A 72,089-nucleotide genomic window follows, 5' to 3' on the forward strand; every position below is an offset into this window, starting at 1 on the left:
TTTGTAACATTAGATGAAGAGCGGGAGCAGAATTGCCTTCTAAATAATCATATTCACATGTTCAGTGATTCGAATTTCACTCGATATGCCGACGCACAGATCTTTAAGTTTCGTGACGGGCCCATTTTGTCCCATTTCTCAAAACTACTAGTCGATTTACAAGTCCTCTCAAAAGAAGCTTTCAAACTCGCATACTATGTTACATGGGCAGGTAACATGTTCTGTACTTCTTGCAGCCTTCGGCAGACTCTGGTTGTACAAATTGTGAGGCTTTGTGAATTAGACCTGTAGCTTTGAGAATTGGACGCCCGGATTACCTCCCCCGTCGTTCCCGCGAAGGCCACCTCCCCACTTCATAAGTTTCCCAGGTTCAAAAGCAGCCGCTGCATTTTCCGACGGCGTCGTCCAACTGCAGAGGCGTACACGGCTGCCGCCTCCCCCCGAGGAGTGCAAATGCCTCCTCGTTTCTCGCGGGCGTTGGACGGGGAATAGAGGGGCGTGGGCGGGGATGTAGGATGAGGGAGGTGGAGCGACCCCTCCCGGTAAACTCGCTGCATCGCGATAGAAGGAATGAAGAACCCGCGCCGTACAGTCCTTTTGCCGTGTCAACCGGCGCGATCGCTCGCCCGGGTACCCTCACCACCCACCTTTCCACCCCCCTCAGGTAGCGCACATCTTCTCCTTCTCCTCCACGATAGCGGCCTTCGCGGACGGGACGAAAGATACGTATGCATTTTCTCTGCATTCGTACACGGAAAAAGTACATTTTTTGAAGCAGTCCTAAATCTGTAAAAATCTACCGAAGCAAACTTCGTCGTGATACTTTTAACAATAGTGTAAAAATTAGTTTCAAAACTAAATATAGTGGACTCAGGTAATGTTAAAATTGTGTATTATGGGATGAGTCAATTTTTGTGAAAACCAAATGTTCACTGTCACTTTCGATGCACCAAATTATTTCCAGTAGTTGAATTTCGATGTACTTCATCATTCGTGCCCATGACTTGAATATGTAACATAATAGACAAACGCGGAAGTACTAGGCATGGTAGGGAGGAGAGAGATCGGGAGAAATCCAAAGAAGAGATGGTTTTAGGGCGTGTTGAATGGGAATGAGATGTTAATTACTGTAATAGAGGGGAGAACGTCAGGTAATCAAGGAAGGTGCAGGAGTATTATATGCATGTTGGATGGAATGAAGGCAGGAAAGAAGTATGCGGACTTGAAGAGAGGCTTAATGTTGTGTCCGTTGTCAGGTCAGGTTTTCTTTAGGAGACGCGAGTACACATATTGTTGTACAATTGCATACCTGTAGGCTCTGTCCATCCAAATGTTCTACCTTAAACGGTGGAATAATAATAATTATATATAACTGTATATATATATACATATATATATATGTATATATATATATATATGTATACATATATATTCTTTGTGTATTATGGAACCTAGTTGTCTCTTGAAAATATACATTGTTTTGGCCGGCTACGTTTAAGAAAAATGTGTGAATGTTAATAGTATCCACTTGTGCATGCTATCGTTTTCTCGCTGCAAAACCTATTAGTACCAATATTTCCCATTATAAATATTACATCAAATGATGTTTACTCATTTTTTTATAATTTTACGTTATTCTGTAGTTATAGTTGCGAAAAGAATTAATTAGATAAGTACGCTAAATTTCATCTACATCTACATCTACATAATACCCCGCAAGCCGCCGCAAGGGCGTGTGGCGGGGGGTGTTAGGTCACCAACCGTAAAAACGAAAAATACCACATGCAAAAAACAACACGGAAAATTACACCCCAGCAGCGCACACACTCATGCAAAACTCCCTCCATCCAATACTCATGCAAACACATAAACTGCCAAACAACAAAAAACTGCACCCCAGGATACAGCACGAAAGCCATCCTAAAACACGCAAGCCAGGACACAACAAGCAAGAATGTGAAACATCACTACCACATGAAAATGCACCACAAAACACTAAATTTCGAGAGTAGGTTCTTCACAACGAATATTTCACGAGTCGAATAAAACTTCTGCTGGGCATAGTGTTCGCGGGTATTTCTTAAGCAATTTCGAAACATCGGCTCCTTGACAAACGCCAGAAAATCGCTAAAATTTCTACCAAGGCACACCTTACTGATGTAGGGAGAGAAATACTTGGGTATGAGTCGAGTTTATTTTTTTGCATATTTCTTTAAGCCTGGCGGGTTCTTTGCTGCCATTAGTCTTCCCTTCGGATTATTTGAATTGCGAGCCAATTCTTATGAAAATAATATTTTATTAATTTGCCTTCTAAGTAATCACCATCTGTCAGGTCAGAGGTCTTGGTTTCGGACCCAAAATATATTGGAGATGGTTGTAAATCATACGAGTGTCAATTTAGTTAGATTGTGCGATACAGCCTGACCTTTTGAGTTCGATACATACGCATTAAATCTGTCACTGCACTATATTCTAAATGAGATTTCATCGTAATAAATGAATCATGAACCCCGATTCTCGGGTAAAATCAGTCTTTGATCACGAATTACGAATCGGAGAGAAGCAAATGTCAAACCTCGGCCATCCCACGGAATGAAACAATGCTTGGCGTATTCTTGTTGGGTTTCTTTCTTACTCTAAAAATAACTCGAACAATCCTCTACGGGTAGTGGTATTGTGCGACTTGGATTTAAATCATTTAAATCATCAAATTTAATATCATTAGATGATGATAATAATATAAAAGATGATGATCGCGTTATTTCATCATTGGGAGATTAATATAATAAATGAAACTCAGATAAGAGAACTAGAATAATGACAACAGAAGAGGCTTTCTTTGGTTTGATTACTCAAAACAGATAGAATGGAACAAAACGCCGTACATAGATCAAATGGATTACTTTTTTAAAATAGTTTACGTAGGATATAGAAAATAAACATTATGGGTGGTTCGGTACACATAGTAATTTACTTGATTGCTGAAAGCAGCTTATATGTACTGTGATTTTAGAAATTTGTAGAGAATAGGGGATTATAACGGAGAATACCTTCACACCGGTAGTTATTATAAAACAGACAATGTTATAAAGGATGAATTAAGAAGAGTAAATCTTAGACCCTAAAGGTCGAAAATTTAGGTTACGCCGATGACCAATGTGAGGTTGGGGAGTCAATACTTTTGAAAGTCATTTAAAGTTGGAATGGATGGGAGATACTTGTTGGCTAGAGATATATATTTCCTATCCTAAGTGATCTCAAGGATTTTTAATACATCTGGAATTTCTTCTTTATGCATCTAAATTTCTTTCAATTACACAGACATACAGGATATGCATGTATTCCTCGTGGATTCAGCGCCTGTTTATGTTCGAGCTGAAATGATGACCACAGAATAGATATTTTATAGGTGAATTTTAGCAAACATTTTTTATAGCTTCATCATACACACAGTTGAAGCAGAATAACGCCGAGGAAAAATTGCAGACAAAGTTTTATGCAAGTCGATTCGCGGTTGTTTTTATTGCTTCCCCTATCCCCCTTTTCTCTTTTTCGATGAATATACTACATTCAAGCAGAGGCGTAAATTTTTACCACATTGACTGATGGATCCATTAATTTCGGAATCAAAGCTCTTCCCACGTCTTCTCCCGGTTCGGCTCTCCCTACACACACACACACACACACACATATATATATATATATATATATATATATATATATATATATATATACATATATATATATATACACACACACGAGCCGTTATTATACCGTGCATAAACGGCATTTATAGACGCACCTTCTCACCTCTTTCATAACCTCATCACCTCCGTCGCACGTCACGCACCACCGACGTCCCGCCCCCTCTCCCACCACCACCGCCCACCCAATCCCACGCCCCTTCATCCACCACTCCCAAATCCTCCACGCCTTCGCACCCTCCCGCTGCCTCTCCTCCCGCTTCTCACTCGAATCAATCAAGTGACGCCTCTCGCCGCCCTCTTCAGCAGTCAATCCATTCCTCTACGCATCCTCCCCCGTACGTACTCCGGACGATCTTCTCTTCCCCGGACTCCCTTCTAGATCCATCTTCTCTCTCTATGTACATATTGCTTCTCTCTCCTTCCCCCCCCCCCTCGCCCCGGGACCTCTCGGTCTGCGAGAGAACCGGTGAGCCCGGGAGACATCTTCATCTGACGCGTTCCTCCACCCGTCCTTCCTTCCTCCACCCTCCCGTGTTCCTCCTCCTCCCACCTCTTCCGCTCCTCCGCCTTTGATGGCGCCGAGTGGCGGGCGTGCCGCGGGAGGGAGCGGGGTAGACGCGCCGAGGGACGGAAAGGAATTTCGCGGGGAGGGGACCTGGGATCGTTTGGAAGGGGATACGATCCCAGAGTGCCGCTCTCGGTTGCGTGATCCACCTGTTCGATGCGAAATATGGAAATATAAGCTTTTTTGAACTGAACGAATCGGAAAGCAGTGGCAATGTGGCCCTGAACGGGGGTGTGAAAAGTTATGTGCCCAGACAACAAGGCATAAATTTGAGATTTGTAATAAACCGATTTAGAAATCGGCCGATGGTGTAAAATACAATGCGATTAATATATTGAGAAAGAATTTTATTGGAAAAAACTGGTTTTCAAGTCAGGTGATGCTGCTCAGGAATAATAGGCATCATTTGAAATATTGACAACATCACCCCTAAAAACAACTCTCCTCTATTTATTGCTATCGTCTTTATAATTTGCCCATGGAATTTTTTAGCATTATAAATACTAATTGGCTGCTTTAATGTAAGTGTGTGTGCGTGCATATATATTTATATATATATATATATATAATGGGCTGACACAATATAACCCAAATAGAATAGAATAGCAACATTTCAAAGGACACTCACACGGTAAATTGTTCGAGCTTTCGGCCCTCTCAGAGGCCTTCTTCAAGAGAGACTTTTGTGTTATATTGTGTCAGCCCATTATTGTGCCGCTCGTGTGAGTTTTTCTGTACAATCGTGATATATATATACACCCCCTCACACATGGAAATATACATCAGGAAAACGGATATAAACACACATAAACGAACGGATCACAAGAGTAAAAATATCTCCTTGACTGGGACTCGAACACCGGATCTTTCCACTAGCCGGGCGAATACTCTTACCGCTTGATATATCGATGAAACGTAATTTATAGTGAGATCCGTGGGTCTAATATGTCGCCAAGTGCCCCGATTCTTTGGCCAAGGGATGGCGTCAAGGGGCTGTTTCACCCACCAAAAGAGAAATAGATAACACACAAGAGGAAATGACATTAGGTTAGCGATTACACAACATCATACAGGAAAGGAGCAGTGCGTTTAATGGCACGCATAGCCAGAAGAAAGAGACGAGCCACATTGGCCAAATATACAAGTATTCTTGCTGAAGGTGTTGGAGAAACAGTGCGTGAGCATTGAAATTTGGTATTAACTCGGGAAAAAGCAACTGAAACTTATGCAATGATTCAAGAGGCATTCTACAAGGAATCTATGAGTCTGGTACTGTGTTTTGTTGGGGCAACCACTTCCAGTCTGGACAAACCTCGACCGATGAAGAATTGAGAAGTGGACCACCAGCGACGTCAACAAACGAGGTCGACTTTGGAAGGGGCCATCTTCCTCACGACACAAAAAAGCTCGGATATCCCAATCGAACGTGAAGGAGATACTGATCGCTTTCTTCGGCTGGGAAGGGATTATTCATAATGAATATGTCCGAAAAGAGCAAACAGTGAATGGGCAGCACTTTATAGAGGTTAAGCTCTCACGCCATGTTGCGGAAGATGCCACAAATGTGGGAAAGCAAGTCTTGGTACTTTCATCACGACAACGCACCGGCGCACACGTCATCGATTGTTACCGAGTTTTTGGCCAAAAACAGTATACCGATGATCCATCTGTCTCCCAACTCTCCGGATGTTGGTCTAGAGGACGTTTTCCTCTTTGCTATGTTGAAATCCACCCTGGAAACAATTCAAGACATCCAACAAAACTGTAGCGCAGACTGAAAGGCAATCTCGAAAGAAGCGTTCCAAGCGGCATTCGAAAACTGGAATAAACGTTGTAAGCATTGAATTAGCAGCCAAGGGCTGTATTCTTAAGGTGGTAATCATGGTTAAACGGTAACTAATAAAATGAAGTATTTATTCAAACAGTCTCATCTTTTTTTGAACAGACCTTGTATATGCCCCACACATTGAAACTCAACACTGACTTACCACGAGTCTCAATCGACAGGAGTCTCCATGCCCTTGTTGCAGAAAGAATTTTTATGGTTCTCTTTTGAAAATATTTTCATTTGGGCTACATTTCGTACTCCCATTAAATGACGATAACTACTTGAACGAATTTGGGTAACACTGCTAGTAGATTTTACAACGGTGTAAGGTTATGTGAAGGAGAGAAAAAATCCGCATTGAGGTTAAATCAGCCAAAGAGTGAGTTTTTATAGGAATAATACGAGAGAGCAATCAAATTGTTCGGTATTTCTACAGACAAAAAGTTTCCACTGGGATCGTCAATAATTGAAAATGAAGGTTTTCCTTCTCTTTGACCTCGTTCGCAGATTATAGTATATCAAACTTATGGGTTCAGAGAGATATTCAAAAGATAGACGTCAGGCTGGGTGACCAATCAATTTTTTACAGCCCATTCAAAATATAGAGAAAAGACAAACGGAGAAGGAAGATTTCGTTTTATCCCTGAGATCTCTTAAACCTGTCACATCTAACGGGTGGAATCGTTGTATTCGTCGGTTTTTTTAGGAATGCTAGGTGTGTGAGATAACTCAAAAGTCAATTATTATTACCAGCTTCGACTCAATTCTTAAAATAATGTCTTCGCTCTTTATTGCGGATTGAAAGAAAAGAATTAGTTTCATATTTTCCATAAATCTGAAAGTATGATTCGCGGGTTAAAAAACATTTGCTCTGTTCAATTACAGTATTAGGTTTATCTACATGTATGGTTTTATTACCGTCGCGACATTGGTTCCGTAACGGTCATGTTATTCAAATGATTATATCTCTTATTTCTATGCAAAGAAGATTCTTACCAAAAAATCTGCTCCATTAGCAATTTAAAAATTTAGCCCTTTTCATCACTCTAATTTCAACAACTCCTTGTTTTATTAATTCCGCAATAAATTTGAAAAAAATAAAAAAATGTTTTTAAGAATTTTGCAATAGCAATACTCCTCAATTTGTATTGATTTTATTGTCAAAATCCTAAATTGAGGTGGGATATAAATTGAAAGAGCCATTTACTACTGTAATATACCGGTTAAGGCAGGTTTCGGGTGGACTCAGGCTACAAAACGGTACAGCGACAGTTCCCTTGTCTCTCCTAACAAAACACAACCTAACTACAGGTACTTAAGTAAGTCCCTCTTCAATTCTACATATTTCTTTCCTACCTTCGTTCCGTCCAAAATGCCTATTATATTCTTACCCCTTGCTCATTTGTCTAGCGTTCTCCCTTTATTACAGTCTTCAAAATTCCATTGCCAATGAAAATTTCCTGCACCCATCATTCCTACCTCCTTTGGATCCTCTCTCCTCCCCCAGCATACTGCACTTTCTTGTTTGTCCACCTCGTACCCAATCACTGACCTAACGGAAGCTGCTCGTGATGGAAACAGTAAATGGGCAGAGAGATGCATGTCGAAACATATTCAGACCTCGGACTGCGACAGCATTTTTTTTGTTAACGAAATACATTAACTCACTTCTTTGATTATTTAATGCTTTGAATTTAGGTATTAATGTTCAAAGCTAGAGATTAAAATATTTTATTTAGTAAAACCTTTTATAATTTTTTTTAGATGAAATCGTTCGAATTTTACGTCCTTTAAATGATAACAATAATTTGCTCATCCTTTGAAGAAGCGAACGTAATGAAATTTTGCGCGCGCTTAGCGAAGTGCACCATACGTGTCAATCACAGTGCTCTCAATTCGCCACTTCGGAGTGGTTTTCTTTCGAGAAACACTCAGGGACACTTAGCGGTTCGTTTACAACTGTTTATGCACGCCCGAGTGTCATCCTCGAAGGAGCTTCGCCATCCTTAGGTCTTCCGTTGTGTGTCCTCTCGGGGCCAGTGCGTTCATTTCTTCCCTCGCCGTAACTCGGGATTTGTTTGTAAACACGAGACAGTGCCTGTGGCGGCTTGAAACAGAAAAGACGGCTATAAATATATATATAAATAACTAACACGCAGACATACGCGGGCACGTATTCGTCTGCCTCTCCTTGGCAGATTAGTCGCCTGCACCATTCCGAACGAATGCGCTCGATGCGAACAATTGGACTTGGACTTTTCTTTTTTTCCCTACGCTCAACTCTGCGTCCCACTGACCTACTATCTTCATCTTTTCCCAACCCTCCCTTTCCAGAGCAAAGGCGAAAGGAAAAAAATATTGACTTATTTCTTGTGGACAATATTGCATTCGTCCTCCGGGTCGGGATGTAAAACAATATGAATTATAAACCACCCAGCCAATCTTGAAAGCATTTTTATTGCCTACGATCAATATTCGTTCTCCTTTTCTGACGCTTTCTTTCGTTCCTTCAAGATATTCGTAAGTCACGGCTCGAGATCTTTCACCAAGTGGAATTGAGGTTATTTTAATAATGCACCGAGTCGTAAAATGTCGAGAGATTTACGGCAGAGGACGAGTGTGCATCGTGTCGGATTAAGAGTGCTGAGAAATATCCACACTCAATTGAGGAACAGCAGCTGGTGGAACGACAGAAGAGATGCCTCTCTCCACTTTTCGCAGCCCGTGACAAAAATATTACGAGATGGATTTCCAGGAATTAATTACTCACCCCGAATATTTCATTCATATAGGCAAAGTTGTGGGATGTATGGACCCAGTCGGTAGAGCGCTGACCTACTACGAGAAGGGATGAGGTTTGATTCTCGGGGGCGCCTCTTCAGCTTCACTCAAGTTGTGTGATTTTAAAGGTACGAGACTATAGGCGGCATAGGAAAGGGAAATAGCTCCTGTACCTGTTAATGTGTGACGTTCAGACGCCTTTGGGTCTAGTTCAGTTGAGTTCTACCCTCACCCAGCGAATCAATCTTCGGTTTGATAAATATGGATATATTCTTCAGGACCTAAAGAAAAATGAATACGCTATCACTCCGAGATCGATCGAATCAAGACATAGCTGGAAGTTGAATGTCGAAAAGTTTTCCATCCACCAATCCCGATCCTCCCTTAAGGATTTTCGAATCGCAACGCAGCGAGAGCGTTCGGCGAAGAGAAAGAGCGAGAGAAAGGAGAGGTAGGAAAACAAGACGGGAGCAACTCCGGGGGACCTCAAAGAAAAGCCTTCAGAGTCGAAGAAATTCCCCAAGAGAATGTGTCGTTCGTCGCGGATTCGTTCACCGGTGGAATTGAGGAAAGTCTTTGGGAGAATGAATTGTAAACTTTTTGGGAAATGGAAAGATTTTATGAAAGGAATGCTCAAGGGACGGAATGCAATCCCTTCTTTTTTCAGGCATCAGAAGACTCGGATAGTAAGAAGATGTGTTATAACGCGGAGTGGATAGAGTGGGAACGAAAAGGTTGACAAGGAGCGACGGATGTAATCATCTTAGTCATTCGTCACTCTCACATAGCTGACTGCGGAACCGGACGGTAAAGTAATTCTTTGCTATTAAGATGATAACAGTAAAGTAAATTGGGCTCGAGAAAATCGATGGTGCTCCATGGGGCATGACGGATATGCAAGAGGCATAACGAAAGGAAGAACTGAAGCTGAAGCGGGGAGAGGATGAGAAAGTGACATAAACTTGAAATAAATTAAGACGAATGTAAGAGAGCGATCACGAGTTAAATGAATTATTATAGAATAGGGAGGAGGAGTAGTTTGTCATTCTAGGGAATATGGAAGAATTTAGGATAGCAGTTATCAATGTTGGGACTGGAAAACCTCTGAATTTGATAAAAGGTAAAGCACGAGTCTGTGGCATTTTGAAGCGGGCAGTAGTTTTAATCCATTTTGAAAGGTATTCAAAGGTGAAGGTATTTCTCTGTGCCGTCTTGCGTTCCCAGAAGAATCGGAAATTGTTCACCCTTTGTATTTTGGAGTAGTTGTAGTTACAATGGGAGGCGACCGACAGTAGAGGTTATTTGCGCCATCAGAGGTAGGTGGGTAATTTGGTTTAGGAAGGACGTTCATGGAGAGGAGAGTGGGGAGAAACCTGGCATCGGCATTAGCTTGCTCTAAATCATAGATCCTTACCAAGGGGTCCAACAATTAACGCCCTATCCGGCGGACAGCGTACTCCCCTTGAAGTTCTCTCCACAGAGCAACCAAGTAGACATCGCGACACCACTGAATAATTCTGCTGACGCAGGGATTTGAACCCGGAGCCTCAGGCTGGGGAGACAGTATACCAGCCGACCCACCAACCATATCCCTCTTGGCTTGTAGATGAAGCTGTTCGCAACCGTTATCTGGGATTTGAAAATGAAAATCTTTGGTGTTCATTTGAACGATATACGCAGTAGGCTACCACAAGCAAGTGGTTATATACGTATTTAAACGTATTTGATAGACCAGACACTTACTCGTAGGGTCATCATTCAACGGAATCCACCGATTATGGTTAAATTTTGAACGGCCTCTACCGGCTATTATGTTCTGCGTGAGGGTTTACTTTTGTTTTCCCAGCATTCTTTCTCCTTTATCTCTTCGCGAGTGGTGATTCGAAAAAGGTAGCAAATGTGGGTGGAGGCAGTATTGAAAGGTAGTGATATGATGAAGGCCTCGATTGAAGAGGGAATGTTGGGTAAGTAGGGTAGAGGAAGAGAGAGAAGAGTCTTTATGGACAGCATGAAGGCCCGGTAGGTTGTAGCAGATAAAAAAAATATTCTATGAATCATTGATTTGCGTAAGAAGTTTGAGACACTGTCATCATACGAATATAATACGGAACAAAGACGTAGCGAAAATAAAGATAAAGGGCTAGTGAAAGCAGTTTGATCAAAAAAATGAAAATTTTGAGGAAGTAAGAAAGAAGTAGCTGTGTCCAATGTCAATTTAATTCTCGCTTTCTCAGTTATACCGTCGAAGGAATGGGGATATCTCGGCACTCGGTAAACTTTTCCGAGGGAGGGGCGAGACAGGAGAATGAGGGTCCATGGGTGAGAGGGGTGGACGAGAATGTCGCACCCTTTCACCCACCCACCCCGCCCCACCCCTCCTCCCCGATTCTCGTGAATTATTCAGAACGCATGCACGGACGTCCCGATAGATCTCTCTCTCGCTTGTGGTCCATTACCCCAAAATTCCTCCACGCCCCCCCCTCCTTCCACGCACCCTTTAAACCCCCCCCAACCCTCCGAGTCATCGGTAACGACCGAGGGGAGAAATATATTTGCGGCAGAACGTGACGGAATGCGTCGAATTCTTCGGCGCCACGGAATGAGGGTCCCGAGACATAACACGCGCTACATTCGTTTCCCCTTGCGGATACTGATGTTATCTTCTCATCGATTGGGAAGACCACCCGCGCTCTCGGGAAGGGGATAGGATAAACTTTGAGTGGGTAGGTGGTCAGCGTGCTAATATCCTTAGTCATCGCCCTAAGTTCAGCCCCAAGATGCCTTCTATTTTGAATATCAGAACGCTCTGGAAACCGCGAGGAGTAATATCCTTTTATGACCTACTTGGAAAACGTTTTTAAATACAATGTGTGCGGTATAGAGATGTGTATTTCATGCAAACGCTATAATAATGAATCACGATGGCACAACAATCAATTCAAAATAAAGTGAAGGATAAAAAAGAAAATTTATTCATATTTTGAAAATCCTTTCACGAGACCCTAAAAAAAGCCGTACCATTAAAATCAAAATATTGTGCGAATCTTTGGGGGATTATCCGAAATCATTTAGATCTTACATCAAGGAAATACGAGGGAAACGCCTAACTGTGCATTATTGAAAGGTAGGAAATAGCCAAATTAGTACAGGCAGCGTTAACAAGGCCAATAATCTTAATAATTTCTTTCAGAATGCCTTCAGCAAAAATATTAGTGCACAAAATAAAGTTCCTCACACATCTAAAGACCTCATAGGGACATTAATTTCCCAGTAAAAAATATAAAAGCAGCACCGAAATATAAAAGCAAACAAAGCCGCATGTTTTGAAGGGAGTATAAAAAAGGGTGTTCTCCAACGACCTGGCGAACGTAAACTACTCATAGCTCGCATAGCGCCCGTCTATAAATGCGACGTTAGGGGGAATCCAGTAAATACAGGCAGATTTCTTTATCATCGCTATATACAAACCATATAATATATATATATTCTCATAATTCTCATATAATTCTCGGTAATAAAATGCAATTTTTCGACAGTGGGAACGTACTCTTCCGCAGCAATTATTGGAAAAGCAGAGCATGTAACTATCTTGAGTATTTTTATTCGTGATATCCTGAAATCTGGGTAAGGAAAATTCTACGACTACTCGAGCAAATGCTGAATGCGGCACTGAGTGAATTATTGTTGCCCTGGAGGTTATTGGTGGATTCCATCACCGACTCCGTCTTCCGACGCGTTCTTCCCACGCATGCAAACATACATAATAAAATCGAACCCAAGTGCCCGAATAGATTGACTGAAAGACCAAAATTTAATGATTTAGTCAGCCATAGCAATTATTGCAAGATTCATATAGGCAAGTATGTGTGTCTGCGGACGAGTGTTTTTGTGTGAGAACAAATATACACGCATCCATATGCATACGCACGCATCCATATGCGGAAGTTTGATGGGTATTCTTTAGATGTAGATCAGGAGCAGGTTCACCAATAAGGGGGTCGGCCCCCTATTGGTAGACCTACACCCCCCTATTCTAAATTAATTCGAGTAAGGCGTTGAGCATAGAATGTTTCAATACTAGTCACATAGATAGGTTAAATGGTTCGACAAAAATTTCGCCACTAAAACAACTAAATACTCAATACCCTTTAGACCCTTTGTGAAGGTGTGCAGAATAAATGTAATATATTTTATGACATATGTTCATTTCTATCATCTTTAAGGAGCGAAATATATATAGGAACTCCACTCACAACTAAGTTTGGGGAGTTAAAACTAGGACACATGCTGATGATAAAGGTCTCAATATTATTTTATTTTGAAAAATCATACCTCTACAAAAATGATACAACCATGGTAACCGTATTGTTAATGGTATTATCCTAGATATTTAAAGTTTTCACTAAGTGGGTAAGATGTAGTGTATTAACAATAATTTGATATATAGCCATTGCTTTTAGGTTTTAAAATAGTGTGTGAAATTACAATAAATAGTGTCTGAAATTAAAATAGTGTGTGAAAATACTTCTGAAATTACAATTTCCCCTCGATTACTTCAACTGTAACACCCACTTGTCATAACATGGGCGTTAAATAGACCTACCAGGCATGAATTCTCTATATTTTAATCAATTTACCTTAAGGACACATGGAAGGCTCTCTAAATATTTTTTCATTCCAAAAAATGTACGAAATTGAAATAAAATCTATTATCCTCAATATTTTTGACAGAAGAGATCTAAAACATACTTGAAATTTCATTATTACATCATACGAAGTCTAGTAATGACAACCACTTTCCCAGCTCTGTCCCATATTATACCCTCTGATTGCTTCTCTATTTCCTTATGCCTTGCTCGGGGTTCAAAATTACAGGCTTGTGGAATTAGAGAGTATTCTTACAGGTAGCTGATATTAATTACCGTAGAGCAAAATATAAGATATACGTAGAAAGTTTTATACCAGCACTAATTCCATATCACAAAACTGATATCATTTTTAAACAACTAATTTTCACATTAGAAAACCTCGCAAAAGTTAAGAAAAATATTGTAAAATACGTGCATTTCGATTGTATAAAACACTTATGAGGTAGTAATTCATTTATACTTATGAAAATTTGGGAGTTTCATGTTAAATCATCGATAAGCGTGAGGCCCGTCGCGCTTACCAATGTGTATTACTTTTTCTTCTGGGTGCTGAACACTTATCTGCCTTGATCCTGAGTGAACTGTTTGGGTTTTGGGGGAAAATGGCTTCGTAAACATGCGTTCTATTGCCTTTCATATTTGCCTCGCACATTTTAAAAGTGAACGAATTTTCATGATCAAAATCTGGAAATTGAGGTGGTAGTAAAGAAATTGCTTGATTATTAAATGAAGAATAGAATGTATCTTTCTATTGTCCTTTATTTACTGTACTCTTCATTTAATAAACATGAATTTCCACAACGTTGAGGCGGGAACAATTGAAAATCGTTTAATTATTGATCTCACTTGATGGAATTAACGGTCATGCTTGGGTCAAATGTTAATAATTTTTACTTCATAGTTCATGCTAACTCAGGTGAAGTTTTCACAAACATAAATGCGAGAGATTTTACTTATGATCGCTGCAGGGGGAAAACTTACTCATTTCAGTCTGTCATTTTTTTTCATGGCTTCGGCAAGTCGAATGGACAGCGATCCAAAGGTACGAAGAGGGATGGCGAATACCGGTCGAAGCGAGAAGACGGGCGAAATTGAGATTTAAAGGGTGTGAAGTGGTGTGATTTAATGAGCAAGAATCCCAGGAGGGCTCAAGGTAATTAAAACGACGCTGAAAACACGTTAAATATTTTCTGCGGCTGAAAAAAAGGGCGAGGATTTGTGATTAAGTCGGACGGAAAAAGTTGAGCGGAAAAAAATACAAGAGCCTTTGGGGCATCATCAGTCATCCCTCCCCCCCCCTCCTGTTTTGTTTCATTCCTCGCGAGCCGCGAGCAACTTCGCACACGCAACGTCTTCTCATTCTCCTTGCTCGGCAGGGAGTTGTGAAAAAATTCATGGTCCGGAGGTTTTTTGGCTATCTCCAGCTTCACTAAAATTGGGACGACGAAGTAGAGTGGTCGAATGAGGTGCCTTCTGCGCAGATTCACTCCAGGTACAGAAAATGTGTCCTTGATGGCCAGTTTCATATTATTACTCACATGGAAAGAGAATTTTCTTACGATTTTTCAGAGGTAAAAGAAAATAACTTCCCAATTCTTCGTTGATTTAATAATGTAATCCATTTTTTCGATCTCCTGCTGTATTTAATTTAATATATCGCTAGGATTTTTTTTCACCATGCAATTTAATTGTCTTGACTTGAATAAAGGTGAGCGTATTTCGTTTCGAGCTACTTGATTAGACAGCACACAAATAATTCTTGATTATCGGAGGCTATAAAAAAGGAGACAACCTTGACAAGTACATTGAATTCCTGTTACTCGCAGTAATGTAACTTTATTAACACTCAGGCAAAATACCTGTTAAATTAATTTCCAATGCAGCCATTAAGACAGTCAGGAGCAAGAAAAAGCTTATCAAATACACGTTTGAAGACGGCGGATTTATGTCGTGCCACAATTTATTGCAAGTTCCTTAGCAGTGTCATTAGCGCCTGTCTTTTATCTTGGAATACCGATGCGTATAGAAGAACCATCTCTTCTGAAATAATTTAAAACTGTCGTTACTTTAGCATGTTTAAGGTCGAGTAGTAGTAGTATTTAGGGGAGGCGACCGACTGCTGAGGTCATTTGCGTCATAGGGGATGGACAGGAACGGATGGAGAGAAACCCGGCGTCGGCATTAGCCTACTCTTTACGAAAGGCGCCAAGGGGTCCGCAGCTTAACGTCCCATCCGACGGACGGCGTACTCACTCAAAGTGCCCTCCACAAAGTACCTCAAGTAGGGATCGAGATACCTCTGAAAAATATTCAACACCGCCGGGATTTGAACCCGGGCCCTCTGGGTGGGAGGCCAGTACGTTAGCCCTCACACCATCTCGATCCCCATATTTAAAGTCGAGTTATATTATTAAAGTTAGCAGAGGTAGGTTAGTAAAATAAAATTAGCCATGGTAAATAATTTGCTATTAACTTTATATTTCCTTAGTTGAATTGGAAATGTTCTCCCATTTGTTTTAACTTCGTAAACCCATATTATGTTTCGACAAGATTTCTCCGTTCGCCAAGCTTTTAAACTAAGCATTATGGATAAGTGCGTGATGCCCACTCAAATTCTGACAGAATTATTGAAATGAAATGCAATAATTGATTTTGTGATTCCACACACTTTGTGGAATTACAAAGTCAATTATTTCATTTGAATAAGTTATGCATATTCCATAAAGTTACGCCTGAGACAACAAATTTCCGACAGAATTAAATTTTGAAATATGCTTATTAGTATCATACTCTACTTTATAGATTTACTTTATAGATAGATAGTTTTATAGATTTGTGACTTGATCATAATGAACGAAAGTTCCCCTTCGAAAGCTCGTTACGTTTGGGGCTTAACTTAGTCACTGCAAAATTAGGACTGGCTGAGTCCTTTAGTCAGATCTGGATGGGACCAGCAGGTATCACTTCTTTGTTTCCGGGACTCTTCAATGTGCCTCAGTTGGAATAGTATATTTTAACACCTGGATATGCTGCCATTTCAAAAAATTACTAATAAACAACAGATGTATTTTGCCATTATTCCATCTCTCGTTCAATATTCACGAGCCAGCTAACCTTGATCGAAACTTTAGATAGGAAACACTGAAATTTGTTTCTGAATATAACCAACCGCGAAAATCGTTTTGAAAGTATAATTGCCGCCATGTAACCAATCCCCCTCCACGTTCTGAATCAACGCGCAATCAACCGGAGCACCGCTCGAAATTTAAATTCGCCTCAAAAGATTTTTACGGCGGTGCTTTTACGTATCGCACCCCGTGCTGCCGTGCGTCCCTGGCGGGAATAATGACCAGGGCGACGGCAGTGAAGGAAATGCGAAGATTAAGGCACACCCCTCGCTCCCTGACCCGAATGTAGTTCCGTCCGGGGGAGGGGAGGCAGCGGGGGAGCGAATCCCGGATCATGGGCGCACCCCGGCCGACCGCCTACCGCTGTGGAGGGGGTGGTCGCCGCACTCCTCCCGAGCCTACCGCGACCCCACCCCGACACTTCTCCGATTCGCGTACGCCCTCTCCTCCCCGAGGATTCGGGGGTCCGTCTCGTTGTCCGGGGGGGGGGGAGGGAAGGCGACTGATCGCGCCCGTCGATGAGGTCACGTCGCGGAAGGGGAGGCGCGCCCACGCGGGCGGTGTGGGATTCGTTTCTTCGCCCCCTTCCACTTCGTCACGTGCATTTCTCGGTCCCCTTTCTTCGCCGCCCCCTCTGCCCCATTCCGCCCACCCCTTTCCCCCCTCAGTCTTTTCGGCCCACCCGTGGCGTATCGTCAAATCATCGCGGTCGATTCTTTGAATGCAAATCCTATCGCGTTCGCGGTCCTCCGCAAAGGGATTCGAAACAAACCGTCCGCGTCCTTGCGGCGAACTTATCCGAAAGCGACTACTCTTGCGTCGGTGGACGAATTCATCGTCGTGGGATGTTACAAGTATTGCCTGCCGCGGGTTTTTACTCACCACGCCTTCCAAAACTTCCGTCCTTTATAATCTACCTTCGCTTTGATACCCTTAGTAGGGGTAACGAAATGCTTGGGTTCTGTAAGAATTGTGTATTTTTATTTCTTACGCGTTACATAGTAAAAAAAGTGATAAAGAAAATGTCTTTACTGTACCTGCCTTGAATGCTTACATTTCGTTTTAATTTAGATGAAAGCTGATTCGATATGCATAAATGATGAGTTGTATGTTTTAAATCCTTTGAGTTTGATCGCCGAACTCTGAACTTTACTATAGGCATGCATTTCAGTTTTCTTATGCTTGCAACATTCTAGCCAAATGTAGTTACATTCCATTTGAATTACTCTCATATAACAGGTAAGAAAAGAGGAATTGCACGTATTTCTGTTCCAATCCAAATGCCAAAACTGCAGGTTCCTATCTAGAATAATTATTTGTTACAAAAAACGTCTAATAACATTTGAAATACCTTTAAAGTGTAGCATATACTTATCGTTCCTACTGAAAACCATGATTTTGACCAGAGAGCTATTTGTTTGGCTGGTACAAAATTGGACGATTTTAAAATAAAACAAATGAGATACCTTGACCCGAACTCGTATCTTCTGACACTTGGTTGTCTGCATGGTACACTGTTTCTTTGAGGAAAAGAGGTCAAAAAGTGAGTTTGCTGGGATAATTATACTTAACTCCTTACTGTTTCTCAGAAACCTTATTGAGGGAAATGCATTACCGCAAAAGTATTTCAAGGCAAGTAGGCTCATTCTGTAATTCCACAATTATCAGCCTGTGGAGCGTCTATCGTAATTTTATTCATGCATATTTTTTTTAAATCTTCGATATTCCGTTTTCAATAGATTTAAGTGATCAATTCATCCTTCCCTGAACGCTGAGATACATTTAAATATCTTACGACGAATAGGACGCTCACATTCTGCGCTAAACATCAGTAATCCTATAGATTGTCCCTATGAATCTTTTCGTGGGAAATAATATAATTCCCTCAGGCGCACTGATATCCCCGACTCGGGAATCGAATCGCGGCGAACTTTCCGCCACACCAGTCGTCTGCAAACTTTTAGTGTGACATTACGTCTCGCGTGGAGTTTGTATTTTTCTACGACGAGGAATGTAACCCCGTCAACATGTTCCTTCTTCCCTACACATTCTATTTCAACCCCACTCCCAGCTCGCTAAACCACAGCCATACCTTCCCTCCTCGCCACCCCTTGCTCCCGCCTTCTCGATCCCCTCTTTCCCATTCCGTGGTTCTCGCTCGATGTCGAATCTTCTCGTGTGACCCGAATGGTGAATTTATCGGCGCCTTGGAGGGTGACTATCGCCGCCGTCGCCGCACCCAGCGCGACGCAGCGGTGGCTCTATTTGCATAACCCGTCGTTCGGGAAGGGGGGGAAGGGTGGGGCGTGCCGCTCAGGGGGTCGAGGGGGAGGGCGAGTGGAAAATGGGGACGGCACCGATAAAAATTCTCGTCGGAAGGAGGAGGCAGTGGGACGTCGAGGATTGTCCATCCCAAGAGGTCGTCTCCCACTCACTCGTTTCCCCCTTCCTTGGGATTTCACACTCCGGCCGTCTTCTTCCTGCAACCGCCCACAACACACACCTTCTCTTCCGGCGATGCGAACAACAACCCACCCGCCAACACCCTCGGGAGTGGTACAGCAACTGGGATGGCGGGGAGAGAGTCGATGTTTGGGGTCGTGGGTCGTGATCCGAGCCTTGACTCCATTCCCGTCCCGTTCGGGGCGATGGGTGGTAGGCCCCCTCAATCGACGACGACCGTCACATTGGTGATGATGGGACGTGCGCGGAAGAGCCCCAAATGCCAATCCGGGTACCCAAGTATCCCAGAATCTCCCCATGGACGGGTGACCCCTGCAAGCGTGGTTGGTAGGAGCCGAGTCATAATTTCATGGAGAAATTAATTTCATTAGGTTAGGTGAGGGGCTACTGAAACATTCGAGTTGACGCAGTTGAATTAGGTGTGCATGTATGCGTGCGAGTGTGTTTATGTTCAAAGTCACATGAAACATAACTGTGTCTCGCACAGTAATGTTATATGTCCAAAGTAATTTCACCAATGTGTGGATGTATATCGTCAGAATAATGTGAAACGCACGTAAAAAAGGATGCGCACGAAAGAAAAAAATACTTTCTAAATATTTCGGTGGTTCAGTGGTTAATTTGGGTTTCCGTTTGAGACGTTCCCCGACATGCGCCGCATTGTATTTCACTCCTTCCCGAGTCCCGCACCCGCTTATTTTTCTTCGACTCCCTTCTCGCTCCCGTCCCGCAAAACACGCGCGACGAGCGACCTTCCGGCGGATAGCATCGTCTTCAATGGAGTGGGTTCTTCGCGCAGACAGCGGTCGCGAAGTAACGGAGTGAAGATGTTGTTTTCCGCCCCTTCGCCCACCGTGAGGTGTCTACTGGGGATGATGCGTAGCGATTGCGCGGACCCGCAGCGGAGCAGTGTTTCCAGAGTGCGTGGCCTCGCAGTGACCCTGGGGAATCGGCCGGGGGCGTCAGGAGCTGTTTGTTTCTCCCCGAGTAGCATCCCCTTTTTAAAACATTGGTGGATGTAGTTCGAGAGTGGATTGAAGTCATAACGTTTCGCTCGGAGGACGACTGGGAAACATCAGCGGAAGGAAATAGAATCGACGCCGTCCCAGTTTTCGTGAAGGCAGTATGAAAATAATTTTGTGGATGAAAGGGGAAAAATAGTATAAATTGTTTTGGGAGATGAAATTAATCAAAATTTGGTGTTAACCCCAGACTGTATGGAAAAAAATGTGATAATGGTGACTCATGATTCAGGACGATGCACCAGGAGAATATTAATGTGCGTAATAGTGAGAACGTGAAAAACGTTTTAGGAGATTTTTTTCCAACCCAGGGCTTAAACTTTGCATCTACGTTATAATTGTGAGCTGTCAAGAGGGCGTATAGCAGGGATTTTAATGATGCCAACCTTTCATTTTTTGCTGGTAGTAGTAGTAGTTTTTAGTGGAGGCGACCGACAGCTAAGGTCATTTGCGCCATAGGGGATGGACAGAAAAGGGTGAAAGGAGGAGAGAAACCTGGCGTCGGCCTTAGCCTGCTCTTTACGAAAGGCGCCAAGGGGTCCGCAGCTTAACGTCCCATCCGACGGACGGCGTACTCACTCAAAGTGCCCTCCACAAAGCACCTCAAGTAGGGATCGAGATACCTCTGAAAAATATTCAACACCGCCGGGATTTTAAGCCGCGCCCTCAGGATGGGAAGCCTTTTTGCTGGTTTATTTCATGAAAATTCCAGGTAGCACTTATTTGGTCATCGTTGTTTTGTTACTGATTATGGTTTTGTCGTGAATGCCAATTATACCAAAATTATTTAAATGTCTTAGCAAGGGTAAATCTAAGGGGAAAGGGGGGATATAAGGGTAGGTCACCCCCGATTGACGCCCCCACCCTCTCGGAGAATATTTTTTGTTTTTTTCTGGAAGTCAAAAGAAGCGTTACGTCCGAAATTAATAATGAATGTTCTCCTGATGTCCCCCAACATAAAGTTATCAGCTGAATGGGTCGTTACGATTCCTAAATTAAAGCGGCTAATTTCGACCTTTCCTAATAGGAAGAAAGGTTTTTAAATTATGTCTTCATTTTCGAAGAAAGATAATTTTATTACCTTCCCCGCCTGCCCCTAGATGTGTCCGCTCTGTTACTGTTCCAATAACCATGTTTTGTATTTTAGTAGTTTCAACCTTTAGTAAAACCAAAAAGTAAGCTTTACAATAACCAGGTCAATCTTAGCCGACAGTATGTGCTATTTTACTTTAAGATAGAGTTACTATGGTCAGCAACTAAACGAGTGGATGATCGCTATTTGAAATAATTATAGAAATCGGATGTGTCGGTGACCTCCACGTTAAGCAGCGATAGAATTTTAGGAAACATTACCACAAAACGGGCCTTACTGCTGTAATCAATGTCTCTTTTTTATAGCCGAATCTGCGATTACATCGTGAGATCCGAATGATTCTCGTTTTGTCACAATGGCCTTTAGAATGTCTTCTACCATCCTATGAAGTGTTTTTAATGCTATCTTCATATTTTTAGTGACTATCAACCTTACTTTCTCCCTTACCCCATCACCCTTCTTTTCTTTTCGCTACAAACTTTCCAACATCTAGCTGATCTTCATCAAGCTAATGCCTGAATCTCGCACCTCTAAGCGGTTTTGAAAAAGTAAAAAAAAAATAATCATAGAAATATGAGCGAAAGATTCATTTTTCAGCGGGTTTTCGGGCTTATCGATGCCAGAAAAATGAGAAGAGAATAAAAAAGAGATAGAAAACGGTCGCAATGTAAGATCGCATATTTAATGAGATGCGGGGCCTTGGAGAATTCGGGAAATTCAAGCAATCGGAGAAAACCACTCCCGGACAACTTTTCACTTCAACATTTCGCCACGTTATTTTTTTCAGACGCGATGAATTAGGTGCGTAGATCTACAAAAGGTTACTCTGAAGCCACCTCTATTGGAAATGCCTTTCAAGTAGTACTTGAATAAAGTAAGTCCGTTGAAAACGCTACCAAAAGATCGATATTTCCCATTCTCGGACTCGCTTGATATCTGACGGAATCGATGAAAAATACGGTAAAGAGACACGAAGATGAATTAATTTCAATAATGCGCATGAATAAATAAAATGCTTCGTTTCTATTGAAAGTATTCGTAATTTGAAAAGAGGTGAACTATTTGGCGTTAACACCATAATTCCTTCATGTCGCGCAGCATCTTTTGAGGGTCTTTGTAGATAAGGCTATTCGCGATATATTTTATATTGCACTTGGTGCCTATCTTCAAGTTTTCTGCACTCTTTTTCGCAATGAAATGCCACGAAGTGGCAACCCGTAACATAAAATACCATCATCATCAATGGCCATCATTCCCATCCTGAGGTTGGTTAGACGTAGTACTCCACTTAGTTCCCCTATCGGTTAACCTCTTCATTCAATCATATTTCATCGCTTTCTCGTCTGTCATTAGTCGTTTCATGCATCTTGTCCAGGCTCTTCTTCTTCTTCCTCTATAACTCTTTCCAGCCACTTTTCTTCCTCAGCTGTCGCCATCACGCCATCGCGTCTCAATCGCGGTCAATGAGGTAATATCTCCTCCTCTTCAGGGCTCTTATTACACTTCATATTCATTATACTTTTTCTACATTCCGTAATTAGAACTCCTTCGTAAAGCTATTAAAAAATTTTAACGAAAAATATTAAAGAATGGAAGCATTGGAATTCGCAAGAACATTATGGCGGTAAAATATAGAAAAACTTAAATGTAATATTTAAATAAAAATTAAAGTAATGCAGAAAATTTTAGCTGGAAAATAAATTCTACAAACAAAAACGTGGGAAATGCTTCCCATGAAATGTCAAGGGAAGTATTTTTTTCGAAACACGTTTGGGGAGAATTATACGAATAAGGGCTATTTCATAAATGCAATGCATTCTGATCGAGAGTTAATATTTTAATGATTAGTGTTTATAGTTTTGCACCTAGCAATACCCCAGGTATTTTATGGTTATTTGAAGTATATTAACGTGACAGTGGTTATCATCAAATTCCAATTATTCTTGTATCATAAAATTATTATTTTTTAACTATTGTTAGAGACTAACCGCTCCAAATAAAATTGGCACCTACAAATATTTAATATTTCCATGCCTAGAGGCGCATGGAAATTTGCAATTACGAATTATTTGGTTTTATCATATGTTAATTGAAGAAATATTGAATTTAGATGTAAAAGAAAACTGCCTTCGATAATCTGATCTTCATCTTGGCGTCGGTCGTTAATCGGAATCCAATTGAATGTTATCAGCCGACTGCTCCGTTGCTAACAGATGGAATTTATGAGACGGAACATGATTACCACACCATAGATCACTGCCAAGTGTTCTGCGTGAGGATCATAATTTAAGTGGCTGTCAAAAGTCACTTTCGTAATTCTTTGGCAGGCGTGGACGGAATGCATAGCGTTTGTGGCTACGAGAGATTTGCGAACTCTTCCAGAGTTATGGATCAAGCCATGTATCCTAAGAGTCTCACAGGACATGGACAAACAAAGGCAATTCATGAGCAACCGGTTTCCTTGAAATTTGATGTTTATATATCACTTAACTCCTTGATCATAAAAATATTTCCCTTTTGGGGGTAGACAGCCATATTTTTAATGAGATAATCCACTTAATGAATGCAAAAAGTGTACACATGACAGATAAGTAAAATTATCATAACAGCGTTTGATGTAGTGGTACAGTTCTCGGCTACCGCCGCAAAGGTTTCAGGTTATACGCCACCTGCGGTATAATTTATGTAATATTTATTACATTTTATTTATTAATAGTATTGTGATGATTTATTATTATTGGTTACAGTTTTCCTTTTGATTTGTTCCATCTTTCCGGTGGTAGGTTTGAGTTTTATCCCTTTTTTCTACATCTCTGATTAGTGAAAATACTAGTACGTTTTCATTTGAAAATGTTTTGAACCGGTGACGTAAGGGCCGATACCCATGAGCATTACCATAGTGACTGATGGTAGATACCTTTTACAGCATATAATCTTAATTATCACAAAATATTTCGTTGTCTTCGCCAAAGAGGGGGGATTTTTGTACTCAGAGAGTGAAGGGGGACGAAAATGCCTTATTTCAGTGAACTCGGTCATCCATGGATCTGATCCTTCCCTTGTCAGCATAAAATTCTAAAATTTCCATTATTTATCTCACTCGTGCTAAAGACAAATAATGAAGAATAATTAAAGCCATATTAACTTAGCATTAAGCAATAGATAATGCAACTTTAATATTTTTGTATATGTGATTGTTTTTACACAATTTTTTTTGGGAACGTGTAGAAATGATGAATAGTTATAACAATTATCTAAAACTGAGTGTAGAGTATATTTTAATTAGATGAAATAAGTTGAAAGCATTATTGTAAAATGTTCATTAAATTAATTTTAAAGAACAGTTTTATTTTCAGTTATCTAGCCAAGTCCAGCTAGATACTTGGGGAACCAGAGGAAACAGCCTGCATATACAGTTCAGTGACGAGAAAGCCAGAGAGCCGTAGGAAGTCTTACCACTTGGCGTTATGAAAGGTCAGTGGGAGTACCTCTTTGACGTTTATTTTTTATTGTCCATATTGAGTCAAGCGGAATATTGGTTGAAAAGAGGAATACAGATTTTCTGTGGGTCGTCACTGCATGTACGCATTTTCAAGTATACAAAGTTTCTATGAAAAGTATCGGAAACAATTTTTTCCATACGTGGCTGTATGTAGCAGCGCGCTCACACCACACAGATTCGCTAGTGGGGGTCTGAACCTCAACCTGTGTCAAATGCCAATCACCTGCGTGCGTTCATTGTGGATAGATCATGTTTTTAGTGGACCCCTGTCGAGTGACTCGGTACAAGCGCAAAATGCAGCGAACGAATTAAAAGCAGCACGCCACTATATTTTGCGTTGGACTGGGAAAATCGGGTATGGAGACGTTGGGCATGATTTTAAGCTGGGCAGTTGGGTAGTTTTTCAGTGGCACAAGATTTTCAAAGATGGGCGAGAGAGTGTGGAGGACGAGCCCGGACGGTCGTCGACGTCAAGAACCGAGGGCAACGTGTAACGTGTGCTTGAAGTGCTGACTTCAAATTGTCGGTTAAGTGAGCGCATGATGACAGATCGTATTGGTATTGATAATATTGCTATTGCTATTGAAAATTTGGTCTGGAACGCAAAAGATCTGCGCTAAACTCTTCCAGAAGGTCTTGACGGACGAACAAAAACAGAGCCAAGGTTCTGTTTGCGAAGACCTGCAATGCGACGTGACGATTCCCCAGCCCCCTTACAGTCCCGACTTGGCACCAGTAGGCTATTTCCTATTCCCAAAAGTGTAATCTTCCCTCAAAGGGCTCAACCATGGAACTCTAAGTCCCGTCAAAGAAGCTTGCCCGCGTACCCTTAAGGACCTTCCGGAATCCGCCTACCAGGCAGTCTTCGAGTCGAGGAAAAACCGCTGGCAATAGCGTGTTTACGCTGAAAGGATGTAATTTGAGGAATTTTGTGGCATTGTAGCTATATACTCATATAAATTATGTCAATCTCAAACTATGACCGTTGGCCCAAAACACCTTTCCCTCCCAACGTGGCCGGACAAACGCTATTTTATTCTGATCCCTTATTGTTCGTGGGAATAATGATATCTTAAATATATCTGTTCTGTACTTAATCTCTCAAACTTTATTGACTTGATCTCTTCTACCGTAAAACGATGGGGCTAATAACACATTTTCAACGCCATTGCTAAAGAGACATCTTCCAATGTATGTAAGCGATTTAATCTGTACTTTAACCCTCGCTCCGGGAGTGATTCCCAACCTGGATCCTATAGCAATTTTGATACGTTGCTCAGTTTGTCCAACGTTTCGCAAATCGGGCTTCTCTACGCTGCACGCGATCTAATTCGGCAATCAATCAAGCTTCATGAGGATGCGATATACTAGCAGCATATTCTAAATGAGGCCTAACCAGCGACAGATAACATTTCTCTTTGGACATTTGATCACATTTTCCCAACACTCTCCTGATAAATCCTAATTTTTCTTAGCTTATCCGCATGTAGTTGTATTATTAAAGGGAGGCGACCGACAGCTGAGGTCATTTTGGTCATTAGGAATGGACAGGAAAGGATGAAGGGTGGAGAGAAACCCAGCGTCGGCCTTAGCCTACTCTTTACGAAAGGCGCCAAGGGATCCACAGCTCAACGTCCCATCCGACGGACGGCGTACTCACTCAGAGTCCCCTCCACAAAGTACCTCAAGTAGGGATCGAGATACCACTGAAAAATATTCAATTTCGCCGGGATTCGAACCCGGGCCCTCTGGTAGGGAAGTCAGTACGGTAGCCACCATACCATCTCGATCCCCTTGTCCACATATTCCCCGTTTATGTTTCACCCAGGAAAGTTCGTTAGTGAGGGTAATACCTAAGTATTTAATCGAGTTTACACTTTCTATTTTGGTGTTTCTGATGCAGTCCAAACAGGTTCCCAGGCGCTCCATAAGCGCCTGGGTTGAACCTGGCCTGCCTTCCATTCCTCAATACCAACTGCATTCAGCCCCGAAGTTTGATGTGGATCGGTGAGTGCAGAGCCTCACTTGCGAGCAAAACTTGTGCCGGAGGGAAGGAGAGAGGCGATCCCCCGATGATCTCTCTGTCGCTTCCAGTCATTAGCTGCATTGGAGCATGTTTCTGGTTGATGATGTTTCTGGGAATAACCGATTAGTCACGCAAATACTCTTAATGGATGGAGGAGTAGTAATGGAGGTATTGGGAAATAGAAATGGGTTACAGTCGCCTGCAGACGGCAGTGTTTCATCTTGGTGGGAGATAGCCACGTGTATACTTGTATTTTCACGGATACTGGATTAGTGAATCTTCGGTGCGCTGGAGTGAATCTTCGGTCTCCTCCGGCTTTCGATCCTTACAAGCCTCTAGGCCAGTGAAATGGACTTCACATTCTAAGTAGGAGGCCCAGTTCCTTTCCCTGTACCAACACGGTTTTCCTGGTATTGTTCAGAATATCGCACCACTTGTTACTGGGGTAATTTGGCGAAATGACTCCCATTTAGACCCTGGATCCTCCGGTAAACGTAATAATATTATTTAAAAATGAATTTTCTTTATATTTTACTTCCATCGCCCTGTCCTTTGATATAGCACCCAGCTGTGCTCGATTGCCTGTTCTCCAGACCACGACGCCGAGCACCCAAAGGCTACTAGTTTGTTTTGAGAGATATTTGAGGCCGATACTTTCTAAGATTCCATATTATTGCTCGAGAAATAATCAACATCCGTTGCGTTTCTAAGGATAGAATTTAATGCAGTCAACTATGTAGTTTCGCCACACTGTAGCACCATTTGGACTCTGGTCAGAAGGGACTCAGGGCAAGATGAGGCTATAGGGTAGCGGAACTAGTTTACTGATCTGAAATGCTATCCTCTGGAAAAGCAAATCACATGTTATTTTGATTCTTCTTCGTGCACTACTAGTTAGTGTTTATTTTCACTCTTTATCCTTCGATTTCCCTTCTACTTTTTTCCCTGGTGTTGGTGACTCACTTGACCTCGTACCGCCTCTGAGAGGCATCATTAATTACGCGAATATTAAAGTGGCGCCCCATGGTCTATCGTTGATAATCACCGAGTCTTAAGTCACTGCGCATCCAGAACGATTGGAAGTGCAGCGTTTTATTACCATCATGGAGCACATTAAAAGGCTTGTTCATTGTTCTTTAAACATATCTCTTGACCTCGCAGAGTTCTGGGATCTGTCAGGGCAAGCAAGCATCAGGGAATTATCATATTTGTCCGTGTCAAGAGTTCACTATGTTGTTTGCAAGGTTCATAAATTATGGGGAATGGCATAATAAGTGTGGTGCGTCACTTCATTCATTCGAACTGACGGTTCGCTTCGGGTAATGCGTTGTATTAATCCCCCCTACAACCCCCTCGGCTCCTGTTGACCCACATCACACCGCTTGAAGAGCAAGCGTTGGCCAAAGGGAAATAAGTCATCTAGTGACGGATGGTTTGAGTGTTCACAGCCTAGAAGGTAGGGCACTTCTGTTGTCGAGATACGAGAGGGGGCGTGGTGTCTTACCAGCGATATCAGCGATCTGTGTGAGAGAGATTTGAAAAGGGAAACTCAAACGAGGAATAAAATGAAAAAGTTTATAACATCGTATCCTCTTACGGTGAAAAGATGAACTCCGCATCGCGTTCGAAACTATTTTTAGAACCTGGAGCGTCGAACTATGAAGCTGAAGTAAATGAAGTTCTTTCGTACGAGATTGAAATCTCGAATGTTAAAATCATTTCGAAATGAGCTTTTAAAAAATTCGTCTACCTTGAAAATAATAACATGTAATGTTCTATTTCCAAACCTTTTCCATTGGTGCAAGTGCCCCCTGTCTGCTCGAGCATCCGAAAATGTAAACGTGGGGTTCAACTGTGTTTTTAAAATGTACTCCATATTAACACCAATTTAATGAAATTTAATTTAATCATCGACAGCACGCGATTCTTTAAAATACACACGCTAGGCATTTTGGTATTTATGCTGCATCTTAGTCATTCGTTAAAATCTGTGTTAAATCCTAGCTTAGCTTGACTGCATAAATTATTTTGATGATCATGAAAAAGTATTGAAGCGGGTTTCATGCTATTTTTTAATTTGTGCTCATATTCTTAATATTACCTACCATGGATGATATAGACTGGACTCTTGACACAAGAGTCTCGGTTTCAAATCTCATCTAATGCTTTTGGATAGCACTATCTAAAACCGAATCATTGACATTTTCAAGTGAATGGTACCCCATGGGAAACCATTCAAGTCAATGAGAAGGGATGGGTCAATGAGAAGGGAAGGGACCTGTATGTGCCAAATCAATGTGGGGTGAGCTGAGCTACTTTATCCACACTAACCTCGGGGTTAATTACTGTGACAATCTTAGTCAGGAAGCATCGGTACCGAACTATGATTATCTTAATTTTAATGTCAGTAATCCATTTCATACCTGCATCCAAGGGTTTACATTTTAAACCTTATACATTTTGCGTGATCTCAAATTGTCAATTGTAGTCATCTTAATATCAGTAAATATTAAAAATTTATGTTATTATATTAAATATATTGTACGTACATGAATATATTTTTTAAAGATTACCAATTTTTCAAAGATTAGTAATTAAAGTCAACCTCAAGAAATCTTATGCATTAGATACAGCCGAACCATATCTTTCAGTGGTTGGAGTGACGTAGTACTCTAGTGGGTAGAGCTCTGGCCTGTAGACCGAACGGGTTCGATTCTAGGTGATACCTCTAAGCACTTTCAGATTCATCGAAGTGGTTGGTTGATTTTTAGTATCAGTTTCTGGTAGCCATTGGCGGCACGGAGAAAAGACAAGGCCCCACTACCCTGATATGTGAATTTCACTCGCCGTATTAGGCTTAGTACGAGTTGAGCTCTAAACCAAATTATCCACCCTATTTTTCATCCAAGCATTCTAAAACTAACATATGAAACCAGCCTTCGAGTTGATTACCGTACTTATATCTCTCGGGATAATTTCCGGAGTTTGTTTTTTTCGTGAAAAGAAGCTTCAACCCTCGTGAGGCAGTTGTGCCAATCATTTCAAGAAAAGTTATTTCAGATTTATATTTCAAGCAAGGTTAGGCAATGGTTTTGATGAAGATAGAGTTAAGACTTAATTAGATGAGTGAGGGGAACGATACGTAAGAGATACTTACGCAAAGGATGTTAGAATTTCTTGGTTCTGTGAGAGTGGTTCGTTTAGTGTTTCAGAAGCCTTGGATGAAGAATAAGATAGGCAATGCACGTCATAATATACGTAATTTAAATATTAATATTATTTGCGTAGTTTAAAAGGTTTTTACTGCTCAAGTGGAGATAGACCAAAACTACTTTACGAAAATAAGCTTGCGAAAGCCTAGGAGTTAACTGGAAAGCCAAAAGACTAGAGGACTTCTAAGAGACAGTATGCGTTGCGAAGAAAAACAACACAATAAGGGTTTGTCCTAAAATTACGTGCACGTAAGGCTTATGGGGAAGAGAGGGTGTGCCATTTCAAAATATTTTCTTACTGGTGTGGAGGAAGTTCAAAAGATATCTTTCGTAAGTCTTTTTATTGGATTATTTCAGCTAATATCTATGAGAAGGAAAATGTAATTATCGTTGATACAAGAGGCGTTGTACGATTATGCCGGCCCCGGTGGCGGCGGGGAAACGTTCTCGCCTGCCAACCCAGAGGTCATGGGTTCGATTCCCGCTTAGGTGGGTTATCCTCCACTTAAGGCTTGGGTGTTTAGATTGTTTGTGTAATGCATAGGGCTTAGGTGGAAGAAGGGACTTTTGATGTCTCAATCCCCCCCAATAAACTCGTTAAATAAATAAGTTATTCACCGATGGAATTCTGATTTCATTCGATTGCGAAATAATGATTTATTACGCTTATATAAGCATTACTTTTTAAATATTCATTTCATTGCATGTGTTTTGATGCCACACAAATTTTAAAAAATTTCTTTCAACGCAGTTAGTATGCCCTCAGTACAAATACCGCAAACACGCAATTAATCTGGTCAGTAATAATATTGAAAAACGCTTTCTTCAAGCTTATATATGCTTTTTTAAAGGTACCTATTGTGTGATATTTATGATAATACTGTTGATTACTGCTGGGAATGAAAACGGATGCTCACAAAGGAGAGTGGGATAAAAAAAATAAGTCCTTAAGGCTCGAAAGGAAGTTTCGACATGAATCGAAAAACCAATCACCTAAAGAGGATACTATTAAAAAGGTGTAGTAAGAAGAGCATATCTGTTAATTAAATAAGTTTAACCGAAAAAATAGTGAGAAAACACTGAAACCGGAGTTTTATTCGGTCAATCAAAAGGAATTGGTCATCTGAAAATCCTCATTTTCCTAGTAAGGACGCGAGCGGCCCTCTCATAAATCCTATGGGACTCCAATTTGATTACCCGCTCAGCGTGAGGGATTCCAGTGATAAATTTCTAAATTATTGCGGCCTTCTTTTAGGCAGTATGTGAGAAAGGGAAAAAATATAACTTCGTGACTCTTAGAGATATAAAAAAATCACAAAGTTATTCACAAAGTTTGCTCACCACGGGCACCAGGTGGAACGCGTAAAGATGCTGGTAGACAAGAACAATTTAACCAAGAATTTTATTCATTAAACTAAGAAATATCAAGGAAATTAACAATCTGTATGAAAAACCCGTTCGAAAATAAAAACATGTCTGCAAAGTAAGTAAATAGAAGCGAATAAAAAAGTATAGAGAAAAATATTATCAGTAAAACCTTTTCGAGCTTGGTTAATTTCTAGAGTTTTCATTTCCTACGCCATAATTTTTGCAATGCCAGAATTTTGCCGAGTTGGCGCTGGGGCGTGTAACGACTCAATGTTCATTCCTCCACCTCAGCTCGCAGATGAATGGCAGAGGTCCGTCGCAGGGGATGTCGCGGTATCCACCGTAACGGTAGAAGGAAACACAGTGCTCAACGCCGTTCTTGTTGTCTGGCTCACCGGCACGCCAAGCCACGTAACCGGTTGATGCTAATGTATTGCCTGGAATGGAATGGAGTGGGCATGTCAGCCGACGAAATGACAACACCAAGTCATTCCCTACATGAATTATTTTACAATTTAGTAGAGTTCGCTCTATGGTGAGCATAATAATATATTAATGTAAGGTGAAATGACGCGATTAGTCGCTTCAAATAAAATCCAAATATTTATATGATTATCTTAAAAAGGTTGCTAATAAAATTTTCATGCGCATATATAATTATGTAAATCCTACATTTTTTTATTGTATCTAATTTAACGCAAAGCGCAATACGAGATCTTGGTGTCTTTTTAGTCTGTTTTATACATTGTTTTCTCCTCTTCAGTGTTCTTCAATTTTGCATAAATAAATATATATATATGTGTGTGTGTGCGTGTGTGCGCGTGCGGGTGTGCGTGTGTGGGTGTCTGTGTGTGTGTGTGATGTTTATGTACACGCACACACACACGTGTATAAATATTTGTATATGTTTATTTATTTATTTATTATCATTAGTCTTTTGGGTAGGTTTTTGATGGACCCTGGCACTACACACCATTGTACTGTTAAACCGTAATTAGCATGACAAAATACATTCTTAAACCCAAGACTTAATATTTTAAAAAACTCAATAGTACAATAATTTGTACACGTACTTATATACGCTCAACATTTAATGCTAAAGAGTACAAGCATGACTGAAAACAGAAAAAAAGATTTTATTATCTGTAGTTTTTTTAATTGTGAGAGAAAGCGAATGAATTCGTAACCTTCTTCGATATTCTCACAAGCGATGATTCAAGGAGCCTCTCGTCAAAACTTAAGACATATTGAGAATTGATGCCGACACAGACAAATGATAAACAAACTTGAGGGGATGATTTTCGGGCTTTTCACTCACCGTCTACACCGCCACTTCACCGAGGCTGGCCAAGGAGAGGTTACATGATCTAAGGATAGCTCACCTAGTAAGGATCTGAAGTCACGGAGTCGATTTCGACTGTGGATTCCAACGTAAGCGTCGCTCTCCTCCACGGCTCCATGCCTCATCCACAGGGTCACAAAAACGTCAGCCTCTTCTTTGGAATTGGCGATCGCTAGGTTCCCACCCTCCAATGTGCACACTTGGTTCGCCGCGTCGAAGCCATTCGCGCCTTCTGCATGGAATTTGTAGACGCCCACACCTTCGTACCCTTCGTATCCTTCGTAGCTGTCAACTGCAAGGGAATAGAAAAGTCCTGAATGTGATCAATGTTGAAAAGCGAGCGTGCGAAAAGGTGGGGGCGCAGTAAATGAATCCTTTACCTCAAATACGTATAAATGGGTTCATGTTAATGAACGAATGATTTTTTTAATCCCAGGATATTTAAATTCTTCCCTTCATTTAACGCGTTTTGGATTATTGCTTCATTCCTCCCTAACATTTTTTGGACCTTAGCTGAACCTATGTCTCAAGATTTAATTTTCACTTATCATATTTAATTTTTACTTAATTGCTTAGTCGATTCTTTTCATTAGAATAAATATATTGGTTGTAAAGTAATGGAAACTTTAAAAAAAGAGGAATTTTCCAATGTTTCCAAATATTTAGCACCTTATACCTCTAAAGAATTATGAGATCCTTATCGAATGAAGTGGTAAAGTTCAAATTCGAATTTTTTCATTGAGATTTAAACATCCGCGACAGAGCTACGTATATTTAGGTGTGCTGGATTATAATTCTATGACAGCTTGTTAATCGACTGTAAGGTTAACTTAGGTGTCTACTCGTAGTTAATGCCAATATTTTTGGAATTTAAAGTTTAAATGGCCAACAACTGAAATTAAATATTTAATATCATAAATATATAAAATACTTCTTAAAATATCGATCCATTCACCTATCGTCACCGCTCTGCACCTCGATAACCAATGACTATCTATTAAGCCTATCCCTCTCGTCCCTAGATATAATTCCCCAATAAATTAAAATTAGGAATTCATTGATTTAATTTCAAAATAAGTTGTATGATTATTTTATCAAAAGATATATTTGAAAATGAATATGCCTATTGAAAAGATTGGCATTAAAGTGTCAATAATTTATGTTATGTTTTCATTCTGTTTCTGTAATTTCATCGTCTCTAAGGATTAATGCATGCCTATATCTCATATATACTTCGAGAGAGAACATAAATTTTTTCACTGTAACATCGTTATTAAATCTTTAATTATATGTTGTTAATTTTTGTATTTTTATATGTTTTTATCACATTTCTATTTTTTTTCTTTTTTCTTGCTCATACTTATCAAATTTGCAAATATTGTGATGGTGTTGTTTAAATGCTCATAGAGACCTGTGACAATAGACGAATTATCTGTCTTTGTTCTCGAAAAAAATACAGAACTACTGTAAAGACGTTTATTAGTCAAAATCGGATCAAAAGTTATAATAACGCATAATTAAAAAAAAAGAAAATTTTCATTGAATTAGATATCACTCCTTTTTATGTAGACATATTTCTTCAAACCTAACTAAAATTGCGGAACTAATTTCAAACCTTTACCATGTATAAATATTATGAATAGAGTGTATATTTAAAGGATTCCAAGCTGAAAGTAATGAATTAGGGGTAACAGTTTTTCACAGTACAAAATATGTGTTTATGTATATACATATATCTATATTATATATATAATATATTATATATCCGTGAGACTCCCACTTTAAAGTATAAATAAATAAATATATATATATATATATACATATATATATATATATAATCATAGTTTTATTTATTTATAAACTTATGTGGAAGTCTCACGGATGTGAATATTATGTATATGAGGTTAGCGCCAGCGAACAAAAACAAAAGCAGAAATACAGAAAAAAGAAAAGAAACTAACACGTTTTCGAATTTTCGGTGAGCAAGCCACATTTCTCAAAGAAGGACACCTTCCATCTCTTCCTTGATTCGAATTGATTGATATTCGAAAACGTGTGAGTTTCTGTGCATCTGTTTTGGTTCGCTAGGGCTAACTTCATATACATTTTATATAAATGATATTTTCTCAATGCTCGACTTTTTTATGGTACCTTTATCCTCCGCTTCGGAATTGAACTGGTCATCGGTTTCTTCTTCGGATTTTATCTCCTCGAGCCTTTCGATGCGTGACTTTTCCTTGATTGGGAATTCTCCTTCCGTTGGACCTGTTAGTCTCATGGCGTGGTCAAGGATGTTGCCCTGTCGATGGTCAACCTCCGGCGGCATTCGACCGATCATGTGCGGGTGGCTGTAGTCTGATCCTCTGTGGCGTTTTTCCGGGTGGAATCGAGGATGCGAGGCCCTTATGTCTTCCTGCGGCTCCTCGTCCTGGTTCTTTGGCCGATGATCATGGTCGTTCGCGACCGGCCATTGGAGTGTGTCCTGGGCGCCTTCGCCTCCGTTGGAATGGTGGTGGCCGTTGACTGAAAACACGATCAGCATGACCACACCGAGAAAAAATGTACTGTGTCCTAACATCTTGAATCGCCTTCCCTCTCTCACTGGCAATGTGAAATGCAAGTTCACTCCGGGAGCCTTTTTTATGGCGTGTATCAGCTCTCTCACTTCCTCCTGATAGCGTGACCGATATGGTATTATTACATTTCGCTATCATCCTCCGCAAGACACACAAAATAATTGCAATTAGTTACATCCGCGTCCCATTTTTCACGGGAAGGAAATCTCTGTATGGGTGAGCAGTTTTGGTGGTCGGTCAGTAGCTAAACTTTCAGATAATTTATTTTCATACCATGAGCCAATTTCGTCCGATAGTCAAACAAAATGGATGCACTTTTTTCCGTCGTATGACACGAGGCTTGTATTGGTGTAATACTGAAGTGAGTTGGAAACGTTAGAGGATAAAATTTGGCAAATATTTTTGTATGATTTATGAATGAGAATGCCCCATAAACATTTTGGGTACAATTTGATTGTAGTCTCAAAAATGGGTCTATAAATTCTATTCATAGAAAATGGGATCGACTGAAAAGCTTGATTTTGTATACCATCGAGATAGAACTGAAAATAGTCAACAAGATAATGGCAAATAAAACATGATTATTGTGGTAATTGCTACTGCTAAAGACTACAAAGATTCTCATTGTAATAAGCAAATGTTTTGCGATTCACTATAAAATCCATTTTATTCTAATTTTGGGGATAGTCGATGGCAGCTCGATATAGGGTAGTCTTTGGGAGATGTTACAGGCATGAACCTGATATAATGTTGCCCGTTCAATATCTCCATTTCATATATTAGGAACCAGCATGTATTCTGTTTTTGCTGGTATTAACTCTTTGTGTATTGCTGATGATTTAAACCACGATATAAAAATTAATTTTCAGTCCGCTAAATTGCAATTCAGAAACACGGCATAAATGATGAGGAAAAAATGGCAATGAGGCTTTCAAAAGTTAGAGATTCTAAGTTGCTACAGGAGAAAATGGAGAAGAAACTAGAAATCGGATATACTATACAAGACGCTATAAATCTGCTTGCAAAAAGGTATTTTTTGTACTTAGGAAATGAATTACGGGTTTTCAACTGTTAAAGTTTTGATATTATGTTTAGTCGAAGGACATATGATTTTGGGCAGTATTTTATTGATAAAATGTGATTCCATAATCGTACAAATTAAATTTGTATTAAATTAATTTAAAAATTATTCATTTCGGTCCCAGCGTCGTGCACCTGCATTGAGCCTTGTGTCAGTAAGAACCAATGTGTTGGCTGAGTGAATAATCCGTGTAATAAATGGTGCAGGAATTTCCCCGTTGTAATGTATGGAATATAGGAATCATAAAAATACCTATTATTTGCCATAGCATAGGAGCCTCGCCATGCAGATTAAAATGACACCGCGGTAACTGTCTCTCCATGTCGCAGGGGAGTGCTATTAGTGTTTGGACGAAACCATCCCGAATTTTGGATGCGAATGCAAGAGATGAGCAATATAGCAAGCGTTGTGTCTAACACGCGCAAGCATGGTTTTTATTTCGAGAGACAAACTTGTTAGACAAATTGTTTTATGAAAAGTTAAAATGATTACCCTACAGGGTAGGGTAACCCTACAGGATCAGCACCTGCGTTTAAATCTTGAGGATAATTAGAAATAAGTTCTCTTCGAAAAAATAAATTCTGAGGAAAATTAGCAATGACGGTGCGGTGTTGCAGATAGCAACATGACCAGCTTCTAGAAACATCGTTACCTACTGCTCCTTCTTTCTGAGGACGTGACTCCACCAATTTCTCTTTTCTTCCATCCTTTCCTTCGCAGCAATTTTGGCTGCTTTTTCAACTGCGTATATTCCAAAATCTTATTCCATCATTAGTTCATTATTATATAGACATTTATTGGTAAATTTTAATTATCAGATTAACTTTACGACGTCCAAAATATACAACACTCTAATACGTGTATGACAACGCCACAGGAAATCAGATTAGCGAGTCGTAATATCTTTTCAATCAACATAACCATGTCGACCGCTTTCGTTTAATGCTACGACTGTCATCCATGTTTGGTAAATTTCGTCGAGTACAATTAACCTTAGAATGCTTATAAAATTATTCAAGTGTGCAAATGATGTCTGGTGGGGTGAAATATTTGATAGCCCTATAGACAAATGAATATATGACGATCCAATTGTGGAAATGAACCCATCAATAAAGGAAAAAATTAATAAAAATAGGATTTTTTTGATTGTACTTCTAACTTTTGACTACTTCCAGCAAGAAAGAATATAATCAGATTTCATCAACCTCAGAGAGTTGCCCTAGATATTATGCCGACACACCGTATCATTCTGCCTATGCCCCAGGGTATCATATTGCCTCAGCGATTGCCATTTAAAAGATTTGAACTTATTCTACGTGAATGTACTTACCATATGGTAAACATATACTTCTTCGACCTTAGCCTGGAGAGAGGATATGCACATTCAATAAAATGGCACTAGATTTATTTTTTATGTAAAAATAGAAACACTCACTCCGGAAATAAATCACTAAACTAACTGCAATGGAATCACACACGCCACTGGAAGGCAATAGTTATTCGTTCATAGTTAACGTGACAACACGGAACGCCGAGCAGGCAATTGAAAAAATTAATCACATCGACTTGTCCAGGAGTGAATTAGCTCGGTCTCCCAATGCAATAAAGTTTCCAGAGCCTCCTCAAATGGTGAAAGGGAATTGGGCCAAATGATGAGCGAAATATATAACTCCGTCGTTGAATTTTGCTTTAACAAGAGTATCGAAAGTTTGTACTCCGATTCCGCAATTCTCAGATCGGAGGGGTGGGCTGCTTGCTTGAATTCTGAGTGAGCCAGCGCCCACCGGGCACACCTACAGTGCTATCCCTGAAACGGAGTCCTTGTACCACACAGGTGTTAATACCGAGAACGTAGACACCGGAGTTTTTAACCTTGCGTTGGCAAAACGCAGCCCTCAATCCCAAGGTCGATTTGATGAAGTGAGAGTGGAGCTCACACTATAATCCCCCAGTCGAGTGAAATTCGCACATGTAAAGGATAGGGAGATATTAGCGGCAACTTCGCTTTCCCAAGAGGTTCTCCAGACCAGAAAATCACCCAGATGGGATTGGATTGTGTCATGACCAGAATTTGAACGTTGAACAAGCCGAGGTCCATAAAAAAAGGAAGCTTCGACTTTTGCGCATCACTTCCCTCTTCCATTTTTTAAGCACAATAAATATGGACGAGTAGTAAGTGAACATGAAGAAATATATTCGGCAGTCGTATTTTATCCGAGTGGCACAAGTTCCTGATTTTAGTGAATTTCTAACACGCAATGGTTCAAATGTGTGTGTCTACTGACATGTCGAAAAACCTTTTGATACTGGCCATCTACTTCGCAAATGTTTGCCATTCCTACCGCATTTTCTATCTTTTCAAAGTAAAAGTTACGTTGTTTCTCTTATCTTTACAATTTTCGATGAAGGAATTCCTCAATTTCTTTTGAATTCAATCGAGTTATTCCTCACGACTCCACCTCCAACTAACGAAGTGGTACTTATACACGACCATTTTACGCGAGATCCTTAGAGTCTAAAAAAAACGTTTTCGTGTATATTTTTAGATCCCTGAGAGAAGCATACAACGGATAAAACAGATGAAATGGTGTAACGCGGAATGAGGATGAAATTGACGTGGTGTAAGGATGCAAAGCATAGCTATTAAATGTTTATCAAAGGAAAAACAGGGAAATAAAGAGTCATTTGCATAATATCAACTGCGCCACCAGAAATGGTGTGCTGCACCCTCAAAATGGGTTGAGAATCATTATTTCAATGGAGATAAAACCCTGCCTGGTTCGCAATCCCGAAGAGGTCGTAGTAATTTTACATGAGCTGATTGAAGAGAGGGAGGGGGTAAGAGTAACTACTCTCTGGAAAGTTTTGAATTCCAAAGTAATTACTCTCTCTAAATCCAGTCCCTCGAGATGAGGTTGTTCACTCTATAATTAAGGCATTTAATTAATTACACATGTATACTAGTTCATTATATAGACCATTAAATTGAATATTGTATCAATTGGCCTCTTATCAGTCTTAAAAAGACTTTTGGAAACATTCGGTAAATGCAACGTCTGAAAAGGATGATTACGACGAACAGCCGATCAGATGGCCCGGAGTCAACCACGGAACCCGGAGTCCATCCGCGCGTGAGTGCCGGACCAATGCCTTCTCTCTTGACGGAAAGATGTAAGTTATTCTGCCACCGATAACTTTCGTTGCGCCTTTTATTTTCCGTTGAAGTCGAAGAGGAACTATTTCCTATAACTGGAATTCGTGTTGTGACGTTTTTATATAGTTTGCGATCCCATGCGTTGTTTGTCATTTCAACTGCGAAATAAAATACCTTTGAACCAAAAACAAACGGAACCCTGAAAATCACTTCGACCCGAATAAGTTTGGGGGAGAAAGAGTGAAACTGTTGCCACCGAAAACAACTTTCGAGTCGGCAATCCCGGAAGAAGTGTAAATCCAGCGACGAGACGTCTCAGAATCCAAATATCAGGTTTACATATATCAGTTAAATGAATTAGTCATCCGTAGGCTTCTATATGGCCAGGAAAAATGAGAGAATTGTCTTCCCCAATACCAGGTTATGATTCGTTTCATCGGCTATGATAATATCTTTTACTGAGAGTAGTATTCGTTTTTCTCGCAATTCAACCACACCACGCTGGATATGAACTGCGCGCGCTTTCTTCATTCGATACCTACACACCCCTTCACTGTATAAATTGAGGGAGAAACCTGAAAGTATAAAATACTTTTCTATATAGATAGCCAATTTCTCGTTCATAAATGCCTCCGTCCTTGGATCGAGTCCTGTGTCCGCCCATGACTTCCCGCGGATGCATCCGCCCTCGCGCGAGATTCAGTGGAGCCCAGAACTGCCTCCCACGCTCCGGCAGAAGGGGACGCGAAGGTCGCGTGCGTGCAGAAGCAATCGCGCGTCGTCACGCCTTTTAAGCCGCCGTAGTCGCGTTATCCCGCGGCGGTGCAGTGCAGCCACGCCCTGCGCCACCTCCCTCGTCTTCGGTGCCGACTCCAATCTCCCTCTATTTTGGACCTCCATTAGGTCTCAATTTCGCCCAAATAAAGATCTCTATCTATCAACCTATTTCTTCACCATGCCATGCCATGATGTCACAATGGACCCAGAACTGAGAGATCCCCGCTTCTAAAATGCAACATTATAGTTCCTTAAGCTGAAATGTGTTCTGTTTCAACGGCAAAATATTAACTTGGTACTTAATTATTAGTGCTCCTTTGATTATAAAAAACACTTCGTTCTGAGCAGACGAAATTGACGGAAAAATAAATTAGAGGCACGAGAGAAGCAACATCTTCAAGCCTGAAGATGCTACGCTGTAACGAAACCTATGTCGTAGTAAAACAAAATCTATGTGGAAAAGCAAAGTGTCTTCATTCATCGAGAATGCGATCATGTTGAAGAGACTAATTGCATAGGTATCCGAAGGAGATACGGCCACCAATAAAGAAGCATTGTCCAAAAACATCAATGAAGATTCTATCAATCAAAGACATGGATCGCCATAAAACCAGCCCAGAAGAGAGGAACCTTCGGAGTCTATCTGGGCCGGATGCTCACAATATAATAAGAAGATCAAATCAGAAAGGATAAATTATGTAGAAGAGTTATAAGAAAAAAGATACATTGAACCCCATTGATGGACACAACGAGAGGGTGTTGGGGACTTACTACCGAAATTACCGTTAATCTAGTAAAGCGACATAGACCGTTGTTGTCGCAGTTCCATCCTGAGAAGTGATCTTCTCCTTGTGTAAAAGTTACGAGGTAGGCAATTTGGCAACAGTCGGATACCGTCTGACGGGAAACTGAGAGCTCGAAAAATTCCGTGAATGCCCGATGGTTTAGAGGTTCGAAATGCGTATATGATATCAAGCCGAGAACGATGGTCAAGAAATGGTTGTGCCGACGAAACAACGGGTGTGCACGGTATCTGAAGGGCGGTGACGGAATGCTAAACTCCTAATCGAAGGATTATGCTCTGGATAAGGCGGCATCGTGCACTTTTCTCTCACCCTCCGATGCATGCGCGTAGCGCGAAGTCTAATAGTCCCGTGGGCCCCCGTTGAACGATCTTCTCTCGTTGCATTGTGTCATCATGAATTCTGCACGCATGACTCTGGGGGCAATTCCTATTCACGGCAATGTGCACTCCCTCTCTCGCTGATGTCGGAGTGGGGGACTTGTCCTAGGGCACAATGAATTCATTCACGACCCCACCCGCTCATCGACTCCGCCCATTAGACGTCGTTGGCTGGGATGGGAGTGAGCGTGTGAGGGACTTCCCTTCAATTCGCGACGGGTCGGTGGCGTGAAGGGCGCTCAGGGAAAGAGAAACGTCGGTGACGGGAGGCGCTCCCAACCGGAGGAATAATAAGGAGTCGCCACCGTCGATGGCGTGTGTTCCCTCTTCACGCCTCTTGTTTGCCCATGCCACCTCGTTATCATCATCCAATCCACGGGCCGTAGGAGGAAAATCGCGAGTTCCCAGTTACTTTTGTCACGGATCCAACTGCAGCTGTATTTCTCCAATTCAGGGTGGAGAGCATTATCTAGTATAGTAGCGTAGTCGACGGAGGATCACGTCCAGACTATTCGGGGGCCAGAACTCCAACGACCAGAACTCCTTCCAATGTTATCTGAGAGCCAGTTTTTTGACTAAATGACTCGTATTAGCTGGTGCACCGTCCTGTTTAAAGACATATTGTCTCCCCGAGGCCACAGTTACCATCCACGGTTTCACGACGTTCTTCAAAATTTGTAAATTCGCAAAAATTTGCAAAATTCCTCTGAAATCAGCGCCTGACCGTTTCCTGGAATAGGGTGTCCTCGCCGGGTTAGCGAAATCTCCTCCAGACTTATCCGAAGCATTATACTTATCCACAATATCGTAAATAGTTGATCTGGGGTACCCGAATAATCGAACTATTTTACTTGGCGAACGCCCAGCGCGAACACTTTCGATAATAGCGGCTCCTCGATTGTACTCCGCACTTGTACGTAACATCTCGGCAATTTTGAGGTTATGACTGTTTACTAGATGCCTATAGCTTTCAAGAACGTCAATCGCGACCTCCAGTGGAACTAGGATATGGCGGGAAATTCAAATTGAAATTTGTCCGGATTTAAGCGTCGCACCCTATACACGCGTACATTCAAACACGAAAACCCGCAATATGGAGAACAAATATGCATTCACATGGAAATAGATATGAGGAAAAGGGATAGGAACACATAACGGACGAACGCAGGGCGGAATCGAGCAGATCACAAGTTTTCTTGACCGGGATTGAACCAAGGATCTTTGAATTGCCGTGCCGTTGCTCTTAACCGGGCTCGTTTCCTTCCTCTGGCTATGTATGCCACGAAACGCACTGTTCCTATCCTTTATGACATTGTATGATTGGTTTCCAAACAATCCTCTTGTGTCCTCTTTGGTAATATATTATTTGAATTTACGGGCCTAAGTATGGGAAAGTGTTTCACTCTTTAAACACTGTCTGATTACTCCTCTTACTCTTTAAAAAATTAAATCAGTATTGATATTGTTTTAGATTTTATTATTTTATGTCACAGTTATGAAATTCAGGTGACTAAATTAAATGAATCTCTGCACTTCTCGAACCTAAAATGCACGCCTGCATTTAGCTCTACGGCTGATGTTGTTATGTACGTCTCCGAGGGGGACGTACATAACAACATCATCTTCATCATCATGGAGGTACGTGGGCGTTCTAGTATAGTATATGAGGCAGTACCATTTCTTCTGTCTTGCAAGATAACTTTTTATTGTTAGTGGTAGTACCGTATCTAAAAAATGTCTAAAAGGGGGGAGGAATTTTCATGGATGAACCTACATTATTTTATTAACTTTTTTCCAAGTGAAATTTAGTAACAAATTGAATTAATATCAGAGAACGCAAATCACCCTGCAGCAAATAATTTTATGCTTGGTGACAAAAGTTATTCATAAATAGTGTCGGGCAGTTAAGTAATATTCATTTTGATTTTTATTACAGACAAAAATATTCCCCCAAAATCGGGCCATGTCCATTTCAATTCACCCAAAGATCAATACATGGTATTTCCACAGAATTTCTGTGGAAATGAAAAGTTCTTCAATCCCACATAATTCATAGTTTCCATCAAGTGACGCCCGATACCATCAGCTGTAGCTAGATGAATTATTTTTGCTGTCACGTTTGAAAGGCTGTACATAGTGTGACCGCGTTATGCCTCTTTGTAGTGACAAACTTTCCTCAGAGTTTTAGTTGGTGTCCTGACGGGAGTGTTGTCATGAAGTATTGGTATTTTTTTTTTAAGCTGTTGTAGATCAACACATCGACAAAGCGGGACCATTAACGAGAAAAATCGGTAATAACGTGTATCCATTGAACAGCGTTTCTTCAATCTTACATTGCCTCACCCTGCTGCACCTACGCAGCAACCTAAGATGTATTTTTCTTTTAATGAAATCCCACTTATCCTGAGACCAAACTGAGGGAGACCACATTAACTTCGCTTTCGTTAGAGCATATTGATTAATTGCTGGATTAACTCTCCCTGTATTTGAGCAGGGTCAAAGTAGGTTAAATAAATGATTCCATCTCCGCGTTTCTTTCAAATTTAGCAAAGCGGAGGTTGCGATCGGATCGGAGACAAATCACCTCGCAAGTCCTCCTGTCCTTTGAATTTTAATATCCGTCCGAATTCAAAAGCTTCCCTCCCGTGGAGTCTTTAGCAATCCGTCATGACAATCGGAACATTTTGTTCGACAGACATTTGCTGGTGTGGCATTGATCGAAAGTTGGGGCAGGCGAGAGATACAGGTATATGCACGTATATTTGAGTTACAGTGATGTTGGCAAGAGCGGAGGACAGAATGTACGTGTAGGGTCAATCATGCCTTTGGGTAATTTCGAAATGAGAGGCACGAGAAATTAAATATCACGAACGCCGATTTATATCAGTGCTGTGGAGAACTCGGTTGGTTTAGAAGCAATTTTCAGGAAACCCGGTATTCTCAAAATTATATAGTTTCCTTAAGAGGCTTTTGGTTTCCATCCACCCCAGATTTCTTATGCGTTTGCGTATTCGGGTATCCGGGTGGGGGAGGTGAGCCAGGACTTCTATCGTCCGTTGGCGTAGAAAAACAACTGTTGGCTGCACGGGGGATGAGCTAAGACCCCTCCCGTCTCCTCTTCCCAACTTCGGAGCGAGCGTCATAGTGGGTTGCCACAACGTCCCACCAGACGCGAGGGAAATTCTGACTACTTACCAAGTGCGTAAGTACGGGTTCCAGCTGTATTAGGTTTCAGCAACACGGATACACTAACTTCACACATCACACTCAATCTTCATCTCGCTCGGAAGATAATTTCTTTGAAACTGCTCAGTCTTGTGAAATCACATATATATTTCCACGGGACATCGTGGAAATTATGGGTGTAGCAGGAACATTATAAAGGTGGTTAATAAAGTAATTTAAGTAATTAAATTGGCTAATAGCGATTTGTATAAAGTGTATCTATTATCTAGGTATTTATGCAGTAAACGGGCGCAAAATATAATTAGATGAATTTTGAAAAGTTTGAAAATTTCGTCCAAAGGAATAAACATTCAATTTACAATGACATTTATTAGAAAATTTCAATTTTAATGTAGTGAAAACGAGATTATTAGGGACAGTTTTCCCATTTGAATTGAACGTTCAATTTGATTGCAATGAGTTTCTGCAAAGAAATTAAAATGGTGTCATGGTAAAATTCCCTATACAAATAAAGTATTTATCTTTGGCGTTATCTTTTTAAAATTAGCAAGCAACTCGTGAAGGCATTTGCTTAAGATTAATTCTACAAGGAACTTCCATTGTACGTTAAGAGTGCAATGGCACAATTATTTCTGTTGAATATTGAGCTTCAATTACAATACACTTTTATTCAAGTGGGTAGATGGATGTGTTACCCTCAGATCTGAGGGCTGGGTTTGATCCCGGGTGACGCATCTGCGCCGGCTCAGCTTCACCCAAGCATTCTGATTTTCTGCGTATTTTTTTTATATTTTCCAGCAATTTTTTTATTCTTATATGTGAAATTTCAATTTTGGGCAACTGTTAACGGATTATTTCGTAATTTAAGAGATATATGGCGAGAATTTGGTTAAAACGCTCTGAAAGAAGGAACTAAATGAGTTGGCCATTTCCGAACTATTGGTTACTCTTTCGCCTTTATCGTTTTCGAAATTCCCTGAAATTCCCCGTTTCCCCGATATTCCCAAACAAAGAACCGAATGGTTTTGGATTCTCGTTTAAATTTTTAGTTTATTTATTTCCCTTTCAATTCGTTTAACGCTATTCGAAATTATTTCTTGGCATTTGTCCTAGATATCAATCGTGAATGATATCATCCCGTTCGTCGTTAGATATATCTTTATTTACATTTTTCATACGAATCAACCAAATCGAACTATGCAATCGGACATTTCAAGTAATTCACATTAGACATTCTAAGCAACACTATTATAAACCCTTATGTGCGTGCTAAATATTTTGCGCTCAGTAGATTGTCATAATATCTATATGAAGTATTTACTTCACACTCAGTGTCGATGGTTATTCAAAATGAATAATTGAATGATCTCTCCAAAGAATTGGCATTTTCTTATTTAATGTCCTCATTTTCCTTCATTCAGTCGTAGATACATATGTTCTTCCTACCTTTTCAGTGCGTAACTAAAGTTTCTCATTTTACCGTTTGTTATATACAAAAACGACTTTTTTCTGCGCTCTGACGAGGAAACTAGTTCATTGTTGGGGGATGTGATAACCTCGAGCCATTCCCGGCGAAAGTTACTCTAATTAAGTCCTCTTCCCATCTTCCATATTGAGTAAACTCGTAAAGAATTTACGTAAACCGAATCAGTTGCTTTTTAAGATTTGCAGTATCCTAAATTGCAAGCATGTTCAATTAATTATATCGGGTTAGATTCCTCTTTCAAGAGGCAATTATTCCGTTCCCTGAGGTGAATTTTGTTTTTGACACTTGGTTCTCTTTTAAAATTCTTTCTATCGTTTTTACACCTATGTTTCTTGATTTTCGATAAAATAGTGCCATAAAGTGTTTTTAAAATGTTACTCTCGTAACAGTTAACACTGAGAGTGAGAGTGCACTACTGTTTCGATACCCATAGTAAAAATGTCTATTGCAAAACTGTATATACTTAAGTTTCTTGAGAACTGGTGCGTCATTCATTGCACATGTAGCGGGGATAACTGTCGGAATTGCCGTTGTCAATCTTCCGATGCCGAGTTTGTCGGAAGAATGCTGGATTAGGTCGGCTCAGTTGGATGGGAATCGCTTCCACAACCTTATCTGTCACCTCCACTAAATGTCTTCATGTCATCGGAAGGTTTCTTTGCTCATTTTCATTCGGCCGTAACACGGAAACTTAAGGGCGGGGGAACAAGACCACTCGAACGTTAGTGAACTTGGCAAACACTAAATAAAAAGTATGTCAAGTCACACTCATAAACGGAGACGAGAGGTGATGAGGAGACCAAGAATGGGAGAGAGGGAGGGTGGGTTGTGAGACTGACAGCGAAGAGAAACAAATTAGCAAGCAGATGGGAGTGGTCGTCACTCACAGCGCAAGTACCTACGTCAGTAGTGATTGCGTGGTTCATAAACATGGCTACCACGCGAATCTCTCGAGAACCATTTTAATGGGAGTCTTGGCCTAAATCCCATGCGCGCCGTGGCCGATGGGGGTGGGGGATGGAGGGGTGGCAGGATCAGGGCAAGAGGATAAGCACACGCCTTGCAAGGAGCCAATGAGACGCTTGAAGGACCGATGGAAAATGGAATGCTCGTCGTCTATGAGCATTATGTTTCTTCGTGCCAGGGACGAGATGGTATTTCATTGTTTCTTGGATATCATACCGTTTTCCTTCCCAGACGAGTAAGTCTCCCTTTCTTCATCACGTAGCTCATCACCAAAATTGTGTGAGTAGTTATATTCAGATAAAAAATTTGATGATGGGCAAGACAATTCCTCTTCACTCTTTCCGTATTGAGAAAAAGTATGTAAATTTTTTATGTGCGATTATATATTTTAAGCAAGAGTTTCAAACTAGATATTTTTAAACAATAATACCCTACTATGGGCACTCCATTATTTATGAATTAGTTTCACATTGCAATGAACTATAATACTAACTTGGAAATGGGTTCACTTCTATTTATCGGCCTGTCGCAAGTACTCAGTGTCATATAAAACAACGATATGGTAATTTGAATGGCTGTAGTATGACGGCAATGAGAACTAATCGTGCAACTGAAATAATTTTCAATCAATATGTATTCAAATGTTTTTATATTCAATTTACAATTACGACTATGTTACGATGTCCTTGAATGTTCTTATTAATGATATACGATGTATGTATAAACCTTCCTTAGATTATACTTCTTTTTTACCATCAAGATCTCATATATTAACATATTTTTCTAAACGAAGTTTACCGGTAATATTTTAGAAAATTTACATGAATTAATAGACATGTAGTTCTCAAATTTCAACTTATATTGCCGTTAACACCAAGTAATATGATACAAGTTAGTCTCCAATCTAGAACTATAAAGTAGCTATGGGATATGATAAGTGGCAAGACTCTCGATTCAGTGGATACCTTGGAAGTGAAGATTTGAAAGATTTTTTTATTAGCATTTTGTTCATTCAATGGCAGCAACACTATTTCATTATCGTTGCCTATTCAGAGGGTCGAATTCTCCTAATAAGTAATAGACACTAGGTAATTCACAGATAATGTACCGTATGGGAAATGGTGGAAGAACGACGGGAAAAATGATATAGTCAAGGGTAATTTCGATGTAAAATAAACAACCAAATGCATGTAACAAACTTCACGCTGAGCACCTTTTTTAAATACCGTGCGATTTGTCGCTCAGTAAAATTCCTCCGGAGACCGCTGGCGTCGCGGGGAAGAAGCAGCCCACGTGTGAATTTCACACGCCGTAAGGATACGATCGAGATGAGCATCGAACCAACCTGTGGGTTAAAAACTGTGCATTTTAGAAATTTAAATTAAGGTTATTGTCAATAGGATATTGGGGTAACATATTTTTAACTGCTTCAATGAAGTAAAAAGTATCATTAATATATTCGCAAAAATTCGTTCCTCTCTGAAATGGGAAATCCCGTCGTAATATTTCTGTACTGGCCGAAAATAATTCCTTACAATGACCTGCTCATTGGGTGACCACGACGTTATCTTTCTCAAATAGAGCCGGACAATAGAATAAAATGTCCTTTAAGCTACACATTAGTCGTTATAGTTGCCTCTAGATGATATCGTATTAACTTCAAACAAGTTACTTAAATTTTAATAGTTTAATTAGGTTTCAGACAATCCCAATCGTTAAGCATAAATGTATGATTCATGAAATCTTATGATTAAAAAAAAATTTTTGCAATTTTTATAGTTTACTCAAGGTTGAAAGGTGGAAGTATTAGTTATTAATATTCAAGAATAAACCGCACACATAAGCAGCGCAATACCTTTACAGATGGGGGTTTTCAATTCCGGATCACGAAAGAAGTTCTAAACTATGTGATTGTCAAACGATGAGTATGGGGAGAAAATATCTCCAATCTTCCTTAATTTCGTTGACAGAGGCGTAATGAGACCCGAGTTTTTTTTGACCCGGGTGGAAAGACTTTTTAAACATCCGGATTTGAGTTATCTGGAAGTAGAAAACACACTAGTGTGACGCGCGTCTCGCCCCCGCCAGCAGTCCCGTCTTAAGGATATCATTCCTTCCGCACAATAGAAACCACCTCCTCCCGGTCAACTCATTCTAGCAAGGGCAAGAAGCCCGCCTGCTATGGGAACTCCGGTATTTTCCTGAAACCCGGACTTCCAAGACCCGAGTTTTTTTTCAACGACACTAATTGCGAGTTTATTGATATCATCATTGATATTGACATCAAGATTATTGCCATTTGTCATTCACAACCTTTCTCTCTGACACAGCATAACGATCGAGGCTAACTTGATGCGTACATTTATTTATTTATGTATACCCTGCAAGCCACCACTAGGGTGTGTGGCAGGGGGTTAACACACATCAGAATAATTTTACCCGAACATAACCGTACCGCGGTCGAACAATGTTAATATGACCCCCTCTCGTTCGTGGAAAAATGACAACTTAAATCTATCTGCTCCATATATTTTTCTTCTTGCCCTCTCTTTTTCAGTAACAATTAAGGAATTCCAGACAGTGATAGCGCCTCCCATGGGGTTTAGTTCCACATCATGCTCCTTTTCACGGCTACGCTCCTCGAAATGCCTTTGAATGAGTCGAAAGTAGATACATAATGAAAATTGACGTCCATCTTATAGGTCCCTTAGCAGAGAGCCTTTCGCTTTCACTGAATATCATTGAAAATAATGAATATTCGCTGAACGTCGGGACCGCAAGACATCAGAGACTGAATCTGATCTACACTTAATCTCTTTCATTTTACTAGCATGATCCGATCCGTAGTACGATGGGAGTAATAATACATTTTTAACATTACTGCTAAAGAGACCTCCTTCCAATTTATGCAAGAGCTTCAATCTGTAATTTACCCATCGCTCCGTGAGTGATTCCCAGCCTAGCTACTCTAATTTTTTGGTACGCCACTATGTTTATCATAACAACGTTTTACAATTCTAGCTCCTCTACGCTACATGCGATCCAATTTTATTTAAATTTATATACTAATTGGCTTAATAGTTATCAGCAAACGTTGTATTCCATCAAATGAAATTTAAAATTTGGGCATCAGTTGACCGGCACGATTTCGTAACCTATCGGAGGAATTCGATGAGATATTGGTGAAGACGCTTTGAAAGGAATTAGTAACTTAGCCTTTTCCAAACTGCTGGTTACTCTTTCGCCTATATCATTTTTGAGTGAATTAAAAGTTGACTCTTTTCCCTGAACTTCTCTGACGTACTATATACCCTGCAAGCCACCGCCAGGTTGTGACATTACATTAAGGTGTCCGCTTTATGTTAAGTCGGAATTCGACGAATATTTTGATTTACTATTTTATTCTATTTAATCTATAAAACAATCTTATTACTCAGTAAAGTTTACTAAATTTATTGTACGAAGAGATTAGTTCGTGCCGATTGACAATAATTACAGCTACTGGAAAGTAATTGTTGCCGCGAGAGACAGAGAAAGTAATGGGCGTGTATGCATTAAGATGGCCCGAGTCAATAGGGTATAGGGTAGAGTTTAAGGGAGCGTGCTAAAGTGTTGAAGGAAACACGGCTTCGTCTAGAGCCTTATCTTAAACAAGAGGCTCCGACGGTTCAGCCTCCCGTCCGACACTCGGGAGTGATGCGTGGCGAATTTCGAAGAGGCTCTGCCAATCAAGGACCCGTGAAAATTACACAAACCACAAACACGATAGAAGGATTAATCAATGCTCCAAATACCGACTTCGTTCGCACATACCGATCGGTAATCACAATTTCAATCTCAATGCATTTGATGTCAGAATAGTTCCGTCAAAGTCTTCAGTTCATCAACTTCGACGTTGGGGGCGCTTACTTATGGAGTTCAATAATTCCACAAGGAATGTGATATATTCAAGTCCACTGTTTCTCTACTTGGTATTATCTGAACTGCGCTTATGGAGCGATTAAGTGACAAATATGAGATCTTAACTTTATGAGATACCGGCGTTTTTACAGCACTTCCTCTTCAAACTGACTAATTCAGTATCAATTTCCCACTCAAGGAACTAATTCCGTGAAAAGCGATGACTTGAACGGAAGTACTGTTCCGCTGGAAAATACTGCAAGTATCCAAAAGTTATATTTTTATCGTCATCCGTTTGCAGATATTCATCTTTTCGCATGAGAGAGATAAATATTTCATGGACAAAACTTAACAAAAAAATACCAAAAATGTGTAGTGCTTCATCATATAAGAAAAAATAACACTAAGGGTCAGGAATCACTTCAAGAGTATAAGACATATTCTCATAAATTCACTTAAAACTCCCTCGGCATTTTCTTCTGGTAATGAATCCCATTTTCTTGGTGTCTCAATTACGAGGTTTTAATGAAAATATTAATTTCCTTTGAATGGCTCATCATCTAATCACTTTAAATTCAGTTATCTACCCAGGAGAATAGCTGCCTCGCCATCATGCCATTGAAAAATAGAATTATAAGCAGTTCATACCATTTTATTAAAAAAATAAGGGTAGACTAGTTTCAAGTTCACAAAAATAATAAATGCATACATGAACATTTTTTATAGTCCATTAAGTCGGAGTTTATGTGAAATACCGAATTTAACCCCCCAAAATTTTATTTCTTCTCATCACCGTAAGTTTTCATTTCTCTTCATGTTAATATAAACCAGCATTTTCATCGGACTGAATTTTCAAGCGTTGATAAAAAATTATTTACCATAAAATATGGCACCTGGTTGCCTATGACTTTTCAACAGGTGTCAGCACAAAAATTCACTTGATCACAGTTGAATGCTTCTATAGATATGACTTAAGGCATTGATCATAATTACCAGTAATTCAAAGCCACAAATGTTCTAAAGTGCAATGTTCAGTGGTGGAATTTAGTTATCTTTATTTCATAAATATTACAACATTTTAGGTCGTATTTATGCATGTCTAGATTGAACACACTTTGAGACCATGCATGGTTAACATTGGAAACATTTAAAATACCATATGTACGTTGAAGATATTGTACAATCTGTGGATTTTTTTCTCCCATATATTTTCAATAGATTTGTTTTTGCTGATTACAATTCACTTGATAGTCAGTTTAGATACTATCAATAGCAGCTATGGTGTAAAGAGAAAAATTGTAGCAAGAATATATCTATTATTGAACAAAAATACTTAAAACATCGCTAGTTGAAGTTGGAGCCATTATAAAAGAAAGTTAATTGTTTCAAGGTAATCAGTAAAGGGAAAATGCCAGTATTTTGCATGTTTATGCATTGATGTTTTGGCATGAAATAACTTCTGAGTGAATTTTATGAGGTTGTAATGGTTAACAGATGTGTGTGTCATTCCATGCTAATGAGAGAGCTTAGGTGATAAGATCTTATGGTTGCTGCCAAAATTTTTGCTTATACATAAATAATTTCCATTACTTAAAACAAAAAGAATATAACAGAATTACGTGTATTATTGTTAATTATCAGTATCATGGGTTCTAAAATTTAAAATATACCTTAACTGTAAATTTATTTTTGTTATATTACGTTATATAAACTTAATGTGTTCATCATATTTTGAAAGGTCTCAAGATAAATTTTTCATGTTTCTCCGTTTATTTGTTGTACAAACTTTCATCTCCTTTAATTCTTTACCTCAGAGAGATCATATTGCCCATCAGCAGTATCATGGGCAAAAGTGTCAGGCGAACACGTGCGTAAGAAACATGATTACAGCTGAGAAGTTCATATCACATCGACAGTCATTATTGAAATAACTTTAAACTTAATTAAAATTTTATTGAATAAAAAATACTAAATTAAGACTTATAAAACTTTACTGATTTCTTCCTCTCAGAACTCCTAAGTCTGGTTTTCATTCCTCATGATAGTAAAGACAACCGTTTCCAAGAACCAAAAGAAGGTCCCTGATAAGATTTACTTCCCGTCACTTTGGGGGGGGGGGAAGATGTTCATCCGACCGAAATGTGGCGTTTATCACTTAAGGGTACTGAGAAGTCACCGTAGACCAAACTTGATTTCATTCTTGGAATCGATCTAATCTGTAACCGGAAGTCAGTGCATTAGTGAGAATCGGTACCGGTAAAAGAGCTCATGCATCCTCCGATTCTCTAACATGGGTTTTCTAGTCGTCAGGTGGTTTTCTCGACCACTTTCAATGCTTTATTACTATCAATTAACAATGTAGTATTCGTACGATTTACATATTTTCTCAGTGCCGTCGGCTAATGCTTAGAAACCTTAATTGGCGAGCGAGGGAACTTTGACCTACACCGGGTGACGTTACTTGGAAGGAAGCCTTTAATTTGTTCCTTGCCAATCGTGTAACAACTTCCACGCCTGCTTCGAGCCGCACTCAGCATACGAGTTAGGCATAGGTGTAAGCACGCCATTGTGGATGTGTTTCAGCTGAGATTCACGCACTTTCAAAGAATATTTAACAAATCCTTTTTTTCCTCCCAGTCGTAGTCAATCGGTTAAGTACGAAAATAATGAGGCAATACGAAACAGAAAGAGAAGCGTTTTCTAACGCCGTTCAGGATGTAATTTAAATATTTAGCAAAACATTTGTTGTTCCTAGGCATTCAGTATTTGCAAAATAGTTGTTCTTATGCCGAAACTTTACCTGTCATTTTATTACTTGCTTGTGTAAGATTTCTATTAGTAATGGAATTTAGTGCAGGTATGATAAAATTACGATAAATCTGATACAAGAATCTTTGTATCATACACTAGCACATATGAATGAGAGCAAATTCTTCCCTCTGAAAACTCCACTGTTCGCAATATTTAATAAATGTGAATAATATACGAGGACATCCGATTGCTTCTAGCAAGTTCCTTAACTTAAACTCAATGGAGTCTTCTTAATTAAAGTCCATTTCCCCGGTTCAGTGCGGTTCAAAGATTTAACCTTATTTGATGTCACTAAACTACGGCCCCAAAATTTATTAACTTATGAAAATCGATCATTGCAGTCAGATTGAGGTAGTTCATTGTTAAAAATGTTTATTGATCCAAATTTAAGGAATGAATACTTATTTATGCTTTTTCAATCATTCGTCACCGTTTTCTGAAATTTTGGGCGAAAATTAAAGCCGCCATTATCGATATTAAAAAAACGTTTGGTTTTAACAAATATCATTACGAGGATGTCGCAGCACGTGTCATTGGCCAGTGACGAAGGTGGTCGCTGAATGGCTCGGGTCCACGCCCACCAACTGACTTGTTACAATCGCCTAGCTATAGAAAGCTCGACATGATTAATCCCACCGCCGTTGGTGATGAGTATCAAGGAAAAGTGGTTTTCTTCTCATTGACTAATCTTGATGATTACCGCAAAACACGTAGCGAAGTGTTGTCACCGATTTGAATTTATAAAAGTGTCTACGTGGACGCGGGAATAATCATATGGTAAATTATTCAAAAGCCTTGCCTTGAAGATTGAAATCGCTAAAACTAAATGTCACCTAGTTGTGCAATTAGATATTTTTACGCGCGCCTTTACCAATCCTAACGTTTTTCTTTCTCGATCCCATAGCTCTATAGTGATTTATCTCGTTAAATGAGGGGGAATATGTGGTGTATTTCCCAGGGGGGGGGGGGAATCGAAACGTATCATGCAAGTACACCTACCGTTTAATGCGGCATTCGCGTGGGATAGAGGTCTTTGTTGGTTTTTACATCGATTTAAAATGTAATTGCATATATTTCTTCGTATTTATATAAAGTTTCATACATTTTATTATGATTTATACACTATTTGATGAATAAGTTTTCATTTGTCATGTGTAAATGTAAATAGATACAATTTCCGATTTGGTATAATTATGGCAACCTGGATTTACTGGCAGAAAGTATCTCCTAGCAGGAATTTCAAAAAATTACTTTAATTATTCCCGCGTCGGATTTTTTATTGGCTCCGCCACTTTTAGTGAAAATACATAAGGATCGAGCTCATTATATCATCTCATAAGAACACATTCACATGCACCAACTAATTCATCCAGGAAAATATATTGGTTATATTTAGGATAAGCATTATCGGATTCGTCTCAGTACGTAAAGTGGGCGACAATGGAATTTTTAAGCGTTGATGCCCTCTTCAAACAAAACGACGATATTTTTCACCAAAAGCTCATTCTAGAGCATTCCATGCTAGAATAAAACAAATCATTTGCAGAATCAAAATATTCAATGTTTCTTGCGTAAATTGAGGCATTGTGAATAATGTATAGGTTGCGATAAGATAACATTTTTGTATTTTAGTATCCAAATCAGTGAAGGGCTGCATAGAATTCTAGGTTCCTCCGTAGAATTTTTCATGAATACTTAGAGAAACACAGTTTAATCCACTACAAGGGTTATAAGAAATCCCACGTGGAATATCACAATTTTATCTCCCAATTTGGCGTAAAATTGGGTGCAAACTTTCAGCCTACTGCGTCCTCCTCAAGAAGGCTAAATATTTTCGGTCATTCTTCTCATCCAACGCTGTGTTCAATATGTATATAGAGAGAGAATCAAGGTGAAGAGCTGCATGGAATTCAGTTCCAAGTGATTTAGTTGATCAAGTGTTCATTTTAATCAATGAATATTAATCATTCTTTTGTAATTTTCATGTTGGTCAAACCTACGTTTAAACTATTCCTAGAAAAGTTTAATTTACCGTTTTAATTTTTTGATGTTACACATTTAAAACCAGGGGATAATTAAATCGGTTGGTCAAACAGGTCACCTTGTTCAACACGAACGACCGAGCTTTTGACACTGCATTTTCTTTGCATTAAACATGCGTCAGAAGATAGACGGCTGTAGCCACATTTGAGAAAACAAACCCGCCCGATGAAGTTGGATTAAAATATTCAAAATACGATATATTACATAATAATCGGTTGCAAAGTTTATTTGTCCTCTACATTTCGATTCTCCCGTGTATTTCACGGAATTACATAAAGGCTGAACGACGGGAACTATTAAATATCTGCAATATAATAAATACGTGGATCGTGCTCGTCTCGCATTACAAACGCAGATTTCTCAACAAGAGGAATGAGATGTAGAGGGTAGTATTTTTGTTTGAGTCGGAAATTTTATGAAGAGAGGGGGTAATAAACCCTTCCGTCGCCCCTGAATCCGCCCATGCGAGTGAGTGGTGAGAATTGTTTCGTGCGTCAATTAAGTTGCGCGGCGCCTATCTCTTACCACCGCGCCCTTTTTCCCAGAGGGGAAGGGGGGAGCTGACCATTCTCCGCACCGGCGGCGTTCATCCTCCGCGTCCCGACGGAAGAAACATTTATAGCCCTTCTCTCCGATGTAATAATTGGCGCTCAACCATCTATCTTCTTCGAAAGGGGGGGGGCAGGTGGGATGAGAATTTCTCAGGGGTGGAAGGGGAGCGTGCAATCATTTCTTCGACACACCCTCCCTCTGAGGAAGGAATTGGAGGGGGAGAGGCGAGGAGGTAAAGGGAATTGGAGAGGAAAACAGCATTGACACAAAAGTTAAAGGAAGCAAAAGTCGGTGAAGGACGAGTAAACCGGGCGAAGGGTATGAAGGGGAGAGCAGGGTAGGGCTAGAAGATCAAAGCAAGGCGATACATGCATGCAAAATGTGAAAACATATAATGCTACGCTGAATAAATACAGGTATGCCTTGCAAAATTCATGTAAATGGGCGTCCGATGGAACGCATAGTATCTTGAGACCAGCTAGGGAATTCAACCAAACCTCAATAAGGGCCGAAGTCCGCTTACTCATTAATATTTTGGGGATTCGTCCCGTCTCACTCAGCTTCTGGAAATATTCATGGATAGCGCCGTATTTTTCACGACTTTTCCGGTCAATCGCAACTTACAGAGTGAATAAGATAAGTAGAGTAGATTTCTTGTGTGACGTATCGGGGCTTTAACATCCTCAAAATGTCTATTGGTATTTTTATAGGTTTTTTTCGGGACTTGGATTCCTTCTGCTCGTCTTAATTTAACGTAATCCTTGGTGAAGGTTCAAAGAGATTTTTGATTTTTCATCGGCCTTCAGACAGTAGACATTCGTGAGTGTAAAAACAGCCACCCAGGCCTAGAATGGATAACACAGTGACGAAATGCAGTAAAATTTAATACGCATAAATACGTTCCCACATATCACATGAAGTACTGGAATTTATTTCTGTGTGATGCTCAATCCATGATATGTGTCGAGTACAAATTTGTGTAGTAATCCGCCAAAGTCCAACCGATCCTGTCTTTTTGCTAATACGGGCTTGCGCGAACAATTTATTTTAACCACCATTGCACTTTATTTTCTGTTCTTTATAATTCAATTATTTTTGTTTATTTATATTCCTTTATTGCGTAATCATTAGTTCCGTGGAAGCTAAGGTGTTTCATACTCAAGTCTGTAGGGACTGCCGTACCTTAACTCTAGATGTTTTCATTCATATTCTTAGCGGAGAGTTTTCTAAATAAAAATTAATGTCTGCGTGCGTCATAATTTGAAAGAAAACGTACGCATGTATAAGTTTCAAATGTTACATCGTCTTATTAGTTGTCCACGATGGCCGTTTGATTATATGGTCATATAAAGGCATACATTTACCTATAATATCAATTTTTGGCTAATTCTGGTCAATGAAATTTTATGAAAGAATTTTGTCGGCAACTCCGACTTTCTTTTCCGATGCCTGGTTTGCAATCAGCGCGCATAGTTTCTGTTCAACTTCCTAAAAAAACGATGCATACCAAGGTTTAAGACATTTCCTCATTAGGGTACAAAGATTTGTATTTTGGCACTATTTTTTCAACTCAAAATACCGTGTTCTTTTTGAGTGAAAATAAAAGAGTCAACAGCTTCAGCCGTATTATAACCGAGTACCATATCTACACATGAAGTGCAACTTCCTACATTTTTAATGTCATGTCCAGATCGTAGTATTTCTGATGATAACATCACTATAAAATCAACAATTCAGCGAAATAAAATTAAGAGAGAAGTACAAAGAATAGTTTTTCATGAAAAACAGTAGTTTTTTCTAGTTTATTTCAACGGAGGATTGTGGGAAATTGGTTTGAGGAAATGATACTTGGAACAGAACTGAGGAAGAGTCAATATTCCCCACCCCCACTAGATCCCAACATTAAGTGTCATAGCTCATCGCCAACCTTATGGCAACGAAGGAAACCTAATTATAGTGCTTCGTGACAGTAAGGTTATCGGGATATTTTCTCGCATTAAACTCTACAGTGATTAAATAAAGACTACCTTAGACTAATAACAGTTTACCGAGTTCATTTAATGAATGTGATCAACTTAATTTCAGCCTTGGCATTGAACCAGCCATCCTATTGCATCGACTGAAGAAAGGGAGAGAGATAGAGGGGTAGTCAGGGTTTGGAAGGGCTCTTAGGGAAAAGAGAAAGAGTAAATCCTGGGGTCGTTCTAGGAACATACTTATCAAAAGGAAATCACCAAGGTGTCCGCATTTGTCGCCTCATTTAATGGGAGGCACCACGAGCTTCAAAAGCCCTCCAATGTAGAACCGGCATTCCACCAACAGCATAAATCGAACTTGAAGTGGTGATTTCCTCGAACTGGGAATTCAGTTCCCAGGCCGCTCTTCCGGGGTGAATATATAACGTTGTCCGACCTAGCTAGGAGGGAAAATATTTTGGATTAGAAGTAGTCTGGTGTGTAATCACTCCCTGCCACACACCCTAGCGGTGGTTTGCAAGGTACTATGTAAATAAAACACGAAAAGAATGTCCTCGCTAATTTTAGTGTAATTGCCGCGAATTTACCTAACCATCTTACCCACTAAGCAGTTTGGAACTCCCTTGAAAACATCAATTTCTCCTAATGTGAAAAAGCAAACGTTTACTTAGTAACTGATGTCTCCCAGTCACTCCGCTCACAACACTTCACCCACCACCGCCTCCACACATTATTTCCACATAAACAGGTTACGTTTTTATAAATACAACAAGCTGGATGACCTTTAAATGCCGAAACACGTGCCATGTTTATTACTTAATTGTGAAATTTTACTCGGACATTTTATGCGTATTACCAAATTACGATGTAATTCTCACAAATACGAGTATTAGGCACTGCAATCAGCTTTATAAGCATTTTCCACTGTTGCATTCTACAGACGGTCATCCGATAGTGGGAACCCTACTGTGGAGTTCCTTCTATCGGATGACTGTCAGCGTTCAGCTCTAAGGGAATTTCAGGACTCCCCAGAAACACCAGATTCAAGAATGAGGCAGGATGCGAACCAGAGACCTATGGGTACGCAGGCGGACTCATTTTCCTCCAGATTAGTGTATTTGGCTGATGGCCAAAATCATGAAAGACCCATAGTGATATATGTTTGTCGGCGACATCAGCAGGCGTGCTGGAAGACCAGTATTTTTATTCTGCTTTATAATACCAGTTGTGAGAATTTAATGATAATTCATGAAAGTCAATTATACAAGTATACGGACTAAACTCGAAAACCCAGAACCGCTACTTAATACATAAACTGGTGATATGTAAGTTGGGAAGGGAAGCATGGCAAACGAGATACAAATTAATAACAGAAATGATGAAAGGTTTATGTCTGGAAGATTATGATGGCGTGAATTTAAGAATAATAGGAGAGCGTAAGAATAAAAGCTGAGAAAAATTCGCTCAAGGTAGAAATCAGTTCGCCTATTTAGGGAGTTTACTAGAAGAAGGGGGCATTGTAGTAATTACATTAAAAGTGGAATCTGTAAGATTTAGAAGATTGCACGAAGAGGAGGGAGCTAGTGATAGGGAACATATGTAAAGATTTAAAGAAAATACTAGTAAAAACATTGACAAGGAGAGTCGTTTTGAACGGTGCGGAAACTTGGTCCTCGAGGCAGCATCATAAGGGTAGGGATGAGGATTTTGAGATGTGAGTGTGGAGGAGGATGGAAAAAATTAAATGGACCGAAAGGCAGGCAAAAGAAAAAGGCACTAGGCATACGAGTGGGGAGGGGATAGGGATGTTCGAAGTAATCCGAAGGAGGCAAGACAAGTGGCTGTAGAGCCTTTTTAATTGGAGATGAAATGTTGAGGATTGCGGTAGAAGGGAAAACAGGTTATGCAAGCGAGGTAGAGGCAGGGAAAGATAAGGCATGGTTGAACGGAATGAAGGAAGGCAGGAAGTACGTCGATTAGATTATTTATTATATTATGGACGCATGTGGAGTGTTTATTTGGTGCTGTGTTAGGTAGAAAATAGGTATGTAGCAGAACTAGTATGGGATCCATCAGAAACGTTTCTTTGCAGGTCGTTTGCTTTTAATAATAGGCACACGTGGAATTCGAGCGTGGGTCACTGTCTGAGAATACGCCGCTGTAACTCCATCCGGCTCATCACCACGTTTGATATCTGGCGCCTTACGTGTGGGAGTTTTCTTCGCGATGCTGCGAGGAATGTACACACACAAGCGATCACACCCGTCGACGCATGTAGTCGACGAAATGCAATTATGTCTTGCGCCTCGGCGCCGATTTGCATATGCTGTCACGCGTGGCCTGCCAAGAGGTGACGCCCGCTGCCGGCGACAGGGAACGTTGCCAAACTCGAGCGGGCATTAGTCTCAATTTCTAGGGACGGATGAATTGACGAGGCCGTCCTATGGGCGACCCCGGCATTTTTTTCAAAGTATGGGCGGGAATGGCGCATGCAACAGCGAAGACGCACGTGAAGGTGCCCTCTCTGACAGGGGGCATCTTGGGGGCGCGAGGGAAGGAGCTCGACACCTAGGAGGTGGGCAACAATTGATCTCCCCGGGTCGCTGAGTGGGACGCCTCGGAGGTATATGTGTTGTTATCCACACGAAAACTCCATTATTTACCTCTCTAGCCCAAAGGCGACGCTTCGCGTTCTAATAATTAAAAAAGTAAATTGAATCTGGGGTCCACCAGGGAAGCTTAATTGGCCCTTGTATTCATAAATTATATTAAATCTGAAACCAAAAGCAACACAAGACCATTTGCAGACGTAAATGTAAGGAAACTACGAACCATGAATCACAAAATAGCTCATGAACGAACTGAATAATGATTATAATTAAATATTTGAAACGCGAACTAATAAATTAATTTTTGAAAAAGACACCGATTTACATTAACAGGATACATGCAGAAGCGTAAATGAATTTCGATACCCATGGAAAACACTCGCATCCTTAAACATGAAGAGGAACCAAATGGACCGCATATGAGATTGAATATTAAAGGAATTAGCATTTATCGAGAGGATAATTCATGTAATAAATCGAATAAAAATGGAAGACACCCTGTTATTTCTCATCCATCATAACTCACATCAAATATGCTACAAGTATTTGGAGCCTATCTCGTATAAAAATCCTCCTTGAAATTGGAAAACGACCTTGAGACACGATGAGTCATAAGATTATAACAAAACCTGTAATGGAAGCGGGAAGACTCGATTATAATTTAACTCTATTTTTGGAAAGGTACCAAATGCTAATGGATTTACATAGTGGCATTCAGGAAATGATCCAATTCCCAATCTACTTCGGTAGTTGGACAAAAATAGAAAAAATAATAAAGATGCGGGCTATGCACAAAAAGTAACGGGAATTTTGTAATTTTCCATGAGTTCGCGCCACAAGGCCAAATGATCAATGAAGAGTACTAGTTACAAGTTCAACGTCGTATGCGTGAAGCAATACGAAAAAAAATCGCCCATATTTGTGGCGAAACAATTCATGGATTTTGCATACCACGATAGTGCACCTGCTCACAACTGCTCACTGCTTGTTCGTGAATTTTTCGCTAAAAACAGCTCTTTAATGATGTCCCAGTCTCCATATTTACCAGACATGGCACCATATGACTTATTTCTGGTCTCGAAAAATAAAGAGAACCTTTAAGAATCGTCGTTTTACAAGCATAGATGAGATTAAAAACGCAAAGCTGAGAGAGCTAAAGGCTATACCAAAGATCTAGATCCAGAAGTGTTTCAAGAATTGGAAAAAGCGCAGGTACATGTGTATTATATCAAATTGGGGCTACCTCAAAGGGGTGGACATTGATATATGCGAATAAATAAAATTCTTCCCAAATAACTCAAATTCCCAATATTTATTGAACACACCTCGCACACTGTCGAGGTGTGCTCTGAAAGGTCTACGGTCATTTTTCTCTCGCATACGAGAGAATTTATTTTTGCATTTTTCTCTCGTATTCGCGATTACGACGCAAACTGAGAGTGAAAATCCGCTCCAGCTTCATTTCTATTGTCTCTCAAATATGCCCCTCTTTTTACTTGTTGCCATTCCTTGTAACTTTCTGAGTTCCCCATGATCTGTGTACCGCTACTCGGTGTATTTAATGTTTGTTTACTTATGCTCGCGCGTCGTAGACAATCTCTAAAACGTGTGTATTTTTGCTGATGTCCTTATCCTATTCTATTTTGTATTTTAATATGGAGCGCAGTTCTATTTGTCTCGGAAACTTGGTCTCTGATGTATAAGAATATGCGTGGATTGAAGGTTTCCGAGATGCGAGTCTGGAGAAGAGCGGAGAAAATAAAATGCATGGAAAGGAAAGTCAACAATGAGGTTTTGGGCATGGTAGGGGAAAAAAGAAGGCTATTGGAAGAATTTTAATTCGTAATTCGAGAAGTGGATAAATCTGAGAGGGAATGGGACACTGAAAGCGGTGATAGAGGGGTGAATGCTGGAAAAGCGTAGCAGAGAGAGGAAAAGAATAGACATTTCGGATGTAATCAAGGAAGATAGAAAGTAGGCGGAGCTAAAGAATGAGCTATTGTAATGCATTGTATTTTATGTAGTGTAGCACATAGGCTTATGGATAATTGTTAACACTGTCAAAGAACTACGGGAGAGACCGAGGTAGTTGTATTTCGTCATAATATCCTTTCCTTTCAGCCGACGGTCATTATTTTCAACCTCCCATCGGATCATACAGACTGGAAGATTCAAAATTTAAGAAATAAAATTTGGAATATGCAAATCATATTCACCTTTTCTATCTCAGCGGCTTTTTTTTATTATTTACCTTTTCATTTGTCATCGTCAACATACGAAACTTGCTAAGAAGAGTCCTTGTGGGAAACATTTAAGGGGAAGGGGAAGAGGAAGGGTTAGAATTATTGATGGAATAAAGATTGACATAAGTTACAGACAAATGCCTGAAGTTGCGATGGAGGATATTCAATTGAAACCAATTAGAAGACAGGTCCTCAAAAGAAGAAGGGACGGAGATGATTTCTCATGGAATTTTCCCATAAAGTAATAAATTGTAATTTCGCAAATTTCATTTAATATTTAAAAGCTTTTTGCTACCAAACTTAAGTTCAATTAATGAAATTTTGTTTTTGTAAGTTGCGGCCACATTTAAGTAGGTATCTTTTATTTTGACTGGAACACTTCGCAGTAATAGACAGCTCGCGAAGACATGCTAGTAGTGAAATGTGATTTGGCTTCAAAATTGGATTGGATCAACCATTTATCGACTCACTTAAGACATTTATCGCAGAGGAAATGAAATAAAAGTACGGATTTATCAGCTTCTACTTCCGGGTTGCGACTTCGTTGGTCAACAATCAAGACTTGCGCTTCCCTAAAATTAGTCGCTTTTTACGTAAAACATCGTAATAGGAAGTAAAAGGAGTATTTACTGCCGAAACATATCTGTATAATGATCTTAATCCCACTGCCAAATATACCAAATATCCATGAAACCTAAATCTCTTCGAATCAAGCAAAGTTGCAATAAAAATTGATAATACCCAGACCTGATATTTGGACCTGAAAAGATCGCTTCTTCATGTCTGTGAAATAACCAATTCGTTGTTCACCCGGACTGACCGACACTACCCGGAAATCGAAGCTAATACTTTTTGACGTTTCAAAACCTATCTCGAATGCACAATCCAATCCGTTATTTCATTCTTTAGTTCAATCATTATCTCCAGTACCATCCTTCAGCCCCCAGCGCAAAAAATTTTGGAGTATTATGAAGGAGCACCATGCTGTTTATTCGTGCTAGCTTACATGATGTCGACACAAGTCACGTGCTCCTGGCCGGAACGGAAGCTGATCAGCTATTGTCCCAAGGCGACAGAGTTTATGTATTCACCGAGCAAACTATAATCCTTGGAGAGCGAGAGATACCCACCTAGACGTAATGGTAAAAATTTATGTCCCTACACCGTTAACGCGCTCACGTATTAGCCCGGCACAGGATTCTGCGTGGGGGAGAGGGGGTCGGAGGAAGAAGTGGGAGGCGTGCTGCTGTGCAAAGGCGGAGACGAATGCAAGCGAGCACGTGGGCGTCGTCTTTCGGAATTGCCCTCTGATTATTGCAGACACGCGCCACAGTCTCCTTAACCCAGTTACCCCTCTCTCCCTCTTTCTTCTCCTCCCTACCAACCCTCTGGATTTTGAGAAGGAATTTATGCGAAACGATGCTTGTGCCTTAGCATCCGTTCAAGAAGGATTCTCTTGCCAAGTGCTACGAAAATATTTGTGGCCTAAGCTAGGTCAAGGAAGAAGCTCTTTAAAAAAATAAATCAATCTAAAAAATATATCCAGTCCTTTTACCCCCACTTCCACCCATTTAGTGATTCTCCTCTTCCTTTAAAATTGCCCATTAACCCTGAGGGAGAATTCAGTCAGAAATTTTCACTCTCCTTGTGAATGGTCCCCACCCGCCTCTCTAAATGACCTCCAAGCTCGTAAACGTGCGAATAATTTTTTCCGCAGAAAAAAAACAAAATTACAGAGTTCAATCTATGTCCTCGGCGGTATCGTTTAAGTAATTAAGCATTCATCAAAGCGTTAAAAATAACAGGGAAAGGATAGCACTTTACGTCCTATGAGTTCTTAGAGCAAAATTAATTGTCTTCAAGTGAGGGTTGCGTTGCAAGTAATAACAACGACGACAGAATATTTACGTGTATTCCATATGTTTCATCGGAGAAAATGTATCGCAGGTATTTTATTTGATTTTTGGGGTTTCATGAATATTTTTACTATCGAACTATTCGGACGGGTTGGCAGATACGTAATTTATGGCAGGATCTGCACTCCGAACCACTCCCGCATTAGTTCCACGATGGGTTAATAGAATGAAATACTTCCCCCAGCTACGAGCCACGAAAAATCTAGTGAAGGTCAGGTCAAGTATAGACGTTCATTCTTTCACTCTCACTAGAATGATCATCGGCAATTTGAAAACCACATGCGCTTGTCAAAACAAATTTATTTCCCCTTACCCTAGCTAAAATCCTAGCTTAAACTTAAATCTTATATTCTTTATACAATTATATATATATATATATATATATATATATATATATATATATATATATATATATATATATATATATATATATATATATCTTATCGTCTATTGTAAAATTATTATTAAATTAAATTATACTTCCAGGTCTGCGTGGACAAGGTACTCTTCAGTCTTTGGATTTATATTAAAGAGATAAGCGATCGAAGGAATATGTAATTGATCTCAACTCAAAACATCTCTGCAGGACACGCGTCACAAAAACTTGCACAAAAGAAATTATAATATTATATTTGATAAATTGGACGATGAAACAAGGCGTGAAACTTTAGTTAACCTTGAATAACTTCAATATGCCCTTGTTATTAACCCATAAAAGTTTAAGAAATTGCGTAATATTATTACGGAAATTTAAGTTCGGTGAGCCTATTTACTGCGATAGGTGTCATCACCAATAAGTCGGTTTTGGAAGATGGCCCTCTTTAGAACTAATGGTACCTATGTTTACCTTATCGATTGCTTTTTCAACCTTCTAATTGCTTCTGTCCCCGCTCATTCCAGAATAATTGCGTATTCCGTTCCTCACTTATCAAAAAGTATCCCCTTCATAATATAAATTGAAATCCCTCTACCTCTCAGTATTTCTTGCTCCTTTTCTTTACATCTTCTTTGAACTCACCCATTTACTTACTCGTCTCGCACATCATTGAACACTACCCAGCTCATTGTTCCCAACTATTACCGTACCCACTTTTTCTATAGCATCCAAGTTATGCTCATTTTCTTCACATATGAGTCATGTTTCGGAGCAAAGTTTGAATATGCTCAATTTAATTAACTGCCCATACGTTTCCATTCAAATTCCTGGTAATCTGTGACATTATTGCGCATCTCGGAAGCAGATCTCATAAGCGATGATATTGAAAAATTATTATTTTCCCCATCGTGCTACGGTACGAGAGATTATGACTGTAAGATTAGGGAATTCAAATGTATAAACGATAGAGATATAAAATGCCATTTTCCCGCAACCGAGGAGAGATCAGATTAATTGTAAGCGGCCGAGCTATGGGGGAAATAAAATTGTTTTTCCTTCTAAAATGGCCTTGCATGTTGTCATTATTTCATCTAACCTTAGTTTATTGCCCTTCACGTCATTGGCAACTCCTCTCTTAAGAGTACATAATTATAGAAGAATTATTTCACGTTTATATACCGTAGCGCATTAACTTTAGTTATTATTGTCAACATAATTTGAATTAGTTTGTGTTTATGGCAACTAAAAATTTAGAAAAACTTAATTTTCGATGTTCTATCCCTGGTATGGAGTCAACCTTTGCCACACACCCTAGTCGTGACTTGTAGGGTACCACGTAGATGTAGATGGATGGTGTTTAGTCTAGCGCAATTTGTCTCCTACTATTAATGCAGCTATGACCACGTAAATAATATGTGGCCCATTTTCGTCCGGAGCACTTCTCGTCTCCGCGGGTAATCCCATCCGAGCTAATTTTACTGTCCCTGCCTTGATGTTCCCTCAACCGTCTCAGGAATCTCATTCATTTTCTTTACGCATAATTTGTTTCATTCCATACCTCGCACACTGATTCCGTTATGCAGTCGGCAATAATTACTGCATAACCCTGAGACTGAATGACTAGTTAAAGTGTCATAGGAAACATGAATTTATTAGTCCACAGATTATTTTAAAACCACAATAGAGAATAAAGCGTAACCCTGGTTTACTAAAAAACTTAGTTTCATTTTACTATCATCATCTTCAGGTGATGAAAATTATGGCAATTCATTGAAACCTGAGTCGGGCATTATGCGATATTTTTATAAAATTATGTGAGCCTAAAAACTATTTTGACATGGAACACCACGAAGTTATGATAGAACGAATAGTATTTAGCATCCGCAAATGCAGTTGATCAAATAATCTCCCCATCTACCTCACCATTACTGTCCCAGACTTTTCTCATGTCTCTCCCACCATATCCGCGACGCATGCGTCAGAAAGTCTGGACGATGACGGGCAGCCGTTCACTCATCCATCGACACCGATCCCTCTCTCTCTCTCTCTCCCCATACCCAGTTGTCCCTGCAGTCTGATTCAAGTAGTGGTTTAGATCATCTCTTCGCATCGTAAGAGGTTTCGTAAGAGGTCTCCAGTTTACTCCTTAAATTCTTCCATTATGACACTGCGGATGATGAATGCATAAGGACAGCGCTCGTAGTCACAGCATGTGAAAGTCTCTCTTACATAATTCGACGTGATATCGCAGAGGTCGGACACCTTAGTCCGACTGCTACCCGGAGGCTTCTCAACTTCATCTTCACGGTATTTGCGCGATTCTTTCGGCTACTGGGTTTGCAGAGGAAATCGCGAGCGGAACGAACAAAGAACCGCCGTCGTCCCCCGACCACACCCAGGTGTTCGCATATTTCACACGCCGTATTGGGATTTGTACAAGGTGCGTTTTACTATCACCCACTTAACCAAACTTAGGGTTGACTACTGCGGTTCATTGTTCTCTAATAAAATTGATAGGGAGACTTGAAATTCTCGCCCACGTGAGCTTCGTTTTAGTCAAACCATCTCATAGTCCACTATTACATGTGCTTGATGTTCCACGGAATCAAGTTGTATGCACCGATATTATTTTCTACAGTATTTCACAAGATCCAAGCCAAGCGAGTGAGACATTTTTGAAGCTTCAGCCATCATTTTCAGATGAAAAACTAAAAGACAACATTGTCTTGTATATATGTATTTTCATCATTAATCTAATCGTTGATGTCTTCATCTATCAGATATTTCGTGCTATTAAAACTTTACTAATTTATTTTGTCTCTGAACTGATCTTTTATCCTTTTAGCAAGCGTAAGCAGGGAGTAAATATCTTGAATAAATACCTGGAGAAAAGAGAAAGGTTTTCTTTTAATCTAAATCACAGAGTTTTCTTTCTGTTATGAAATTCACACCTACGAACAGAAAATACTGTGTAAACGTACAGAAACCTAGTCATACAAGTCGTGTGGGATGGCAGGATTTCAATACATATGGATGACTTCCAGTGCCATCTGTTAGCAGCTCTAGCTTTTTTCACAATGCAGTCGTAGGTGAAGCTGGGTATCTTTCCATTTCTTTTTGCCAACGACTAGCAATGAATCGCAAAATACCTTATGAGAAAAACAAATGTTCACTTTTCCAAAAGTTTACAACAGATCTTGTGGCAACTAAACTAAACTAAACTTATGGAAAAGTGCAAATTTGCTTTTCTCATAATGACTAACTTCAACTACATCTCGCTTGGTCTGTTGAGTGTACATAACTTATTGGTTTGGGTTAATTTAAAAATTGGATAATTCGTCTCAGAGAATATGCTCGACTTTAGATTGAGAAATCACAAATCAGCGTTGGAATCGACCTATAGAAGTACTCCTTGGGGTCGTTTAAGTTATTCAGTGTATGAATACATAATATACCGTGTTAATTGACGCTGGATTTTTTCTCATTTTTAATGTAATTCTTGCGAGAATAACTGCCGTCTACATCTCCATGGAACCTTACAAGCCACCGCTAGGGCATTCCACACCAGATATGCAACATCAGAAATGAAGATTTGCTTAAATGTTATTTACAAATAAAAATTCCATATATTTTAAATAATGGAGGTAAATTTAGCTACGTGCACCAAGGGAAATAATCCTTTACACATACCAGCTCCTATTAATAAGGAAAATAATACAATTAATGTTACATAATACGATTACATCAGTCGAGGCTACTTGGAATTTTAAAAATTTATTCCCCAAGCGCGGTCATTTTCAATTATTCTGATCCCTCATCATTTGCGCGAAAATAACATCTAAAATCTGTCGGTTTTACACTTGATCTCTCTAATCTTATAGTAATGATCTCTCATACGGTAGCGCAATGGGGCTAGTAATACATTTCCAGCATCATTGTTGAGGAGATCAGCTTCCAATTCATCCGAGAAATTTATCCCGTAAGTTAACCTTCCATCCGTGAGTGATTCGCAACTTTGTTCCTCTATTAATCTAGAGACGCCACAACTTCTATCACAACAAGGTTTTGCAAATTTCGCTCCTCTTCCCTGCACGCGATCTAATGAGGCGTAACTAGTGAAAGGTAGCACCACTCTTTAACCCTCCCGTCACATTTCCCCATTAGTCTTCTAATAAATCCTATCATTATTCCTAATTTGCCCGCATATTTCCCATCAATGTTACAACCTGGAGAGATCGCGAGTGAGGGTAAAAGCCAAGTATTTAATCGAGTCTACATTATCTATTTAGGTATTTTTGATGAAATATGCGTTCGAGAGAGAGAGAGTACTATTTCCATTCGCTAAATTCATCGCCAGTGACACAATCACAAAACTTGATCGAAGTCTAAATGCTCCCACCTCTCATACTGCTCTTGTTTCTGGGTAAGGATGGGGTGCGTTTCGTTTGCTTGGAAACATCGTCAATATTACCATGCTCTCCAACTTTTGACCTCGGGAGTTTCTCCACCCATCCGATGCACTCCTCCCCCCCCTCCCCCGAAGCGAAAATTCCACCTTAAAGGGAGTAAACATAAACATCCTTCGCCCCGCCCTATCCCCCTCCCCCTTCCCGTTACACCCACCCCACCCCCTCCCGCCGACACACGGTCTCCGAGTGAGAGTCCCCTCCCTTCCCCCGGCGGGGAGAGAGGATGTGGCCGACAGTGTGTGAGTGTGTTGGGGGAATGGGTTGACGGGTGCGGGATTTGGCTCTTTTTTTCTCATTGGTGTCACGGCCGCTCCTCGTTCGACAAGGTCAGAGGAGCAGGAGGAGGCGAGGGTATCATTGAGAGAGGGAGGGAGGGGGTTTAGCGATGTGGAGTGTTTGCAGAACGACGACGGGGGGAGGAAGGAAGGGGGCGACGAGAGGAGGGTGGGTGGATGGCGTGCGTGCTCCACAGGGTTTTGGTCGGGTGGGAGGGGAGTTGGGCCGTTGGGAGAGAGAGAAGAGGAGGCAGGAGGCGGATGAGTGACTGACGGGGGGCGGGAGGGGTATGGGGTTGGGAGGGATTTCATTGCCAAGGACGAATCAATTTCGTCATTTGCGCGCTCCAGTTCGCGGATTTTTCGCGAGTCGATAGACTCCTCGGTCGTCGCGAGGGCTACCAACGAAACAAAAGGGTATCATCTCGACGAGGAAGGTTAAAGAGGAGTGCGGCCCAGTTCGCTAGATAATATTTCGAGCAGCAAGTCGATTATGAGTCGACATGTGAGCGGGTCGACTGGAAGATGTATCGCACAGGGTTTCTGAATTAGCCGCCAGAATACTTTTGGTCTCGATGAAATTTCTACCGCCATCTTGGATTAAGATCGTCTCTTTTCTATTTGAATAGTTGCTTTGTTATCCATCAACTCTTGTTTAGATTTCTTTTAAACTTACTACTTTGAATGAGCATCATATCGGAGATTTAATACGATCGATTTAGTTTGGTATGATAGCTTCTTATTTTATTGTGGTTTTCATTTTATCTTAACATTTAGATGCTTTTTATTTCCAAGTCAATGAGAATATCTTTATTAATATTAACATTTTCTTCGGGAATTATTTCTTTTCAAGCAATTTTATATTACGCGATTGATTTCCTTGATGCTATTAACATTCGCTTGAGCTCAGTTGCCAATATATTTTAGTATGTCTTGGCCGTTCTCTTATTTTCCAGTGCGCTCTCGGCGAACTTCTTTCATTTTTATCAAACTATGATCAGCGTAGCCACAGTGGCAGCGAAGATAAACTCAGCGTAAGCAATCTTCAGGCATGAAATGGATAGTTAATAATTAAAGAAGTCAGTGTCTTATGTAAAAATACAGGTATACCTGTAGAAGTAGTCAATAAATAAACAAAGTACTTCAGTTGAAGGAATTTTGCAAAACGACCTTAGCTGTTGTACCCATGAATGCTAATCCCAAACAATCACAATTCGAGCATTAAATAGTTTATTAATAATAAATGCATAAACTCTATTTTAATGATAAATCAATTGACATATAAAGGTTATTCTGCTTCGGATGTTAATGATTCCGATTTGATTGGCTTGCTCGAGCTATTCGAATTCAGCCGGGTAGGAATCTCTACTAGCCACTAGGACATCGGAAATACACACCTTCCAGGTATCGGTCGTGCTTGACGGTGAGCTCGTATGGGTGAAAGAAAATGATATACGTAAAAGTCGACCTTCCTAATCACCATCGAATCAGCTTCTACGCGCCGTCCGTTAAAAGTAATTTATCGACCCGCATTACGTCAATTCTTTATTCTAGTTACCACGGACATGGAGTCTACTAACATGACAGTACTATAGCTCCTAACATGAAAGTATTGCAGCTATCAATATTACAGTATTCCTCTGTTGCACTATGGATGCCGGGTTGTCCACAGCCGCAGGAATAATAGAAAACTGGAGAGCGAGTTTCTTAATCGGAAGGTCGTAAACGAAATCGCGTTTTTTATCAAGTTTCTGCAGATAGTTTTCATTCATTCATACTTAAGCTTCACGCCGCCTCTTTCGGAATTGACGAAACCAAAAAATT

The 72,089-nt window shown here is 40.1% G+C and overlaps 1 protein-coding gene across 1 annotated transcript; it reads right to left on the reverse strand.

Annotated features, from left to right (window-relative positions):
• Window positions 1–31,438: 31,438 nt before the first annotated feature.
• Window positions 31,439–35,280, reverse strand: LOC139685570 (pulmonary surfactant-associated protein D-like). The gene is made up of 3 exons (XM_071582518.1): window positions 34,838–35,280; window positions 32,727–32,978; window positions 31,439–31,781 (listed from the first exon to the last, which is right to left on the reverse strand). The coding sequence occupies exons 1-3, from the start codon at window positions 35,262–35,264 to the stop codon at window positions 31,612–31,614; spliced, it is 849 nt and encodes a 282-aa protein (XP_071438619.1). The 5' UTR covers window positions 35,265–35,280; the 3' UTR covers window positions 31,439–31,611.
• Window positions 35,281–72,089: the final 36,809 nt, after the last annotated feature.

This window comes from Hetaerina americana, unplaced genomic scaffold (assembly GCF_022747635.1).
Source record: "Hetaerina americana unplaced genomic scaffold, ioHetAmer1.1.p SCAF_1, whole genome shotgun sequence".
NCBI lineage: Eukaryota > Metazoa > Arthropoda > Insecta > Odonata > Calopterygidae > Hetaerina > Hetaerina americana.

What these genes read in the sequence shown, in the direction of transcription:
- LOC139685570 (XM_071582518.1), bottom strand. Translation starts at nt 35,264, where the DNA reads ATGTTAGGACACAGTACATTTTTTCTCGGTGTGGTCATGCTGATCGTG. An exon ending in TTCCGAAGCGGAGGATAAAG is followed by an intron (nt 32,979 to 34,837) that starts GTACCATAAAAA and finishes ATTCCCTTGCAG; the next exon opens with TTGACAGCTACGAAGGATAC. An exon ending in TGACTTCAGATCCTTACTAG is followed by an intron (nt 31,782 to 32,726) that starts GTGAGCTATCCT and finishes ATTCCATTCCAG; the next exon opens with GCAATACATTAGCATCAACC.